This window comes from Phocoena phocoena, chromosome 11 (assembly GCF_963924675.1).
Source record: "Phocoena phocoena chromosome 11, mPhoPho1.1, whole genome shotgun sequence".
Lineage (NCBI taxonomy): Eukaryota > Metazoa > Chordata > Mammalia > Artiodactyla > Phocoenidae > Phocoena > Phocoena phocoena.
Genome location: NC_089229.1, coordinates 76,498,040 through 76,570,128, shown reverse-complemented (window position 1 = coordinate 76,570,128; position 72,089 = coordinate 76,498,040). Strand labels below are relative to the sequence as shown.

At 39.6% G+C, this 72,089-nt stretch overlaps 2 protein-coding genes across 2 annotated transcripts; one reads left to right on the top strand and one right to left on the bottom strand.

Annotated features, from left to right (window-relative positions):
- The first annotated feature begins 16,574 nt into the window (after positions 1–16,574).
- Positions 16,575–20,331, top strand: ETFBKMT (electron transfer flavoprotein subunit beta lysine methyltransferase). Its single transcript, XM_065888114.1, has 3 exons — positions 16,575–16,900; positions 19,090–19,220; positions 19,988–20,331. The coding sequence occupies exons 1-3, from the start codon at positions 16,575–16,577 to the stop codon at positions 20,329–20,331; spliced, it is 801 nt and encodes a 266-aa protein (XP_065744186.1).
- A 4,325-nt stretch (positions 20,332–24,656) lies between these two features.
- Positions 24,657–50,081, bottom strand: AMN1 (antagonist of mitotic exit network 1 homolog). The gene is made up of 6 exons (XM_065887982.1): positions 49,955–50,081; positions 46,287–46,431; positions 43,716–43,933; positions 42,973–43,029; positions 37,791–37,902; positions 24,657–24,979 (listed from the first exon to the last, which is right to left on the bottom strand). Exons 1-6 carry the CDS (start codon positions 50,069–50,071, stop codon positions 24,906–24,908), a joined length of 723 nt encoding a protein of 240 aa, XP_065744054.1. The 5' UTR covers positions 50,072–50,081; the 3' UTR covers positions 24,657–24,905.
- Between the last annotated feature and the right edge of the window lie 22,008 nt (positions 50,082–72,089).

The window sequence follows — 72,089 nt, the reverse complement described above, 5'->3', positions numbered from 1 at the left end:
ACCACTGTGCCACTAGGGAAGCCCCTACACACAGCCATAGTGCTGAGCAGAAAGAGAACAAGCTCCTTCCTGTCTCTTCTTATAAGGGCACTAACCCCACCATGAGTGCTCTACCCATATGACATAATTACCTCCCAAAGGCCCCATCTCCAAATTCCAACACATTGGAGATTAGGGTTTCAACATCTGAATTTGCGGGGATATAAACATGCAGTCCATGACAGGCAGTATTAACAGGACTGAGAGGCACTGTTCAAGGTCTTCTGATAAATCTCATGCTAATACTTGTCTCCACGGTCATTTGCTATATTCTCCTCTGTGCAACCACTCACATGTCAAGTGACTGGAGTTACAAAGGCAAAAGTCATGGGAAGCTTGGGTGCCTGAACAAACTGAACAAACCAAGATGTGGTAAGACCTAGATATGAGACTCAGTATCCATGTCGACCAAAATTAGGGACTGCAAGACCCTGAAAGACTAGAAAGTTTCCACTGAGAACCTGGCAGGTGTTTGTCCCAATGGCTCTTCTGCCCAACCCTCTTGCACAGGACTTTAGCCCCTATCAGTTCTTTCCCAGCGCTGTGAGCAAAATCCAGATGGCTAAAGATAGGGCTGCTAATCTTCAAGAACACTTCTTCTCTATTCCCAGAACAACCTGAATTTCGACAGACCCCTCTTGCTAAAGTCCCGTAAAACAGTCTACTTGGGCTTCCCTGGTGGCGCAGTGGTTGAGAGTCCGCCTGCCGATGCAGGGGACACGGGTTCGTGCCCCGGTCCGGGAAGATCCCACATGCCGCGGAGCGGCTGGGCCCGTGAGCCATGAGGCTCATGAGCCTGCGCGTCCGGAGCCTGTGGTCCGCAACGGGAGAGGCCACAGCAGTGAGAGGCCTGCGTACCGCAAAAATAAATAAATAAAAATTAACAAAAAACAGTCTACTCTTTTCCCCTAAACTGACTGCTCCTCTTGAGATTTCTCATGCCAGGTATTCTCAAATAAAGGCTCATGCTTAGATTCTGTGGTTCATTTTTTTCTACATAAACGATAATTAAACTTTCCAAAATGCCTGGGGGATGCCTAGGATCCTTTCAGAATCACCACCTGAAAGTCTGATTATGGCAAAGTTGAAGAAACAGCAGTTTATCAAGCCCTGGAAGAGATAATTCAGAAGTTAACACCAAAGCTGTCACAGGGAGGAGACCCACACGTGTATGGAGACTAACCTACTTTCTCTTTTCCCACCACAATCCATTGATCTGTGCCCACAGCTGTGCTTACTTAACAGGAACTATGGCAGATGCCACATGAGCAAAACCGCAGAACCAGCCAGAGTTAGAAAGGCCCAAGATGGGGACAGTCAACTGCCCTGAACCAGCTCCAGCCTGACCATGAGGGCAGCGCCTGCACAGAAGAGCCCCAAAGTGTCTAAAAGTTGCCTTTGCCCCTTACCACGCTAGGACCTCCGCCCAAAGGTGGGACTTGCACGTTGCGAGGCACAATTAGTCCATGTGCAAGGGAGCTCAAGGGACTGCACATGTTCCAGCTGTTTCTGGAACTCTCCGCCCCTTTCCCAGAATTCTGGTGGTGCACCCACCTCTTACCCCTTAAGTTTCCTGCTCTCCCCAACCCCCCGGCAGGGAGAAGGGGTCTTCAGAGCAGGAGCTCTCCCTTGCCTACTCCTTGATCAACAAATAGTTTCTCCTCTGCTTTGCCAAACCTGGTCTCGTTCAATTGGCGCCGTTGGCACTGGGCAAGGAAAGGACCCAGTCGGAGTCCACCCGATCCGAGACGGTCGTGACAAAGTCGAATGAATCAAAGAATGAAGAAATCCAAAAGCTGGAAAGCAGAATGGAATGGTTTATAAATTGTGTTTGAGGGCCATCGTCTGCCAAACTTTTGGGCTGATAGTCATTTGTGTCCCTTTTAAAATAGATTCCTGGGATCCACCCCAAACCTACTAAATCAGCACCTCCAGGCGAAGACCTGAGAACTAGCATTGAATCCAGTGTCTTAGGTGGTTCTTATCATCAGGGCAGTTTGGAATACGTTGTTGTAGCACTGCGTTTGTAAACAGAACTGGCCCTTGGAGCTTTTAAAATGACAGCTCCCAGATTCCGCTCTGAATATGTGCACCTAAACTAGTAGTGAGGGATATACGTGTGTGATTTTTTTTTTTTTTTTTTTTTTGCGGTACGCGGACCTCTCACTGTGGTGGCCTCTCCCGTTGCGGAGCACAGGCTCCGGACGCGCAGGCTCAGCGGCCATGGCTCACGGGCCCAGCCGCTCCGAGGCATGTGGGATCTTCCCGGACCGGGGCACGAACCCGTGTCCCCTGCATCGGCAGGCGGACTCTCAACCACTGCGCCACCAGGGAAGCCCCACGTGTGTGATTTTAAAACTCTTCTCAGGTGGGGCTTGGCACTGCCTTCCCTGGGAACTCGACAGGAATGCAGACTCTCCAGCACCACCAGGACCTGAACCAGAATCTGACCTTTAAGAAGATTCCTAGGTGACTGGTCTGCATATTAAGGTTTGAAAAGCACTGCCCTGGGGTACTTGGAGGTGCAGGTATTCTAATTCTGATTCCTAACGCTTATGTAAGACAAGTGCAGCGCCCTCCGGAGGGGAGGCACCGAGGCACCTGTGAAGAGGAGCCCACGTGCCTTCTTGGGCTCTGGGTAATATTTCATTTGAAACAGTTTTTGCTGATGAGAAATTTGGAAACAGACGAAGGTGAAGTGATGCTGTAGAAAGAAAACTGAAGTAGGAGTAAGCAAGATTTGAGGTTCAGAGTTTAGGGGTTACAATATGACTTGAAGGAATGTTGGGGGACGTGTTTGGAAACTATTTGCAAATGTTTTCTTCTTAGGGTGTTTGCTTATTTGAGGCTACTGGGAGAAGGGGTTCATGGCCAAAGACACCCAGGCTATGCTTGGGGTTCCCCGCTGCTCTCTGGTAAACCGCATCATCTCCCCAGATCTCCATTTTGACTTCTGTAAACAACGAACTTTGGCAAGGGACAAGTCCCTTTCACCTTTAAGATTGAGAAACTGGGAACAAGGGACATTTTTTCCTGTACTGAAAATTAAAATCAAGTTTATTTTTAAAGTTTCATTTGTAATATTACCTTTATTTATAACAAAAATGACTGGCCTTAGAGTTCAACTCTCTTGTTTGCTGTCCCACAACTTTTCTGTATGATTTCATATCAGTAATATAGTTGAGGAATTTCTAGATACTTTTTGATCTCCAGGAAGAACGAATGAACCTGTAGTTTTCTGAGTGTTTCCTCTGGGCCAATAATAAATTCTTCATATAAGTTTCATGATTCTCTAGTGAAGTAAATATATTATGTGGAAATAAACGAAGGGCACCCAGATGAGAACGAACAGAGGCTATTTATTGGGAGTTTGCTCTAGCAAGGGAATCAGCCAGCATCTCTTACTTTGGGCAGAGACCCACAGGGGAGTGAGAGTCCCCAGGTGAGCAGTGATTGGAGATTGCTGGCACCGGAAGCAGGAGGTGGGCTGACTAGAGTAGGGCATCTTATGCTTTTGGTCTGAGGAGCATTTTGCCTTTCTCCGGTAGCTCCTGAGTTGGAAGTGGGGCAAATATTAAGGAAGCTGGCAGTCATTGACCTCATCTGATCATTCTGGACTAATAGCTGCAGAGGTTGTGATTTGGCTTCTGGGACTGCTTGCTGCCAAGGTTGTGGCTCAGAGTCTATTGTCATACAGACTGGTCATTGTTCATTTGTATATTCAGTCTCTTAATATGAAACTGTTGGAAAAAAGATAGCATTTTGTTTGTTTCTAAGAATAGCTCCTGTCACAAGCCACATTTAAAATATATTTTGAAGCAGAGAAAATATAGAGCTAGTCTATCTTAGACAACTTTCGTTTTTAAAAGACATAAGAACCATGTCTATTGAAGACCAAGTTTCTTTCTTTTTATTTTTTTTGTAATATAAAGCTTTTTAAATTGAAGTATAGTTGATTCACAATGCCATATTACCTTCCAGGATATAGCAAAATGGCTCAGCCATATGTACATATATGAATATATATATTGTTTTTCACAGTCTTTTATACTATAGGTTATTATAAGATATTGAATATAGTTTCCTGTGCTATACAGTAGGACCTTTTGTTTATCTATTTATATATGAAGACCAAGTTTCTGATCAAATATTACCTTAATTACCTCTCTGCAATCTGATCAGCTTGATCAGTAGGTAAGTGTGGGGTGAAAAAACAACTAAACTAATTCTGGCTAAACTAAGCCAGATCCCAGTTACTACAGTTCCTCTCTCTGTTAATGACGCATGTAGGTGAACCAGATTCCCAAAGTTAGAACTTAATTATAAGCCTTCTTATATGGTTAACTAATTCTTTAATTGATCAGCCAATTATTTAATTAAAGGATAATTATCCTCCAAAGGGCAAAATTATTACTCCCATACAGATATTATGAAACGAACATGTGTAAAATATTTTTAAAAACTCATTAATGAGGAAACTGGTGTCAAAGAAAAACCATAATGGAGGCCACAGTTTGAATATACCCTAAGCAATCACCCCTAGCCCCATAACCAAAGCTTCAACCGTCCTGATCTCCCCCAAATGCTGACTCTGACCTTAAACAAAACTTAAGCTTTCTTCACATCAGCATGCCCTTACAGCTTCCTAGCCCATCAGCTATAAACAGGTAAGCTTGTGCGATGCTACACTCCCTGCAAGAATGTAAGTTTCTATTAACCAATCGTGATAGAAAACAACATCCTTCCTTATTTAACTGAGCTGTAGCTGCTGAAAGCGAGTGTCTTATCCCTTCTGGTTTTCAAATCTCCCAGTTTGTGAAGTTTTTCTTGCTCAATAAAATATTCGTATCAAGTAAAGCTCTCTGAATTTTTTTTTTTTGGCCGCACCTCGCTGGCTTGTGGGATCTTAGTACCATGAGCAGATGTCGAGCCCAGCCCCGGCAGTGAAAGCTCTGAGTCCTAACCACTGGACAGGCAGGGAATTCCCTCTGAATTTTCTTTTGACACAGGTAAGCTGTTACAACCAGTTCAAAGAGGACTCCAACAGATTCATTCATAGAGCAGGAAAATTGAAATGAATCTGCAGATGGAGGCAAAACTAACTTCTTTTTCTGTAGAGCAGGAGAGAAGGAAACTGGACAGGACAAGATTTACATGACTATGGTTGGGATTTATTTAGGATTGCTGTAAGCTGTCTACAATTTACAAAGTTGTAAAATAGTTCCCAGAGAATCAGACTCGGATGACTGAGAGAGGCTGTAGGCTAAACAATGCATAGTTTTCCATTAAAACAAAATTTTCCCTACTACTGTTAGAAATTCTAACCTCAGAGATTCTTATAGCTTAACACCTCTATTCCCAGCCTAAGTTTTCTTTATTAAATAAGGTAATAGTTTATGAAAGCTTGTGCACATGGTAGTCATTACACTTTAAGAATTCTGAGCGTATCAAATAAAAACCCAAGGATAATTTCCAATTAGTTACCTAAATTTTATTAAAAGTTCTTACATTTTTTTTTCTCCCCAAGCTATAAAAGCCTGATGATGTTCAAAAGTAGCAACAGCACTATGGGCATAAAATAATTTGAAAAAATTTAAACAAAGTTTTAGGGAACTAAAGCACTATGGCAAATTCTAACTACCATGACTATCAATGTAATACTAGTTCATAATGGGAAAAATGGGCTGTGAGTTGAATATCATTCCTAGTGAACTAAGCTAGGATATCTTTTCTCTTCCACTAAAGAAAGATTTCAAAATCCAAGTCAGAGAGAATGTTCTTTGGGTTATTATTAAGGGATAACAACCTTGAATCCAATCTAATTTGTTTATTTCTTAGAGTAAATCATTGATTAATTCATTCAACAAATATTCATTGATATCCTAATATGGGCTCCACCTTGCACTAGTGGGCAGGAAATAAAGCTATAAATAAAATGGACAAAATCCCAGCCTTCAATAAGCATGTGGAGGGGACTTCCCTGGTGGTGCAGTGGCTGAGAATCCACCTGCCAATGCAGGGGACACGGATACAAGCCCTGGTCTGGGAAGATCCCACATACCGCGGAGCAACTGAGCCCGTGTGCCACAACTGCTGAGCCTGCGCTTTAGAGCCCGTGAGCCACAACTACTGAGCCCTCGTGCCACAACTACTGAAGCCCACATACCTAGAGCCCATGCACTGCAACAAAGAGTAGCCCCCGCTTGCCACAACTAGAGAAGGCCCGCGCATAGCAATGAAAACCCAACACAGCCCCAAAATAAATAAGTAAATTTATATTAAAAAAAGCATGTGGAAATAAGTCATAGGAGAATGCAAGTTAAAAACCACAATGAGATCCCACCCCACAGCCAGCAGAACGGCTAAAATTGAAATGGCTGACACCACAGTCCATGATGTGCAGCTCTTACACACAGCTGGTAGGAATCTTAAAATGTTATAATCATTTTGGAAAACTGTTCAATAGTTTCTTATAAAGTTAAACATACACCTACCCTATAGTCCAGCAATTCCTCTCTTAGTTATTTACCCCAAAGACATGAAAACATATGCCCACAAGAAGAGTTCTACAAGAATGTTCATAGATGCTTTATAGCTTTATCAATAATGGCCTCAAACTGGAAATGACACAAATGTCAATAATCAGAAAAAGAGGTAAAAAAAATGAATTATGTTCACACAGTGGAATGCTACTGAACAAGAAAAAGGAGCGAAGGACCACTGCAAGCAACAACGTGACTGAATCTCAAAAACGTCATGCTGAGCAAAAGAAGCCAGATACAAAAGGGTACAAACTGTATAATTCCATTTATATGAAACTCCAGAGCAAGTAAAGCTAACCTATGGTGATAGACATCAACACAGCGAGTGGGTGGATGTGTGAGACTGACTGAGAAGGGGCAGAAGGGAACTTCCTGGGGCAATGGGAATGTTCTATGTTTCGATAGGTGTGTGTTACATGGTTACGTGCATTACATTTATCAAAATTCTCGTCAGACTGTTCACTTGAGATTTGTGTCTTCAGCGTATGTGAATTAGACCTCAATTCGAAAAAAGGGAAAAAGGAAACAAATTTCTGTCCTCACGGCAAGTCCCTGTCCTCGTGGGAGTTCAACAAGCCAAATAAATGATGAATGTCTATGGAGAAAAACAAAACTGGGGGGCTTCCCTTGTGGCACAGTGGTTGAGAGTCTGCCTGCCAATGCAGGTGACACGGGTTCCAGCCCTGGTCTGGGAAGATCCCACGTGCCACGGAGCAACTAGGCCCATGAGCCACAACTACTGAGCTTCCGCATCTGGAGCCTGTGCTCCGCAACAAGAGAAGCCGCGTTAGTGAGAGGCCCACGCACTGCGATGAAGAGTGGCCCCTGCTTGCCGCAACTAGAGAAAGCCCTCGCACAGAAACGAAGACCCTACACAGCCAAAAATAAATATAAAAAAATAATAATAAATTTAAAAAAACAAAAACAAAGCTGGGAAATTGTTTGCAATTTTAAATAGGGCGGTCAGACCTCATGGAGATAGTAGCATTTGAGCAAAGACTTAGAGGAGTTGGGGGGTAAAAATCCTCAGCAAAGTACTAGACAACCAAATTCAGCAGCACATTAAAAGGATTATACACCATGACTAAGTGGGATTCACCTCTGGAAGGAAAGGATGATTCAAATACAAAAGTTGATCAGTGTAATCCACATTAACAGAGTGAAGGGGAAAACCACGCCATCCTCTCTTTGATGCAGAAAAAGCATTTGACAAAAATCAAGGATATGAGGGGTTAGTTGTGCACACGTCTAAGATAAGATCATCCCAGGCTGTTGGTGGAGCAAGTGTGAAGACCCTGAAGCAGGAAACAGCAAGGTGTGTTTACAAAACATCAAGACTGTAGGCGGAGGGAACTCCCTGGCATCCAGTGGTTAGGACTCCGTGCTCTCACTGTGGAGGGCCTGGGTTCAATCCCTGGTGGGGAGAAAAAGATCCCACAAGCCTCGCAGGACAGCAAAAACAAAACAAAAGTTGGTCGAGTGTATTCGAAAAGTCGTCGAAAGGGGAAGGCAGTCGGAGTGGAAGTCAGAGAAGGGGCTGGGCTGGATGTGATGGGAATGGGCAACGGGGTGATGTCAGAGGGTTCCAGGGGAGCATCGACAGGACCTAACTTCCTTTTAAAAGGATCACTTTGGCTTTTTTGTTGCAAATAGACCACAGGGAGCAAGGGCAGAAATCAAGGGGTTGGTTAGGAGACCATCACGATAATCCAGGCTAGAGGTGATAGTGGCTTGTACTAGAGGGAAGTGCTGCAGGTGGTGAAGAGAGGCCAGATTCTGGGTATATTTTGAAGGTAGAGCCTACGGATTTCCTGGGGGTTAGTTGTGGAGTGTGTGTGTGTGTGTGTGTGTGTGTGTGTGTGAGAGAGAGAGAGAGAGAGAGAGAGAGAGAGAGAAAGGGAGACAGCCAGAGATGGAGAATGTGTCATGGGTGATACCAAATCTTTCCTAAATTTTAGGCCTTAACTCTTTTTTTCCTTTTTTTTTTTTTTAAAAAAAAGAATCAATTTTATTTATTTTTGGCTGCGTTGGGTCTTTGTTGGTGCGCGTGGGCTTTCTCTAGTTGCGGCAAGTGGGGGCTACACTTCGTTGCAGTGCACGGGCTTCTCATGTGGTGGCTTCTCTTGTGGAGCACGGGCTCTAGGCTCACAAGCTTCAGTAGTTGTGGTGCGCGGGCTCTAGAGCGCAGGCTCAGTAGTTGTGGCGCTCGGGGCTTAGTTGCTCTGCGGCATGTGGGATCTTCCCGGACCAGGGATTGAACCCGTGTCCCCTGCATTGGCTGGCAAATTCTTAACCACTGCGCCACCAGGGAAGCCCCAGGCCTTATCTTTTATCAGTGCGAAGTATTTCTGCCACATCCTACAACTAAACAAGTATACTAGTGTGTGGTCAAATTGTGGGTGAGAATCTTTGCTCTTTATTATTTTTTATTTTTACCATTTTGGCTCAGACGCACCTAAATTACCACTAGATGGCACTATAGCTTTAGTTGGCTGAGGATTTCACTTCTCAGTGGGCGCGCGATCCTTTCTACAACAAACTGGTCTTAAAGGGCCAGATGCTGGAATTTTTAGGCATGACTTAGTGACCGGTGTTTAAAAGCTTACCTAGGGGGCTTTCCTGGTGGCGCAGTGGTTGAGAGTACGCCAGCCGATGCACGGCACACGGGTTCGTGTCCCCGTCCGGGAAGGTTCCACATGCCGCGGAGCGGCTGGGCCCGTGAGCCATGGCCGCTGAGCCTGAGCGTCCGGAGACTGCTCCGCAACGGGAAAGGCCACAACGGTGAGAGGCCTGCGTACCGCAAAAAAAAAAAAAAAAAAAAGAATATGTAGATTATGACCTGATGAATGAAGGGGCACAAGACACCCATTCAGGGTCAGGCTGTCTCAGCATCCGAGCTCCCATTTAGGGAGGTAAAGCCCCACAGGTCATTTTGATTGAAGATGCAATTTCAGCACACCCACACAAAGGAAGTAGAATCACAAGATTTATTATTACTTACAGACCCCAGAAGCAAGAGGGTACAATGAGCTGGGGGAAGGGAGAGCCGGGCGAGCAGGAGATGGAGAGCAGGGTAGCAAGCACCTATTACTCATGAGGTAGTTGGGCAGAGGTCACTAACTTTCAGCAGGCTTAACCCAAAGTGGTTATTTTAAAAGGTGCCCCGGGAAACACAAAGCGGGTACTTACTGTGGGTATCCTCGACTCAAGTCTTTTTCTAAATGCTCAGACTCTAGGTGTGAGTGGTGTTTTTATACTGTAAAACGACTAGGCCACAACTCAGAAAAATGAAATTGTTTTCCTCATCACACGGAAGGAACTGGGTTTCTCATTCACTGATGATGGGAATGGAAAATGACAACCCTTTTGGAGAAGGTTTGCAGTTAATCACACCACCATGTGATCTAGCCATTTCACTCCTAAGTATTTGCCCAATGGAAAAGAAAGCATATGTCCATACAAAGGCATGTGCACAAATATTCAAAGCAGCTTTATTTGTAATAGCAAACAAACAACCCCCTCAGATATTCATCAATAGATAAACGGATAAACACATTTTATATATACATACAGTGGAAAACTACTTAGCAATGAAAAGGAGTGAACAATTGATGCATGAAACAACAGATGAATCTCAAAGTAATTATGTTGAGTGAAAGCAAAGACAACATACTGTATAACTGCATTTATATAAAAATCTAGAAAATGCAAACTAACCTATAGTGACAGAAAGCAGATCAGCGGCTACCCGGGGATGGAGGGGATGTGGAGGACAGGAGGGAGAGAGAACACAGGGCACTGAATACGTTCAGTCTCTTGATTTTGGTGACAATTTCACGAGGGTATACACATAGCAAAACACCAAATTGTACACTTTAAATATGTGAAGTTTATTGTACGTAAGTTATACCTCAATAAAGCTGTTAAAAATAACATTTGGAAATGAGACACTGATATATAATATTTGTTAATTTCCTCCTTTATTTGCTTTCTCTTTCATTTAACAGAATTTATTGAGTGTCTTAACTGTGGCAGAAGGTAAAAGAGGAATGAGATGGTCTGCCTCTAAGCCCAGTAGAGGAGGCAGGCAGTGACAGTTCTGCATGGCGCTCTTGCTGGATATTGTAAGGAACGGCACCAAGAAACGGAGGAGAGCTTAAACAAGCTTTATTTGGGTACGCTCCCGGGCGAGGTTCACTGGTCCGAGAGAAAGGGGCCAGAGAAGTCGAGCCCGGGTGAGGGTTTGGGCAGAATTTATAGGGGAAGAAGGGAAAGGGGTGTGGTGAATCCGGGAGGGCGCAGAGTATTCCTTATTTGGTGGTCTTTTCGGTATCGTGGCAATATCTGGTGCCGGTTGCATCAGTCTTGGGACCGTTAGCCCCGCCCCTCGAAAGGCGGGAAGGCTGGGCCGGGTGGAAAGTCCCCAGGTCAGTTCCTGGAACTGGGTGGTCCAGAAAGTCCCCAGGTCAGTTCCTGGAACTGGGTGGTCCGGAAAGTTTCGGTCTGATGCAACCTGAGTCTGATTGCGTTCCCCTGCCTCGGGCCAGTTTGCCTTACAGATATATCTATAGGAAGCTAAGAAAATGTCAAGATCAGTATGTGTGTAGGGGCCATTTCTGAGGGCCTTAACTCTGAGCTGCGTTCTGAAGGGTAAGGAAGCGGTTAGGGTCAGTGAGGAGAGGGTGTATGTGTGGTGGCCCCAGCAACTTTGTCTTAAGCAAGGCATGGAGTGAGAGGACAAGGGCTTGCCACAAGAAAGCGAAGTGTAGAGGAGGGGAGCGTTCTGAAACAAGGCAGGATGGGTAAGTAGGGACTGATTACTAAGAGCTTCGGAAGCTGTGATCAGGAATTCGGCTCTGGTATTGAAGGCATGGGGAGCCAGAGAGGCTTTCAAGCAAGGAAGAATGAGATCAGATAGCACGGTCATTCAGGTCAAGTTGATAAAGAAAAAATGATATCTTTCCCTTAGATTGTCTCTCATTATGGTTAAGCAAGCATATTTAATTGCTGTCCAAGTCCTGCTAATGGCTTTTCCTTAGTCACGTTCAGATGTGTCCAATTCTTTCCATGCCCTCATCAGTGCTTGCTTGGGTTACCACCACATTCTTCAAGGGATGTCTCCTTCAATCCAACCTCTCTCTTTGATACCAGCAGCTTAAAACGGTTTTCTAAAACTCAAATCTGATCCCCTCACTCTTCGCTGAAAACCTGATCTTCAGCCTCCAGTCTGCGTCTTACCAGCACTAACTCCATAGTTCCAATAATGATAATCACAGCGTTTACGATATGCCAGGAACTGTGCTAAACACTTTACTTTTTATCCCATTAAATCCTCCCAATACATTATTATTATCATCATTATTATTTTACAGAGGAGAACACTGATACTTAGTGTAGGGGAGGAAAAACTTTCCTTTACCCTGTTATGTTCAGTGTCTGGGATCTGCAAGTTAAACTGACAAAAGACAGATTAACAGGAGAAAAAAAAACAGAGTTTACACATGCAGTGCATAGGCACATGAGAATTCAGTGATGAATAACTCATAGGGGGTGGTTAAAATTTTGTGTTTATATACCTAACTTAGTAGGTGTTGATGAAAAATTAATTAACAGTCAATCTAAAGAAGAAATAGAGGTTTTTTTCCGAGCCAACCTGAGGATTATAACCCTGGAGACAGTCTTTCAGAAAACTCTGAGGACTGTTCCCCTAGTTAGAAGTCGAAAGCACATTTATATACATTTTTGAGACAAAGGATCGTTCATCAAAATGACACACTGACATTTTACATAACGTTAACCAGAGATACAAAGTCCAGACCTACATGTAGGAAGGGAGCAGCAGGTCACCATGACCCCTTACAGGATTAAGAAAAGAATGTTATCTTCTAAGGAGTTACATTGCTGGCGTCAGAAGAAGGGGAAAAAATGATCTTTATGGTTGAGCAGACATTCCTGCCTTGGAGGAGGTCTGGTTAATGTATAATGTAGATGCACGTTGCACATTAGGAAGAGCCCTGTCAGGAAGGGCATCTGCTGTGCTTAAATTCTCTTGTCCTGCCTTAAAAAACATATATTTTATTTCATCATAGGTGATGGGGAAGGAGAGAAAGGGCACTTATGGGAGTGACTTTTTGGAAAGATAAATGTTTTCTTTAGGAGAGTAGATAGGAGATATGATAGCCTTGAGACAATGTCTGTTTGGGTGTGGTGCCCACTTCTCAAGTCCAAGAAGATTAAAGTTGTTCTCAAGGAGGAGTTTTATGACAGTTGAGTTCTTTTGGGAGCGTCAGCTTTAGGCAGATAAGAGATTCCAGAAACTCTTTCGCTCAAAATAATTCCTGTGCCACAATGGCATATCCTAATCCCCCTCATTAGGAAGGTTTAATAATGTGCCCAAGGACATACAGCTAATAAGTATAATTAAATAACTTGTTCAAAAAACGCTTAAAAACAAATTTGAGTATGGGGATAAATTTTTTTTACTTGCACTTGCAAGAGTGTCCAGATATTAGAGAATTGGCTCGTGTACAAAAATGTAGGCACATATTTAAAGGCAAAAATCACAAGGTCAGATGATAGCTCAATTGTTATCAGACAGTTGATGGGTCTGCTTTGTTGCATTTGGGTCAATTTTGATAAAAGCGAGACAGTTCTTTCAATTAAAAAGAACAAAAGGGCGGGACTTCCCTGGCAGTCCAGTGGTTAGGACCAGGCAGCTCCCAATGCAGGGCGCACCGGTTGCGGAACTAAGATCATCTCGCATGAAAAGTGGCGTGACCAAAAACAAAAAACAAACAAAAAAAACACCAGCAAACAATAGAAAAGAAAATCCACGTTTGTTTCTCAGGGCTTACAGTCTGTTTCTCTTGGCTTATCTGGTTTATCTTATCTTGTAAGAATGTAAGGCCTTTTTTTGGACTATGGAATGAAAGTTTCAGAAAAAACCATTTCAGCTGCACTATAGAGAATGGGATAGAGGAAGGCAGGATTGCAGAGAGACCAGTAGCAGGAATTCAAGCAAGCAATCATAAGGCAGAGGCAGGAGGGATGGAGAGAAGCAGATCGATTTTAAAACTATCACTGGGATAGAATACAGAAGCTGGTTAAAAACAATAATACTTGATTTCCCTGGTGGCGCAGTGGTTAAGAATCTGCCTGCCAATGCAGGGGACACGGGTTCGAGCCCTGGTCCGCGAAGATCACACATGCCGCAGAGCAACTAAGCGTGTGCGCCACAACTACTGAAGCGCCCCGTGCCTAGAGCCCCTGCTCTGCAACAAGAGAAACCACCGCAATAAGAAGCCCGCGCACGGCAACAAAGAGTAGCCCCCCGCTCGCCGCAACGAGAGAAAGCCCATGCGCAGCAAGACCCAAGGCAGCCAAAAATAATGTGGCTTGATTGCTCATCCATTAAAAAAAAAAATCCTTAGACAAATTGATTTTTCAACCGGGAGTGGGCAGTGGGGATTGGGGGGTGGGCGGCATGCGGGATCTTAGTTCTCTGACCAAGGATGCAACCGCGCCCCCTGCAGTGCAAGCGTGTAGTCTTAACCACTGGACTGCCAGAGAAGTCCCTAGACAAACTGATCTTGAACATCTATTAAGAATTATTACTAGCAAGAGAATCAGTGAGTGTTATTGAAATGAGAAGTTACAGTTGAAAAACAAAAATGATTGTACGTGTATGAAAATTATTATAAAAGGGATGATATATTATGATTTAATTCCAGTTGAATATAAGCGTCATTAAGGATTTGTGCTGTGTCTATTTTGCTCACCGCTCTATGCCCAGTGCCTAGAAGTGTGATTGACACGAAGCAGATGATCCACGGCTTCAGAGTGGATTTTTTAGAAATCAGTATTTGACATTCCCTTATTTCCCAAATTAGGTCAGGGCGCCGGCTGATTTCGCTCTTCCTGTCCCTTTAAGAAGCCCAGGTAAGGGAGAGAAAGTGCTGCCGGGAAGGAGGGCGGAGCAGGAGGGCGGAGCGGGGACGCAGGGCGGGGGTGGGGGTGCTGGGTGTTGGGGGCCGGCTCTAGGGGGGAAGTGGGACCCAGCGTGCAGTTGTAAAGAAGGCGCGAAAAGAGGCGCAAAGGCGAGTGACAGACCTGCCCTGTGCTTAGCTTCCCAGGACGGTGTTAGCACAGCCAGGTAAGGAGAAAAGGAGGACTGTGCCTGCCCCTTTAAGACTGACTCCCGTCCTCCTTCGAGGGAAGTTACGTGCTAACACTTTGTAACTTGCCCCTTTAAACCTGTCTTCTCACCGTACCAGTTAATCCAGCTACCAAGTGTCCACCGCATAATCACATATTCATAACGGATGCTTCATTGGTGCTGGCGTGGGCGGGGCATCATCGGTCTGCATGACAGGGTGTCCAAAATCAATCATCTTGTATTTGCTCTGCTTTCTTTTCAAACCTTAGGCTCGTGAGATTCAAGGGCTGACCCAATCCTTCCCTACACGATTAGTCCAATGAGGTCAGGCCGTTGGAGACCCTGAGATTACAAGGGATAAACGTGGGCTGCACCCACTTAAGGTCTATCCTTGGTTCACAGACATTTTGCCCCTCCTCGTGTCTTGGTATTTTAACTAACTGCCCACGTTTAAAAGTGGGAGTTGGGCTTCCCTGGTGGCGCAGTGGTAGAGAGTCCGCCTGCCGATGCAGGGGACACGGGTTCGTGCCCCGGTCCGGGAAGATCCCACATGCCGCGGAGTGACTGGGCCCGTGAGCCATGGCCGCTGAGCCTGCGCGTCTGGAGCCTGTTCTCCGCAACGGGAGAGGCCACAACTGCGAGAGGCCCAAGTACCGCAAAAAAAAAAAAAAGTAAAAAAAAAAAAAAAAAAAAAAAACAGTGGGAGTTTATGGGTAAATAGCTGGATTGTTTTGAGAAATTGAAAGATCTGGTCACGTGTCCCCTGGCTGGCTCCTTTGGACTGTTTTGAAATAGTTTCCAGTTTGCCACAGCCCTTCTGTGATCTAACAACCAGCCTGCATCACTCATTTATCACCAGTCTGGCCCTGGGTAGGCATTTGAGTTTGGGGCCCCTACTCTAAGTACTTGGGTGGATGTAAGACTATTTATATATTTATGCAGAACAGATCAGAGGTCCCAAACAACTGGGTGTATAATTTGTGCTTAAACTGCTCTTCCTCATTCTTATTTTTATCAAGGTGTCTTTCTGTTAAGTCCAGGTTTGGTAAAGATGACTCCTCAGAGGTATTTACAGAAAGAGATTTGGGAGTTGATATTCTTTTATTACAATTAAATCCGTAGTTTTTTGTTTGTTTTGTTTTTGTTTGTTTTTAGGAAAACACCTGAATCTTGATTACATTGATGTTTTATGCTAGGACTATCTTTATTGAGCAGTCAGTATAATTTGTGTATCTCTAACCACAGTTACAATTTGGTAATCTGCACGATCTTGGCTAGACTTCATAAAGGCAAGAACTGTGTTTGCCCTGATAATTGCTCTATTCCATCACTAGAATCTAAGCTTCCTGAAGATGGGGACTTTGTTTATTTTGTTCACAGTTGCCAAGCACAGTGCCTGCTTAAAGGGAAGTGATTTATTAAATGAATGAAAGAACTTTAAAGGTGTACCTTATTTTATGTAAAAGGCGTGTTCCTGAGGATTCTCTCAAAATCAGATGCTTGTATATTTGTTGTTATAAGTTACTGAAAAGGATTCTGTTGTGGAAAGGCATCTTTTAGAAGATTGGATTTTCCTAAATTAAGGCACCAACGCTTTCACCTAAAATGAACTTGCACTTGTGCAGCATCGGCTACAGAGCTAACACTAACATTTTCTTACTATGCAATAGGATTTGGAAGTATTGGTGAGCCTTGGAGTTTTCAGTATTATTTATGTTTTTAGAGGTCCAGAGATTCCAGCTGAGATCAGTTTGGCAGCCAGACCCTTATTCTTTCCCCAGGAGGAGCAGCTGTTATCAAGAGCAGCACCAACAAACCTGTGCTTTGGGACAGGACCGATGGCCTTGAGCCCGGGTTGGAGAGCATTTACATCATGTGCCATGAACCGCTGTGGTGTCCTTCGGAAGGCTGTGAGAAGCAGCGGTTTTCCTTTGTTTCCCTGGGGTCACTGCCCCTGGAGGGGAACCGGAAGCTTTTTGGACCCTGAGATGAAAGCTTTCCTGGAGGAGAACACTGAAGTCACCAGCCGTGGTAGCCTCACCCCTGAAATCCAGTTGCGGCTTTTGACCCCCAGATGCAAGTTCTGGTGGGAGAGAGCTGACCTGTGGCCCCACAGTGATCCTTACTGGGCAGTCTACTGGCCAGGAGGCCAAGCCCTGTCTAGGTACGGCCGTAAGTGAAGCGGGAACCTTTAGGGCTCTGCATATCCTTACTCTTTTCAGTCCCTTCCAATGCCTTATTCTCCCTGCTCCTCACAGAAAACCAGAGTAAAACCCCAAATTCTTTTCTTAATTTAGAGCAGTTTAGGAAAAGTTTTGGGTTGCTTTGTTGCATAGCTTTACCTTCTGCTCCAAGCTTATCAAGGTGTTTCCCGATATATAGCTCTCTCCCCAAGAGAAATCCTAGGTCAGCTATCAAGACCCTAGGTAGCTGGTCATGATCCAGAAATCTCACACTGTTCTCAGGTTCATGGTTCATGATGCATGGCCCGTGCAGAGTTCCTCAGTGGAGCTTAAAGCCCCAGTCCTTCAGGTCGCCTGGTTTAATCCCGTAAATATTGCTCCTTAAACCTTACACTTCCTCCATCACTGCCTCTTCCCAGGCTCCCAAAGGATGAGGGATGTGAGTGATTGGGACATTACTCAGGTGAACTCTGGAGTCGCACCTGCATTAAAATTATTTTTTAAAAAATATTTATTTATTTATTTGGCTGCGCTCGGTCTTAGTTGTGGCATACGGGCTCTTAGTTGCGGCACTGCCTCTGCATTTTTAATGTTCCCCCTTTCTAACTCCCCATACTGCAAAGGTCTTCTTTAGGACATTTTCTCACACATTCACACAGTGCTTTTTATTAAAACAGCCACTGAAACAAAGGCAAGAACTTATAGCATTTTAATCTAGTCTTTGCTCTTAGACTGGTAAATGATTTAATCGTTTTATGCCTTGAGGTTACAAAACTGAAAGGAAAAGGATAAGGACTTCTCTTTCACAGGAATGGTATGGTCTAGCAGAATTCAGGTTGTATATAGTTTTAAATGCAAAATAAATAAATGCAAACATAGAGCTTTTGGAGAATCCTAAGTTCTGGAAAGCTTTCCAATATCTAACAAGTCCAATATTCTGGCTGTTGTGTTGCCAAATTTTCAAGCTTTATTTGCTTATATCATTAAAAAGAATACATTTTAAGTGATATCTATGCAAGTTGTTATTTATCAACTCCAAATATAAGTGCCATCAAATTCCTTAAGAGACTTGTCTGAATCAGAGGTCACAAATAGGTGATCCACAGATGTGTTTTCTTTGGCCTTTACTTGTAAACTTAAAAAAAAAATCAGTTGCTCACATTTAAAACTTGAGGGATTGCATGTAAAAATTTATTTCGATTTGGAAAAAAAGAATCTCTGGGGAATTCCCAGGTGGTCCAGTGGTTAGGACTCAGCGCTTTCACTGCCTGGCCTGAGTTCAATCCCTGGTCGGGGAACTAAGACGGCACAAGCCATGAGGCAGGGCCAAAAAAAAGAATATCTGATAACACTGGATCTAAATCTCTGATAACACCCCATTTCTGTGGGGCAACAATTAGCTCAAGATGGGTAACAGCTGCCCCTTTTGACAGGGTACTACATCCCTGCCTTGCCATAGTTCCTTAGTCTTTTTTTGGCTTGCTGGATCTTAGTTCCCTGATGGCCCTCAGCAGTGAAAGCGTGGAATGCTATCCACTGGACCGCCAGGGAATTCCCTCTGCTCTTCTTTATTATTACAATACTAAGGTCGAGTGTCAGTTGACATTTATTATTTCAGTGTTTTCCCATTCATCTTCACTTGCTTGGTAATTACTTAGCCCAGGTCCAAATTCTTTGGTTGAACTGGTCTTTGATTGTACCTTACCAGAGAGGTCATTATAAAACAGTTCAAGCAGTAGGTAAAATCACTCTCTGTTGAACAATGAAAAGGAGACTGTGAATTTTGCATCTAGCTTACTGAGTCCTGGTTTTAGCAGTATTTTGTCAGTCTGTGTTTTTGGTGTTTAGTAGTTTCTGGATCATATAAGTGCTCAACACTTCTAAAAAGTTGACTTGAAGAGCATGATTAGTCAGTTGGATGGAACTGCTCTTCACACCTGCCAAAGAGAAAGACCAAAATGACTAGGTCCTCTCTCTGCCACCTCTGCCCAGCTCTTAAGGTTGACATTTTATCTCATTCTAGTCAGGCCAAACTTGCCAATGTTGGACCAAATTCTTCTGCAAAGTTTCACTATTTCTTTGTCCAGTCAATCCAAAGAAAAATTTTTGTATACGTCTTACTGACCTTCTTCTATCTTAGATAATGTTTTCCCTTTTCTTTCTAATTTAGGTATCTTTTGGATAATCCTGACGTTGTCAGAGGAAAATCTGTGTTAGATATTGGGAGTGGATGTGGAGCTACAGCTATCGCTGCTAAGATGAGCGGAGCTTTAAGGATCTTGGCCAATGACATAGACCCTAGTAAGAATTTCACATTTTAAAATATTTGAAGCTCATCTTTTTCTCTTCCAGGATAAATATCTACAGATGCCTCAACCCATCATAGCCTAGCCCATTTCCATGTGAATCTTATAATCTGATATTGTGAACTTGCTCAGTGGGACATTATCTGTGGGAATCCTCTGAGGCCTGAGTTGATGGTGCATTTTTCACAGGAGGACTTCCATTTGTGTCTGGCACATATACCAAAGTGATTCCAACCTGGGAGCACTTAACTGTTGGTCATTGCTGAGCTAGGCATTTCCTGAAATATGTAGGTAGTGTTTATTTGACCAAAACCCAAGTGAAGATAGGCCGGTGTCTTTGAGGGAGATTTTATTCCATTCGAACCCAAGTTGAGACAGGTAAGGTTTAATTTTATCTGATTTTCTTCTAGTCTTCCCTTTCACTGAGGATCTAGCCCTTGAGGAGCTTTATTGTATATGGGGTCTCAGGTCCAACTTGTCATCCTGCTGCACAAGGCTTGTAGATCAGCAAATGTTCCTTAAAACCTCAACATTTCCAGGTGTTTGGTATTTATTTATTTTATTTTCAGGATATTCATATATTTGAGAATTGCAGGAAATAGCTTATATTGGCGTATACTTTAGGCTGCTTTACCTAAAAAAACAACTTTCAACAGAATGGGAAAAAAACATATTGTTGGAGGTTTTCTAGATTATTTAAATTAATTAATAGGGAATTAAAACAACTTAGCATATACCAATTCACTATGTGCTTTTTTAAAGTTGCAGGAATGGCTATTACACTAAACTGTGAGTTGAACCAACTGAATCCTTTTCCCATTTTAACCAAAAACATGCTGGATTTGGAACAGGATAAGTGGGACCTTGTTGTGCTTGGAGATATGTTTTATGATGAAGACCTTGCAGACAGTCTACATCGATGGCTGAAAAATTGCTTTTGGGTCTACAGAACTCGAGTACTGATTGGTGACCCTGGGCGACCCCAGTTCAGTGGACATAGCATTCAGCATCAACTGCACAAAGTAGCAGAATATTCACTTCCAGAGCCCACTAGGCAGGAGAACAACGGACTGACAACAAGCACGGTGTGGGAATTTCAGCCTTGAGCTGTTGAAGTACCTACAATATGCATATAGCTATGTTTGGGTTTAACCCTAAAGACTGTCCAGTTCAAAGAAGGAAATTTGTGTTAAATGGCAAATCTTGTTTCCAAAATATGAAGGTTGAAGTTTTGTCACCCTTTGTCATGTAACTTGTTCTGCAGTAAGCCAAATATAGAAATCTCTATCTGTAATTTTTTTCTAGTTTTACTGCTATAGGAATATAATTATAGAAGGCAATATCCACATGTAATTCAAGTAGCTGAGAGGAATTAGATATTTTAGCAGAGTCTCTTTCTATAGTTGAGGACAACTGTGATGTATCTTTGAATTAAACAAAATAAAAAATACAGAATACTATATTTAAAAAAAATTATCTGTTAAGATCAGAGATGCAGTTGGTATGGTACAGAACACAGTAAGTCCCCTACATACGAACCTTCAAGTTGTGAACTTTCAAAGATATTAAAGTGCCCGTGTGCCAGCTGTTGTACTGCACTACCGTACTTTTCAAGGTACTCTACTGTAAGATTAAAAATGTTTTATTTTTTGTATGTTTTTTATGATTGTTTGTGTGAAAAGTATTATAAACCTATTATAGTAGAGTACTGTATAGTTGATTGTGTTAGTTGGGTACCTAGGCTAACTTTGTTGGACCTACGAACCCACTCTCGTAATGGAACTCGTTCATATGTAGGGGACTTACTGTACATGGGCTTCGGAGTGAGGCCACTCGGTCACTTTCTAGTTGGGATTTTGGGCTAGTTAAGCTCTCTGAGCTTTCAGTTCTTCACCTATAAAATATTTTTATAGGTGCAAATAACCCTTTGCACCTCAAAGGGTTATTATAATAAAGTGTGTAATATAGGATAAGTACATAATAGGGCATCAATTAAGAAACACAGATAAAGATTTTAGAATTTCCTACATACTCAGTACTGTGATACCTTATGATGCCTCTTTTTGGTTTACTAAGGTCAGTTAGAAATTGGTTATGCCACCACTACATGCCCCAGCTTGTCAGGATCTTATATATCAATAAGAACATTAGGACATAAATGAAAAACAATGTGAAGAATGTGTACAGTATACACTAGTTATGTAAAAAAGATGTATGTATATACCTACCTATGAATGTATGTGTAAAGAATGCATATTTACTTGTAGTAGATATAGAATATCCCTGGAAAGAACTGGTAACAGTGGTTGTCTTCTGAGAGGGTACCAGGTGGCTGGTGGATGAGGGTGGTAGGGAGACCTAGTTCTTACTTTTGGTCTTGTAATTTCGTACCGATTACATGTATTATATTTCCTATTCTCCAATTTAAAACAAAACGTGACCACGATATATGTTACAGGTATAAAACGCAGCCTTGCAAATGTACCGTTGACGCTTGTACAACCTGGGCGTTAGGGGTGCTGACTACCCCACCCACCCCCTGGAGCTGAAAATCTATGTATAACTTTACAGTCCGCATCCAAGTTTCTGCATCCGGGGATGGATCGTGTAGTACTGTAGTATTTATTGAAACAAACCAAACAAAAACACATATAAGTGCAGTTCAAACCCGTGTTGTTCAAGGGTCAGCTGTACTCTCGTGTTCTCATATACTGCTTAGGAATTGTTTATGACACTTGCATTTTATGTTTTCTAACAATACACACATGCTAGTGGGATTAGGATACCAGGGAGACATGATCAGAGCTACAGTCATTCAAAAGAAATGTAGAGAAAGCAGTTAAGGGCAGGTTGTTGCTTAGGCAGGAAAACAGTATCATTAGGTGGGAGTTTTGGAGCTGGGTCACAGAGGATCTTGTGATTCTTGAACTCTGGAAGTCAGAGTTTATTACAACCCAATGAATCAACTCTTGTTGTATCCAATTTCCATTGGTCTACTGGAGCTTAATTATAAACTCAAAATTTTGATTCAGCATTGGTTAAAATCAATGGAAATGATAGGCTACAGTGGCACTGGATGGCATTTGAGAGGAAAGAGTTTTGTTGACATATTCTTTGAAAATTCAGGATAGTCTTCTGGGTATTGTCCTTCTCAGCAAGATAAGACAGAGAAAATTAAAGGAAATTATACTCTGGAGCACTGCTGGAAATCAGCTTGAAGGGGCCAAGAGTAGATTTAATTTTAAATATCTACATGGGACTTCCCCAGTGGTCCAGTGGTTGACAATCTGCCTTCCAATCCCTGGTTGAGGAACTAGGATCTCATATGCCGCAGGGCAGCTAAGCCCACGCATCACAACTAGAGAGAAGCCTAAGCGCCACAATGAAAAGCCTGAGCGCCGCAACAAAAGATCCCGCGTGCCGCAACTAAGACCCAACACAGCCAGAAATAAATATCTACAACACTGTTTCTGTTATCCTTTCTTAAGTATTTATGAGGAGGGTACAAGAAGGTCTTTGAGACGTCCAAATATTGCTTAAAATATTTTGAAATTGCCCATATATATAACAGTGATCCTTGAAATGACTTCATAGCATAACAAACATGTTTGTATTAAGACTGTTCACATTTAAAGAGATTATTGATATAGTTGGATTAATTTCTACCATATTTATAACTGTTCCCTATTCGTTGCCTTTGTTGTTTCTTTTTTGTGTTCTACTTTTTCTGCCTTTTCTGGTTTTATCTTTTTTGTGTGTGCTGCGTCTCATGGCTTGTGGGAACTTAGTTCCTTGACTAGGAATCACACCCCAGGCCCTCGGCGGTGAGAGCACAGAGTCCTTAACCACTGGATCACCAGGGAATTCCCCCCTTTCTGGTTTTAATTGAGGATTTTATGTGATTCCATCTTCTCTCTTCCCTTAGGATGTCAGTTATATTTATTAAAAAAAGTTTTTTAGCAGTTGCCCTAGAGTTTGCAGTGTATATTTACAACTAGTACAAGTCCATTTTGAAATAAACACTACTGCTTCATGATTTTCAGTTTGTTCAGCTTTTATCTTGTGAGGACAGGAGTGATGACATCTAATCTCTGTACGTCACAGACCAGAAACTTGAAGTATGGGTATTACTTTTATTTATTTTCTTGTCTATTCATTCAACAAACATTTGGGTGCTTATTATGTACCAGACACTGTTCTAGGTATTGGAGATACAGCAGTGAAAAAAAGAGAAATAATTTGTCTTCATGAAGCTTATATACTAGGGTGGGGAGACAGATAACAAATAAAAAATGTCAGATGGTGACAGGTGGAAAGGGGAAAAATAGAGTCTAGAGTGACAGATAAGGGTGACAGGGATAGGTAGGATAGGGATGGGAGACCCAAATTTTAAACAGAGTGCCGAGAAACAGCTAAGGTAACTAGCAGTATAAAAAAAGAAGGTCAAGCTGCAAACTGCTTTAGGATGATGAGTCCTTTATAGACTCTACAAACCTGATACCTTAGATCTTGAAACTAGTTTCCCCCAAAGCGGAAAAAGCTATTGACTTGGTTAGGTGTTCAATATTAAATCTTACTGAATTTGTCTTCAGAAAAATTTCATAGATGGAACAGGCCTTACCCATTTTACACATATATACATATGAACCACCTCTGCAGTGGCAATATATGTTATCTACGCTATAAACATATCACATTTATAAAGTAGTTAATAGTAAGGACAAGGAGTAGAGTTGAATATGTAAACCCTTCCTTCTAAACATATACAAGAAAGCTGCCATACCACACTTTCCCTGTTATTCACTACATCACAGTTAAAATAGGAAATCTTTAAGAAAAGTCCCACTGAGACAGGCTCATGGCACAGGGAATATGCTGAATTTGGGGGTAGTTTAAGCACAGTATACTTCAGAGAATTTTGTGATTATAGAGAGTAATACATTTCATTTGAAAACTAAGACCTGTGTGTTTATTTCACAATGTGAAACCAGTAGAGCTTCAGGATACAACCTCTGTGATGACATTTCATGTTTACTCATTCTTACACATTCTTGACTGCAGTTTTTAAGGATGAAAGTTTGTAGATGAATAGCATGTATTTGGGAAAAGTAGCCATACTCAGTAACATTCATATGCCGAATGGCTAAGGTATATGATGTCCTGGATTATGACATTAAACTATTATATTTCTGTTTCATTGAAATAATAAATTCTGTGAAGAAGTTACAGGCCTGATGTTCAGCTTTGCTTTCTGGCCAGTGGACATTTAAATAATTTGGAAGGTAGCAGCCAAAAAATAGCTAGGTAGGTAATTAATGCTTTTAGAAATACCTTTACTTAGAATTCTCCTAATGTTTATCCATATTGGTAAATCTCTCTTACAGCAGCTCAAATATCTAGGTAGGAGAAGGAAATATCCAGGGAAAACAGGTAATTTAAAACTTTGCTATTAAAGAAACAAACACAATACCCTCCCCAAATACATCAGAGGGCATGCTAGGATTGTCATTTCAAGAACAATCACTCCTCAAACAAACTTAGAAATAACAGCACTATTAAAATGTTTAAGAGCCTGGTTAACTTCAAAGCATAAATCATATTATTGGAAAGCCAATCTCTAGACCGTTGTTTCCTGGGAAAGTTGTATGAAGATCATAGCTTTGATAAGCCTCAATAAGCATCAATATACAGTCCACGTCACTTGCTTTAGTTTGTTTGGGCCTACTAATTGCTCCAAGACTTCTCGTGAATGATCTACAAAAGAAAACAATGACAATATATTAATTCACGGTAATCAAAGATATTGAATGTGTCCTCATGTATAAACTGGGGATGATGATAACTATTATATCTCATAGGGTTATTTAAAGGATTAAATGAGACGATATATAAAGCATACTATAAGCTAAAAATACATTTAATTAGTGGTAACCATCACTATTATTAGCTGCAGTAAACATATCATAGTAATACTTCTAAAAAACAGGTATTTACTGTTTTCTCTGTAATTTCATCTTAATTTCACCAACCAGAGAGTAATAGGGTTAAAGTTTCTCAGGGTCCTGGCAGGAAGTAGATGACACACTAAACTAGGGTGCTTGAACAGGTTTTAACTACAAAGGAGTGATTAAAGAAAACATGATTAAAGAAACCCAACAGGTATGGTAAAACACCTTGGGAAGCTGCAACATGCCCATGACGGTTAGGGGACAGAGTAGTTACTAAAACAGGACAACTTGACCTGTAGTTGAACATTTTTCCATGTCATATAATATTTATAAAACATGATTTTAAATAGATAACTATTACATGAATTCCTTGTAATTTAACCAATCTGTATGACTGGACATTTAGATGGTTTTCAATTATTCACAATATATAGCCGTGATTTTAATATAGTTTACATATCTTTTGCAAAGTCAGTTTTATAGTATCTTTTAATGCTTTTAATGCTTTAATGCAAAAATACTGCTAAAATTTTATTACTTTAAAAATTATTCAGGAGTTTAATAAACTTGTTCCATAGATACAACCTATGTTGTGTGAACCTAGTCTTGGGAAATTTCTAGTTTAGTCGTTCTCAGACTTAAAGATTTTGTAGACCACTAGGAAAAAAAGCAGGCCCAACACATGGTTACTAAGTTTTATTTTAAGTAAAACAAAAATAAGCCAAAACATTAAAGATTTAGTGCAAGAAAGAGAACTAGAGAGTGTTTGGAAACAAGAAGTTATAGTTGTGAAAACAAAGGTTTACTTCAGCAGCTAATTTTTTAAAAAGCAGCTAAAAATATAACAAATGCGCAATTTTCATTGTCATAAAAAATATCAGTTATTATAGAGGAAGTCTGTTATTACAGGAGATCTAGATTAAGGACAGGTTTCAAATAGGTTGAAAGTAAAAGGATGGAGAAAGATATATCATGCAGACAGCAACTGTAACAAAGCTGTAGTGGTTATACTAATAGAAAAGGGAGGAACACTTTCCAACTTACTCTATGAGGTCAGTATTACCTTGACACCAAAGCCAGACAAAAACATCACATACACAAAAAACAACAGACCAATATTTCTTATGAACATGTACTCAGAAATCCTCAATAAAACACAAGCGAACCAAATCTAGCAACACAGAAAGGGTTACATGCCATGATCAACTGGAATTTACCCCAGGAATGCAAGGTTAGTTTAACATCTGGAAATCAATTAATGTAGTACACTGTATTAGTTTCCTCTTGCTGCTGTAACAAATAACCACAACCTTAATGGCTTAAAACAACACAAATTTATTATTGTACAGTTTTGAAGGTCAGAATTTCAAAATGGGCCTTCCTGGGCTAAAAGCAGGTATTAGGAGCTTAGCGTTCTTTTTGGAGGCTCTAGGGGAGAATCCACCTCCCTGACTCTTCCAGTTTCTAAAGGCCGCCACATTCCTTGAATTCCTCCATATTCAAAGTGAGCAACATTGGACAAAGTCTTTCTTATGCTGCCATCTCTATGGTTCTCCTTCTGTCTCCCTCTTCTACTTTTAAAGACCCTTATGATTACATTGGGCCCACCTGGGTAATCCAGGATAATCTCCTTATTTTAAGGTCAATATACTTGTAGGTTCTGAGCATTAGAACATGGACATCTTTGGGTGGGGGCATATTTCTGCCTATGGCACCCATATTAATAGAATAAAGGACAAAAACGACATGATCATTTCAATAGACACAGAAAAGGCATTTTATAAAATCCAACATTCATGATAAAAAACATTCAACAAACCAGAAACAGAAAGGAACTTCCTCAACCTGATAAAGGGCATCTATGTAAAACCCACCACTAACATCATCCTTAATGGTGAGAGACTAAATAATTTCCCCCTAAGATCAGGAACAAAGATAAGGATTTCCCTGGGGCTTCCCTGGTGGTGCAGTGCTTGAGAGTCCGCCTGCCGATGCAGGGGACACGGGTTCGTGCCCCGGTCCGGGAAGATCCCACATGCCGCAGAGCGGCTGGGCCCGTGAGCCATGGCCGCTGAGCCTGCGCGTCTGGAGCCTGTGTTCCGCAACGGAAGAGGCCACAACAGTGAGAGGCCCGTGTACCGCCAAAAAAAAAAAAAAAAAAAAAAGATAAGGATTTCTCCTTTTGCCACTTTTATGCAACACTGCACTGGAGGTTCTAGCCATGGAAATTAGGGAAGAAAAAGAAAAGGCATTCATGTTGGAAAGGAAAAAGTAAAACTCTTTATTTGTAGTTAGGTAATATGGTACTAAGGAATCCACTAAAAATTAGAACTAATAAATGAGTTCAGCAAGGTTGCAGGGCACAAGATCAATATACAAAAATCAATTTATTTCTACACAATGAACAATCCAAAAATTAAAAGCAGCTCTTTGTCCTTTTCCTGTTTGCCCATTTGGGTTCCCCTCTAACCTTAAAAGAACCTAATTATAGGAATGAGATCACTAAGCAATTGAAACTAACTCCTGACTTATGCTCTCCTGAACGCACATCATGCCTTGTCTAACCTGTTGATTCTTTTCCTAGATAAAAAGACGTAAGTATGAAGAATTAAGCAGTTAAAAAAGTGACTTGCTTTCTACCCCCAACAGCTCCCTTAGCAATCCTACAGGCAGATCATGCAGGCAAGGTTTTCTTCTCTCTGAAGAAAGAGTCAGCCAGTCTGCACTCAATGGAGAATGATGCAAAACCCAACCTCATGCCTCAATGATTCAATGAGATTCTTTCCCCCATTTTTCCATTTAAAAACTCATGGCTGAGCAGAATCTTTGGAGTTGGTCTCTGGACATGAGTTTACCATCTCCCCAGATTGCTATCTTTTCTTTTTCTTTCTTCTTATTTTTGGTCACATTGTGTGGCTTGCAGGATCTTAGGTCCCCGAGCAGAGATTGAACCCGGATCCTTGGCAGTGAAAGCACAGAGTCCTAACCACAGGACCACCAGGGAATCACCCTGTCTTTTCTGATTAAAGCACCTTTTTTTTTCTTTTCTTAATGGTGATATCTTTTTATTTTTTCTATTATTTATTTATTTTTGGCTGTGTTGGGTCTTTGTTGCTGCAGGTGGGCTTTCTCTAGTTGCGGTGAGGGGGGCTACTCTTCCTTGTGGTGTGCGGGCCTTTCATAGAGGTGGCTTCTCTTTGTTGCAGAGCACAGGCTCTAGGTGCATGGGCTTCAGCAGTTGTGGCTCGCGGACCCTAGAGCACAGGTTCAGTAGTTGTGGCGCACGGGCTTAGTTGCTCCACGGCATGTGGGATCTTCCCGGACCAGGGCTCGAACCCATGTCCCCTGCATTGGCAGGCAGATTTTTTTTTTTTTGCGGTACGCGGGCCTCTCACTGTTGTGGCGCACAGGCTCTGGACGCGCAGGCTCAGCGGCCATGGCTCATGGGCCCAGCCACTCCGCGGCATGTGGGATCTTCCTGGACCGAGGCACGAACCCGTGTCCCCTGCATCGGCAGGCAGACTCTCAACCACTACACCACCAGGGAAGCCCGGCAGGCAGATTCTTAACCACTGCGCCACCAGGGAAGTCCCAAAGCACCTTTCTTTTCTACTGACACTTGCCTCTTGAATTATTGGCATATTAGTGGCAAGCAGCCAAACCTGGGTTCCGTTACAAAATGAAATTAAGAAAATAATTTCATCTACATTACCATCAAAAAGAATAAAATAGGGCTTCCCTGGTGGCGCAGTGGTTGAGAGTCCACCTGGACACGGGTTCGTGCCCTGGCCCGGGAAGATCCCACATGCAGCGGAGTGGCTGGGCCCGTGAGCCACGGCCGCTGAGCCTGCGTGTCCGGAGCCTGTGCTCCGCAACGGGAGAGGCCACAACAGTGGGAGGCCCGTGTACCGAAAAATAAAATAAAATACTTAGGAATACGTTTAACAAAAGAAATGAAAAACTTATACTCTGAAAACTACAAAACATTGTTGAAAGAAATCAAAGAAGATCTAATAAATGGAAAGATGTCCATGTTCATAGATTAGAAGACTTAGTATTAAGATGGCAGTACTCCCCAAACTGACTACAGATTCAATGCAATCCCTAGCAAAATTCCAGCAAACTTTTTAAAAAGAAATTGACAAAATGATTCTAACATTTACATAGGAATTCAAGGGACCCAGAAGAGCCAACACAGTTTTGAAAAAGAACAAAATTGGAAACGTGTACTTCCCAATTTCACTTTAGCTGGTGTTTCTAAGACTATTTTGGCATTTTTACTAGTTATGAATATATTATCAAATATTATATGTAAATATTTGTTTTCTGACTATATTTGTCACTCTTCTGTAGGAATTTATTATTGTACATAAATAGAAAAACACTTTTCCCTCTAGTTGTGAGCATACAGTATATTTTTATGTAATTTTAAAAACTGGATGCTAGAGGGCAGTATTACATTACTCAAAGTCTCCTCAGGCAGCTTTTCTTTTCCCCATAAAAGTATACAGTATTTAGAGCAGTGAGTCAATAGTAGGAATATTCGATGCCTGTAAGTTTATTACGCTATAGGGAGAAACTGTGGGGTCTCTAAGTATTTCATATCTCTTGCCAGAATACTCTGTAGAAATTGTGGAGGAGGAAAAATAATTTTCTCTTTACCCTTCTGAGTTCTTGGCTGAGATCCCCTGTGACCAAAGACAGACAAGAGAAAAACAAACAGAAGTTTATCAACAAGTATACTTCATGTATACATGGGAGATACCCAGGAAAAATGAGTAAACTCCCTGAGAGGGCCCAAGCCACCACCTTAAATACCATCTTCAGCTAAAGACAAAAGAAAGATTTTGGTGTTGTGGGGAGACCGGTTATGGGAAGTTACCAGGAAAAGCATAGTAAACAAGGGTAATGAAACCAGGCAGGAGGACCCTGCTGGGCCCTCCTGGGTACAAGCCCCTCCATGTCTCCCACTTCCTGTTTGCAGAAAAAGCTTTTGTCTCCTAGGCCTTCCCCAAGTTCCAAAGAGCAGACTCAAACAGTTAATGATTAGAGAAGTAGAAAATGGAGAAACAAAGAAAGCAGGCAAACAAGAAAAGTAATAATAGCTAGAACAATGGAGTCACAGGACTCCTAGTTCCTCCTGAAGGGATAGAGATAACAATCTGACATATCTGAGTTGTTCTGCAGAAACTAGGACCCACCCCCCCAACCAGGTGAAGGATGTTGACTACATGCTGACCACCAGCACACAGACCCCAGACTGACTGGAACCAGGAGATTGATGATTAAGATTCCCAGAACTTCACCCTGTTATTTCACCACCAGCCAATCAGAAAAATGTCCACGAGCTGATCGCACACCCTGTGACCCTTATCCCTAAAGTTGCCTTCAAAACTCTTGACTGAAAGCCATCAGGGAGTTCCAGTCTTTTGAGCATCAGCCGTCCTTTCTCCTTGCTGGCACCCTGCACCACAACCCGGTGTCAGTAGATTGGCTTTGCTGCACATGGAGCAAGGAGACCTGATTTTGGTTTGGTAACAGTGAGATTCACTATACAGATTTAAGTCAGTGCCTTCTCCACTGAATCTGATTCTGATTTAGAGTCACCCTTCCCTTCTTAGTACAGAGAGGGAGACACTTTACAAATGGAGATTTCCTTTATAAATGTATATTTTCCTTACAAAAGGGTAACTTCTACTGCTTTCAGAGCTCCTCCAGTGTCTGTGAAAAATCAGCTTAAAATAATCCTTATGCTAAAGAGGCATATTTTGGGGTGGCTTATTCTGCCACTCACCAAAACACAGACTCTCAGGACTGAAAAAGACTCTAAAGGTCGTTTATACCAATCACACTACTGATGCTTGATGTCACTCTCCTACTTCCTTCCCTTTTCTACTAATAGTGAAACCACTTGACACCAAAGGCTTAGGAAATTGCTCTACTGGGGAAAGAAGTAGAAACTGTGGATTAGGTGATTTAGGTTTTTACTTCCAGTTCTACTATTAACTATTTCTAAGATTTGGGGCAAGCCACCTAAATTCATTGTATCTCTGTTCCCTTACTTTTAAAACAAGGGAGTTGTGTAGATGACTTCGAAGGAACCTTTTACCATCTTTCTAAAAATCTCTGACTAATGTAGTTGGAGACCACTTTTTGAAAGAGGTTCATTACGGGAGGTTATGGAGCCCCAAGAAAAAGAAGAAACTATGGGAAATATAAGTTAACAAACTAAGTTTTTCAAATGATCAAGGAAAATGTAATTTAGACATTTTTATAGAATACACAGTGAAAAAAGTGAGGCTGGACACATTTTTACAAACAATGATCAAGGTTCTAATGCGTCACTACAGTGTATGGCATAAAGAAGTTTCGTAATTCTGGATTAGTAATGTATGAATAAATAATGATAAGGAAAGAGAATAATATAGGATTTAGAAAATAAAATATATGAAATTTAAAAAGTAGTTGTCCTTGAAGCAAGGAATCAGCTTTAATTACAGGGAAACTCTGAAGCAAACCACTTGTCTCTTTGTGGTAAATCTTGATATATTTATTATCCAGGAATCTAAGTAAAGAACTTGCTTGTAAAGTAATCAAGCTGATCCTTGAATCAAACAAATCCTCTGATATCACTAAAATTTGAGTCGATTAAATCAAAGTGGCAGATTTCCTGTTGGGTTTTCCTGCCTTTCAATGTAAACATAAGGACTCTAGTGCTAATTGCTTTATTGTCCTTCTAAAACCTAAACTTAGATGCCTGTGATTACTGTGAAACGCGTCTAGATAATGATAGAAACTGAAATCCATGTCCATTGTAGGAGATTAATAAAACTGTGTGAGTTGAAATTACTGAAAATCATTGCAGACATAATTTAAATTAAAATAATTTAATACATTTAAAAATTATTTTCTGTTTCCATAATGTCTGTGATCTACAGTATTTTAAATAGCAGCTTAGGTTTTTGGTCTCTTCTGCAGAAATAAAATCAGAGTGCTTCTAACAGTTTCAAGACTTAATTTATAATGTGGAGTTTTGCTTACAGTCTGATTGTAATGTTAAGAAATTTTATAAAAACTTACAGTGGAGAAGATAAACCTATTAATTCAGGGAATCTGATGAGTAACTACAGTTGACACTGCCAATTTGGGGGTCAGGTTGCTTTGAGGATAATATAACACTAGAATTGCACAAACATATGATATACATACATTCTTTTTATAGAATATGTATCATTATTGTCTTATCTAGTCAGATGTGAGCAATCACATGAATACGTAAGAGGAAACATATAAGGTGTCATGAAAGAAGAAAGAACATTTATTTATCAGGCAAAAAAAAGCATTTGTCTTTTCTGGAAAAAAGAGAAATTAACAAATAAATATAAGGTGAAGGCTTCCCTGGTGGTGCAGTGGTTGAGAGTCCGCCTGCCGATGCAGGGGACACGGGTTCGTGCCCTGGTCCGGGAAGATCCCACATGCCGCGGAGCGGCTGGGCCCGTGAGCCATGGCCGCTGAGCCTGCACGTCCTGAGCCTGTGCTCCGCAACAGGAGAGGCCACAACAGTGAGAGGCCCGCGTACCGCAAAAAACAAACAAACAAAAAAACATATATATATATATGGTGAATATATTAGCCCACTTTATTTTCATTCAATGATGGTAGCAAAAATATACAATGGTAGGTGCTGACGGGAAAGCGGGAAGAGTAGAGATGATCTGGGTAGTTGAAAAACTTCAGCTTTTTTTCTCTTTAAGAACCTTTATCGGTAAAAGCCACTGTATGTGAACCCTTATATTATTATCAGATCACCCAATTTTATGACTGACATTTATATGTAAGGAAAAGTTGAGGTCCACAGAAGTTAAGTTATTCAGTGTTTTGGAGAGATGGTAGGAGACTAGGGATTGGTGCTCATTTCACTTTATCTTGAGATTTTTGTTTAATTTTAGCAGTGTTATTAAAAACTATGTCACAATGGACAAATACCATTTCAGTTTCTCACTTTCCTCTTCTGTGAAAGGAGGGATCAACATAATAATACATGAATTATTCTGTGTTAAAAAATATGTGGGAAATGCTTGGGTGGGGGAGCAAAACGTGCCACCCCAAAATGTCTCTGTGGCATGAGGATTATTTCAAGCTGATAACAATCAAGCACCAAAAGACTCAAGAAGAAATTTTGACCTTCCTCCTTACTGCCTAAAAGAAGTATAGATCAAGTTATCGCCAGAGGTTGTCTGCAAGAATATGGGCTAGGTGTGGTGGTGGAAACTCAGCAGGGCCTAGAGATGAGAGTACCTTTATGGCGCAACTGCGCTGCATGGCCCAACAAATATTTGTTTACCAAACATTTGCTTTTTCATCTTTCATGTGAATTGCCTTCCTCCCTTTTGAATTCCCAAACCTCTACCCCCAACATCCTCTTTAGCTGCTGAAAATGTTGTTTAAGACGAGGGTTTCAGCCATTTTGGTGAGTTACTCAGTTCTCCTGGGTCTCTTCCATGTATACATGTTATTAAACTTTTGTTTGATTTTCGCCTCTTAATCCGCCTCCTATCAATTTAATTCTTAGACCAGCCGGAAGAACCTAAAAGGGTAGAGGAAAACGTCTAACTCCCTGGCACTTAGATAAAAAAAGTTAAGTTTCTTAGCAATAGTATTTCTCAGAGCCTTTGAGAAATTAATATTCATTATAGTGGTATGTTGCATTTCCCAAACATTTGGACATATAAACATATTTTGTTTTATGCTTTATCCCTTGATGTCTTCTAGAACACCATACCATGTAACTGTAATTAGTGAGATCAAGGGATTGTGGGGCAGATCAAGGAAAAAGATACGACCACAAGGTGGCAGTAGCACACAACGAGCTTTAATTGGGCAGCACTTTGATAGGTTTGCATGGAAGGGGAGTCCCTCACAACAGAACTTCCACTTACTCAGAAAGGGAGTAAGGTAAGGGAATTCCCAGAAGCCTGAGCTGAGGAGGGGGGCGTTATGTAGCTGTTGCTCAGCAGCAAGATAGTTGGTAAATTCAGTATTCTGAGCCATTATGTGGATGTGGAAAGATTTAGTGGGATTAAGTTTTCCTAGTATCTATAATCATACCAGGTAGGCATTTCTCTTGAATTCACCAACTGATAATACATCTTTGGTTTCCAGTGATCTCAGTAATTATATAATTTATCTCAAAAGCCTTCTGCTTTAAAAATCTGACTAATGACTGCAACATATTTTCCAGACTTCAAAATTCATATTTGTTAGTCATTTCTATACTGATACAGGCACCTTTAAGCATTTTATTATTGGCCTTGTTGTACTCAAATTTTAAGTTTTTGGTTGTACCTTCTAAAGATTTCATTACCTATAGGGTCTTTGATGATTGTTTTAAGCAGTTTGCCTAAGGATAAGTTTTTCTGGTTGACTGTGTGTATAGTTTGTCCTCACTTCTATTAAAAGTAGAGGGAAAATGCCAATGAACTATTTCCAAATTGTAGCCAGAAAGATAATCAAGATAAAATTAGCAAAGGCTGAGTTTATAACATGTTATGTAGCCAAGTTATCCTGAGACAAATATAACAGAACATTAAAACATTAACTATTTCAGCTAAGGTTCCAGGACTAGAGGTACCAGCTACTCTCTCATTCTAAAATGAGATACCAGACTTGTACATGATTTGCAAATGCTTGGCTGAAAACTCATTTTGAAATCCGTGGTGCCTCATCCATTCAAAGATAAAAGTGTTAAAATGGGAAGCGACGGAAAACTGGAAATTGAAGAAAGTATTTTTTTGAAGACAGTTATGATTTGAGTTGTCGAAAGAGGGTTGCAGGTGCTTGCTCTTGCCTTCAAGCCTAGTGAGAGGGGGCTCTAAGGAGATCAGTTGGAGAATCTGATTTGTCCCTTGGAGCCTGGGAGACACATTACACTAATATCAGACCTGAGAAAACTAAAAAGCAAAAGGCTATGGTAAGAGTCCATGTGGCTAAAGAGAGGACTGAAGTTGGGGAAATAACCTGCACTCTTACTGTCTAAAGTATTGTGTTTCCTATGGACAGATGCGGGCTGGCATGGGTTGCCTTGTAGTTTGCTCATGAAAGCAACTTGGATGGTCTAGGAAACCTCAACAGAAAGAGACTGAAGGTGTACCACCAGCTGCCTGGGTGCAGAGGAAGAAAATGCTAGCTACTAGCCAGAAGAGACACATTTGCTTGAATCAAGAGAACTGTAGATGTAGGAGATATATGCAGTGATGAGGGGAGTGGCGGAAAGTGGACCCTGAAAAAGATCAGAAGTGCCCCACTTTTGAGAGAGCACGGATCAGGATGAGCTCCCCACAGGCCCTCAGTGCTGCCGCTAGATCACAGCCGTGGTAGTCAAGTTAGACTTTCCTTTCCCGACCCTTCCCTTCTGCTCACTGCAGTCCCACCCTGTACTGACATTGGTGGGGTCAGAAACCATGGTGGGCAAGCTGGGAAAGGAAGAAGAGAAGCGCGAGGTGGTAAAACAGAGTAACAACGTCCCCTTACCCACAGCAGCGTTTCCACCTACAGCAAACTGGAGCTGACTGGAGGAGCAAAAAGCTTTAATTTGAACTTGTTAGGAGTATTACGTGGGTCTAAGACGTTTTAATTGCTGAAATGAGAGGGTTTCAGTGATATGAAATGACAAGACTTTTAACTATCTGAGAATGATAAGAAAAGTCAGTGGCACATGTCGGAGATTTTCATTTGGCTTTGGGAAATATTAGGCCCTTTAGATTAAACCTGTAATTAATATAGTGTGAGGAAAATGGAGTCACTTTGTGAGTACCACTCTCTTGTTCAATGTATTGATTAAATGTACATATAGCTCAGTGAGTAGATTTACATACTTTTAGTTGGTATTCTGAAAAGACCTATTATCCAAAATTGCTGTTATTACATTTCACATACTGTGGGGTCTCCTCCACTTTACAATAATAGCCTACTTGTTAGAATATAATTTTCTGCCTTGTTTGATGACCAGAGAGCCTCTGCCTGCCTTCTCATAACCCCCAGAATAGTGTTCACATGTACCAATTCCCCGTACTCAGTCACATGAATTTTTCTGGTTCTAAATTATTTTCTTAAAATTATGATTACTAATTTTTAATAGGTAAAATAATTCACATGATACAAAATTCAAAAGGACAAACGGGTATATGGTGAAAGCTTTTTCCTAGTCTTGTTTCTCCACAACCTTCCCTAGAGGTACCCACTGGTAACAGTTTCTAACATCACTTTTGGCTTTAGTGTTGAGAGATGTCTGCCTAAAATAAGATTTAGTCTTCATTATAGATGTCACTGATAACCAAATACAACCCATTACAGGCTTAGTTTAGATTGGCAGTCCAAACACAAGAAAAACCAGAAGATGTCAAAAGTACTTCTAGGGCTTCCCTAGTGGTGCAGTGGTTGACAGTCCCCCTGCCAATGCAGGGGACACGGGTTCGTGCCCCGGTCCGGGAAGATCCCACGTGCCGCGGAGTGGCTGGGCCCGCGAGCCATAGCCGCTGAGCCTGCGCATCCGGAGCCTGTGCTCCACAATGGGAGAGGCCACAACAGTGAGAGGCCCGTACAGCAAAATAAAAACAAAAACAAACAAAAAGGACTTCTAGGATAGTAACTATTAGACTGTAATTAGGAAAAAGAGCTGGAAGGGCTGGGCATAAGTACTGACTCGCACATAAGATCCTGGTTATATTGTGGTATGGGACCCACTGTAGGGGTGATGTGAAAGGCATATTATGGCTCTTATACAAGCCAAAAGGGCTGTGACTACTTTAGTGAAGTACCACATTAGCCAAATGATTCTGAATCTCAATGGCTACAGCTTGATAAGATTACAGTTAACAGGTCATTTATGGGGCTTCCCGGGTGGCACAGTGGTTAAGAATCCACCTGCCAATGCAGGGGACACGGGTTTGAGCCCTGGTCCAGGAAGATCCCACATGCCGCGGAGCAACTATGCCCATGCACCACAACTACTGAGCCTGTGCTCTAGAGCCCACGAGCCACAACTACTGAGCCTGCATGCCACAACTAATGAAGCCCACGCGCCTAGAGCCCGTGCTCCACAACAAGAGAAGTCACCACAATGAGAAGCCCACACACCGCAATCAAGAGTAGCCCCCACTCGCCACAACTAAAGAAAGCCCATGCACATCAACAAAGACCCAACACAGACAAAAATAAATAAATAAAATAAATTAGTGGAAAAAAAAGCAGGTCATTTAGCATATTTGAAAGATGTAATATTATAAACTTGACTTCATAAAGCATAATGTTTAATATCATGACCACTACCACTGCCACCATCGTCCTCCTCAAGGCAGTTAACATTTACTGAGCATTTGCCATCACCACATCGCCATCATCATCATGACTTAACATTTACTGAGCCCTCACTATGTGCTAGGCACCATATGAAGTGTTATCAGATAACCATCATGACCAAGTTTATGAGGTAGATACTGTCATTATACCCACTTAATGTGAGGAAACTGAATAATGGAATGGGTTAAGTAATTTACTCAAGGTCACACAGTTATTAAAAGGTGAAACCAAGATTTGAACCCAAGCAGCCTCATACTAACCTGTTACCAGGGGGCATCCATGGAAGAGTAATATACATATCTGAGGACAGCAAGTAAGGACAGCTTCTACAGCCTCATCAGTCAGATTCACACAATATCCCATATGAATCTCCTATTTAAAAATAAAGAAAGTATAATCAAAAGAAAAAATAAGACAATAATAACAGTGTGAAAAAGCTTGGGAAATACTGTACTCTGATAACAAAAAACCCAAATATCAACTTGCAAGAAAAACTCTATAGAAAGGACCAGTGAAATTCTGTAGTAATTTGGAAGGTATAGCACCTTTAAGAGTTAAATGCCCAACCACTTTATAAGGCAATTTGGCAGTATCTATTAAAACTGACAGTAAGTATGCCCCAGAACCCAGCAATTCCAACTGCAGATGTCCACTATATAGAGAGAAACTCTTGTACATGTGCGTAAGGAAACAACTTATAAATATGCCAATTGCAATATTATCTGTAATAGTAAAGAAGTGGAGACTTGGTAAATAAATGGTGGTTCATTAATATATTGTAATAAGATAAAACAGTTACAATGAAAAATATCTATTTGTATTAATAGACATAAATCTTAAACATAATGTTAGTTCAGACAATTTAGAAAACACTATGGTAGCATCTTATAAAGCTAAACATGTACTCAACTATATGACCCAGCAATTTCATTCTAGGTATTTACCCCCTCAAAATGAAACCATGTCTACACAAAGACTTGTATGCAAATGTCCATAGCAGTATTTATAATAGTCCAAAATTGGAACAACCTGGATGTCCATCAAATGGTGAATGTATGAACAAACTGTGTCATATTCCAGACTATGGAATACTACTCAGAAAAAAAAGGAATGAAATATTAACACGTGCAACAACATGGGTGAATCTCAAAAACATTATGCCAAGTGAAAGAAGTAAAAGAAAAAAGTAAAAAACCAAAAGACAATTTACTGCATGATTCCATTCATATAAAAGTATAGAAAAGGCAAAACTATACTGACAAAATCAGTGGTTGCTTGGGAGAGGGCCACAGCAGGGCACTGACTGCAAAGGGATGGGAGATAACCTCTTAGGGTGATGGAAATATTCTATACTTAACTGTGGTCGTGGTTACAAGGCTGTATAACAATTACCAAAATTCATCACACTGTACACTTAAAATAGGTGAGTTTTATTGCATGTAACTTAAACCTCAATAAAGCTTGAAAAAATTTTAAAACATAATTTTGAATAAAAAAGCAAATTGTAAAACAACACACACACTATGAAACTATTATGTACTATTTAAAAACATATAAAACAATACAATATCTTATTTATGGATATATATACACATACACACACATATGCATAGAGAGAGAGATGATGCATCCAAATATGGAAGGAAAGATACACAGAAGAGTGGTTACCTCTGAAGGAAGAAAGGGGGAATAAATAAGGGGAGGGAGCTTTAGATGTAACATATAATAATTTTTTAAAAAAGAACTGGAACAAATGCAGAAAATGTTAAAATTCAAATGGTTGGTCCACAGGTCTATTATATTACTTTCTATACTTTTTCATATATTTGAAACATTATATATCTTTTGTTTACTGTTCTAATTCAGAACCCTTTTGCATTGCTGGTGAGAATGTAAAAGGATACAGTTGCTATGGACCGTATGGCAGTTTCTCAAACAATTATACATAGAATTAGCATATGATCTAGCTATTTCACTTCTAGGGATATACCCAAAAGAATTGAAAGCAGGGACCCAAACAGATATCTGTACACCTATGTTCATAGCAGCAGTATTCACAATGGCCAAAAGGTGGAAACATATCAATGGATGAATGGGTTAAAAAAAAAAATGTGATTATAATGGGCAAATTCATAAAGACAGAAGATAGAATAGAGGTTGCCAGAGGCTGGGGGAGAAGATAATGGGGAGTTATTGTTTAAAGGGTAGAGTTTCAATTTGGGATGATGAAAAAGTTCTGGAGATAGTTAATGGTGATGGCTGCACAATGATGTGAATGTACTTAATTCTACTGAACTGTACACTAAAAATGGTTAAAATAGCAATTTTTATGTATATTTGCCCATATTAAAAAAATTTAACAATTCTGGAAATAAGATTCATGTGGTAATTGATATGCATACTTATGGTAATATCAGCTTTTCAGGAGAAAAGAAATACTATGTTGATGTACATATTATAATTAATCATATCTTAGAAATAAAGGAAACTTGAATATATTGAAAACTCATAAAAATTGAGGCAGAAAGCATTGTATATTATACATTGGCAAAGGCATCCTATGATATGAATTGGCAAAGGCTACAGACAATGAAATACAACTGAGAACAAGAGATGGAAGGAACAGTGTTCAAGTCAGGTTTCATTTAAAATACATTAAGGCATTAAAAAAAAGAAAAGATTCAACTCTGGCAAATTGGGGTCCTAGCAAAAACTGTGAATTCACAACATAACCTTTATGTGAAACAATTCAGCAATCTGAATTTGGGACCATTAAAAAAAGGATTCATACCTATTGATCCACTTGTTTCATTATGGAGAGTTCATTATAGCAATGGAAGAAAAAAGTGATATGTCCCAACATATGAATATTTCCAGTAGCTAAAAGCTGTAAATAATCTGAATTACCAACATTAGAAAAATGATTAAAGGAAAGTGATACATAACACGGACAGATTTTGTTCTCTGATATGCCAGTGCCTAGAACACAGCAGATACTCAATAAATATTTGTTTAATAAATGAATAATTTTATACAGCAAATTAAACTTTTAGTCATGAAGACTACAGAAAACTATAAAATGACTGTAATATGAAGTTAAGAATATGATAACATTTATTAGGTGTTACCATATGTCTGGAACTGCAGTCAAACCTGGGGATAAAATGACAACAAAGTGATGAACAAAATGGTCCATGCTCACTGAGAACTCAGATCAACAGAGATTTCAGAGGCAATCCTGACATTCAACAAACGCTGTAGCATACGTTTGTACTAAATGTCAATCTTTAAGAGAGGTCCTTAGACTTTTAATCAAATTTATTTTCAAATTATAAACTATTTAGCAACATTGGTAATTTAATTTTCCAGAATTGAACAAATTAAAAGCAACAGATTAAAACAGGGTATCTAATAAATAGCAGGCATACATGTTACCCAAAAGAGAAGAATCAGTTAAAAAGATGAAGATATCTGTATTTCAGTTTCAGTCTGAAATTGTGGTCAGAAAGATGCTATGAGCCAAAGGTTAAAATATATTCCTTTAAGGAAGGAATTAAGTTCTAACAAATTTCAGAAAGATTTCCATTAAAATGTTTTGGCACTTAACAGAAATAAGCTTTGGAAAACTGAAAAAGTGAAAAATTCAATGACACTACAATGACCAACACATTGGTTACTGGATTTTTTCCTAAGTCTGCTTAGGTTGGTGCTCCTAATTTTATAAAGCTGAAGTAAATATGTAGGTATATTTCCTACCACTGCATAACAACTAATTTCCTGGTGGTTTTATTAGGAAGTGATAAACTAGGTTAACTGTTTGAGAACTTTGTTAAAAATGATGGTGACTAACACACCACTGTAAAGCAACTATACTCCAATGAAGATGTTAAAAAAAATGATGGTGATTATAGGATAATGTAAAAATTGAATAACCTAATGAATATAAGGCAGTAGCATGGAGGCTAGAATGTAGTAAGTGCTCAACAAATGTTAGTATTTAAACAGTAAAAATTATGGCAGTTATTGTCCTTACAGTTAGAATGCAATTTGGAATTTGGAACTTCATATTTTAAAGAAAGGAATTTCTTAATTAAAAGATTTGTAAAAATATATATGCTATTTTATATACACACATACACACATAAATACAAGCAGAATGCAAATATATAAATATCACCAAAAAACTATTTGAGCATTAAATCAAGCAGAAATATTTTGGCAAAAACATGGCACCACCATTCTATTATAATAGTGATTACTAACTTTTATAATTCATTTATAGCCAGCTTACTTCCAAAAAGGATTTGATGTGATTTATTGTTGAAAAGCACAGCTATATTAATTATGAGTAAAAACAAAATAAAACACTGTAAACTGAAAAAGGAAAAAAACAAAATCTTGGGACAAAAGTCTTCTTCATATTTAGAAACAGGTTACAGGTATCACATCAGTCATTGGATACAAAGGTTGAACACTAATTTAAGATCTTTTCAAACAGCTGCACAATGTGGCTTCTGGAGAGGAAAAACCTTTTCTCTATCCTCTTATGTTTGTCTTTGGAAGCCTTCGAATTAAACTGACAGTAAGATTAGCAAGAGAAAAGATGAGGTTTATTCACAAGATCACAAAGAAAGTGGCTCAAAGAAATGGCTAGAATTTAGAGTTTATATACCATCTTAATAGGGGAAGGGGAGGGGGAGAAAGGACACTCAGAAAAACAGGTGACTTTTTAGGGAAGACAAAATGAACTTTAGGAGAATAGATGGGACTTAACGATAATCTTGTGACAATGTTTATTTAATGCAATTTGTCATCTGACTTCCCCATGTATGGGAAGCCTACCTTAAAGGGGGTTTGAGGCAGTTGAATTCTTTTGGAATGGTCTGCTTTTAGGCAGATGGGGGAAGGTGGGGTCTAAGACAAAGTCTTTTTTTTTTTTTTTAAACCCTTGTTGTTTCTCAGACATCTTCAGATCAAAATAATTTTTACGCCACAGTGGTATAGTCTGGATCCCTTCATGGATTCAGAAAAAGATGATGGCAAGAGAAAAAATATGATGTCAAGAAAAATACACTGGCAAGAGAATAAGTAGTCCTGGTAAAAATATCAGCCAGACATGAAAATTCTAAAGAATGTCATTTTACATTGATAAATTTTCATCCATAATAAGACTATCTTTAAATGTATTAGAAGCTAAAATTTCTGGAGAATAAGAACTTTTATTGGAAGTAAAATGGGATTTATTATAAAGTATACTTTATCTCCTAATTTTAACCAGTTTTTCTTCACTCTGGGAATAAAGAGGTGGAGGTAAAAAAAAAAAAAGTCCATGTTAATATCTAATTGAGAATAAGGCACTGGTTGTCTTCTAGGTTTAAAAAAGAATTTCTGAGGATAATGTGAATTCAGATAATCATCATCTTTACAGATATTTAAAATTACCTCTAATTTCTTGGCACAAGGTCCACTAACAAGCGCAACCACACCACTGTCAGATACCTGAGCAAAGGGAAAAAGGAACATAGCACGTAAATGGAGAGGATGGAAGCAAACTTTTATAAAAATTATTAATTATTTAGATATAGTTTTATTTCCTCCCGTTTGGCAAAGGTGTCTTAGCCACACATACCTTCCACCCTTACTGAAAATAATTGGGGGGTGGTGCCAAATTATACTGTAATTATTTAACTATCAAAGCATGAAGCCAACAATTTTAGTGGACTTCCCTGGTGGTGCGGTGGTTAAGAATCTGCCTGCCAATGCAGGGGACATGGGTTCGAGCCCTGGTCCGGGAAGATCCCACATGTTGTGGAACAACTAAGCCCGTGCGCCACAACTACTGAGACTGCGCTCTAGAGCCCGCGAGCCACAACTACTGAAGCCCACTCACCACAACTAGTGAAGCCCGCACACCTTAGAGCCCATGCTCCACAACAAGAGAAGCCACCGCAATGAGAAGCCCGTGCACTGCAACGAAGAGTAGCCCCCACTCTCCGCAACTAGAGAAAGCCCGCTCGCAGCAATGAAGACCCAACATAACCAAAAATAAATAAATACATAAATAAACAAATAAATAAAAAAATTTTTAGCAACAACAAAAAGAACTAATTATGTTCTGATGAGTTATGGAAATACTCTGGGCAAATACCTACAGTCTCTACCTTTCAAGTCTGTATTTCATTTACCTGAGTAGCTGAAAAATCAACACACTGCAAAAATGGGCAGTTTTCTCCTAATGCCTGTAAGGACACATCAGTAATACCTAAGCAGCCACCTAAATCAATGATCTTTAGCAGCCGGCAATTGAGTGCAAGAGCAAGGACTCCTTCATCAGTGAGATTGCAGCATCTTTTCAAAGAAGCTTCGTGCAGGTAAGAACAAGATGAAGCCACAGCTTTTATTCCTGAGGGAAAACATAATTCTGTATCAATGAGCTATATATGTTTATATATGACAAATGTGACTGATTTTCATTTCATCAATCACCAGTACTGATACATCCAATTGCATGTTAGCCTTTTTCAAAGTAGTGCATGTGGGGATATACTTTATTTCCAGTGATGTTGTCATTATTTAAAACTCTTTTGGAATGTTTCAAGAATTCTCTACATAATCTGTAGTATATTCTTCAGAGTATCTGCAATTAATGACAAGACTTTTTTGTTTATGATTAGACTTGCTTTTAGGAAATAGCCAAAAGTCATTCAGAACCAAAATAGGTAATTAAATAGTAGATGATTCTCCTTTTTGTTAAAAGTTTTAAATAAAGTTAATTTTCTCGTGGACTCTGAAAAGAAATCAAAAGTTAAATGGCCCAAATGTCTTAAGTAATAGTTTTCATGCTTATCCTTAGGAATCATACCTGTATCTCTGTGTTTCCTCTTCCCTCTTTGATTCTGCCCTTTGCTATCAACATGCACCTTCTTTGTTAGCCTGGACCAATCTTACATTTTATCAACGGTCAAGAAAACAGAAGCCCTTAAATTCAATTCAACTGATGTAAAAGCACTCTGGTGACAGGTACGTGATAATGTGCCACATAAATAGAAACATACTTCAGGAATCCTGGGCCCTTTAGTCATGGACAAACATTATAGCACTGTTAAAAGGAACTTTCATGGGCAAAATACACAAAAGGGAAGATGGTAAATTCGTGTGTAGGTCATTTTTATTGTTTTCCATACCTTAAGAAAGAACTCTTATTTTATTCATTAGTGTCCAGCATGAAAGTTCTTTTTAGTGAATCAATATTTGTGTAAACACTTTAAAACTTATGCTTCTTTGCAGTATTATGAATATCTTAACTTGCTAACCAAGCTGATTGTAAAATAGAGCCAACTACCCACAAGATTTTTCAGAAACCTAGGTAGCCAAATAACTCTTTCTTTCTTATACTGAAGAAAAAGATAAAAATCCTCTATTGAAAAAAAATGGTAAAAATCCATTAATTCATGTAACAGTCACACTGAAAAATGCAGTTTGTCTGGCTATAAAAAACTGTAACTGGAGAGGCCCACGTACCGCAAAAAAACAAAAAAAAAAAACTGTAACTGGACAAGGCCGGTACCAAGTTCAGTTGCTTGCTGCTCGAAAGGCCAATACTCCAGAGACAAGTATTGGTGGAAAAGGAAAAGTCTGCTGTATTCAGGAGGCCAGCAACCTGGGAAGCTGGTGGACTACTGTCCTAAGACCATCTCCAAGTTGCCGGATGGGAGACAAAGGTTTTATAGGCAGTGTGAGGGAGGGAGCTGGAGGGTACATGAGCAGTTTGTACACAATTTTCAGATTGGTTGGCATCAAGGTGAAGTTTCAAGCAACACCAATCTTCTGGTTTCAACCAGTCTGGGGTCTACGCGCTGATGGTCAGCAGTTTTCATCTCGTGGGGGTATGCTTCCTGTAAAAACAACTTAGGAGTGTGTGTTAGACCTTTATATCTTTCAGGGAACTGGGAGCTTGGTGATTTTGCTATTTGACTGGCTTATAGTATAAATTGTTGCCATCTTCCAGGCAATGTCTTTGAAGTTGGTATCTGGAATTAAGCAAGCAGGATTAGTTCTTTCCTAGTCAATCAGTCATTGTCTAATATAGTTTTATGGCAGCAGAAAATATATGATTAGTTTTTTTTTTTTTTTTTTGCGGAGCACAGGCTCCGGACGCGCAGGCTCAGCGGCCATGGCTCATGGGCCCAGCCGCTCCGCAGCATGTGGGATCTTCCCAGACCGGGGCACGAACCTGTGTCCCCTGCATCGGCAGGCAGACTCTCAACCACTGCGCCACCAGGGAAGCCCTATGATTAGTTTTGTGCTGTTCAAAATGGGGCAGCTTATGCTCTGGCTACAAAACTATGTAGTGAACAGGCTGATAGGAGAGTGCCTAGTAAATTTAATCTGATGATGATTTAACTTTCTGCTGTAATATTACAAGAAAGCCTTAACAAAGTATGAACTGGTCATTTCTTGTTTCACTATACTAGGTAAAATATTTAAAATATAGAGGTATATCTATCCATGTTTATTTTAAACATGTTTAAACTTCAAGGTAGTGACTTAGTGTATTTCCCAACTTTCAGCACTGATTATAAGCAAGAATTCTAATTTGGATTCTTTAGCTTAGTTTGAATATTTTATTGATAAATATAGTTCTTATTTCTTTGACATACTTATACTCTCTTTTAACATATTTTCCCCTTCTCTGCTCCAAAATTATGCCAAATGGTGAATAGTACTCAACCAATTCATTGTGTTAATAAACATACCTTTTGAAGTTATGGAAATTCTGTTTTCTTTTGAGGAATTTAAAATTAATTTCTTCAATTTTCTGCAGTTACATAGGTGCAGGAGAGCAGTATCTGAAATATCACAGCTTCGTAGATCTAGAGTTTGGACTTCAGGATGTAAAATCTATAATAAATACATGATTTTGAGAAATTAGTATTTCCTATAAATATAAATGTTTATTCCATATTCAGTGTTTTGATGGTCATAAAAGACAAACAGCAGGTGGAAAATACAGCAAAGAATACAGAAACATATCTGTGTGAAGACAGATACATAGAGCAGGAAAAAAACAACCTAGTTCCAACTGGAGGTGCAGCTTCTAGTGTCCCCAAAGTCTTACTGGGACACAGAGCACTGTTGAGACAGCTGGTACAGAGTAAGGACCCACTAGACCTGCAAGCAGAACCAAGGTGGTGGTGGGAGCTTATCCTCTTCCAGTGGTTCCTATTATTAGAGATTCTAACTCTGTGTCTCTTTGCTCAGCAAGTACGAGTCTTTAGGCACTTATATACCAAATGCTTATCTAGAATATTTACCTCCTTCATTTTTATTTTTGGGAGCTAGTACAAACAAACCCAGTATTACTGAATGTTTACTTGAGGGCAACAAATAGCAGATTAATTTCAAAGGATTCTGAGCTCTTTTTCTGGGGGTATTTTCCTTCTCTTTTGCTTTATTTTTATGAAAATAGAAATGGCTTACACTTTTCTGAACAAAGTAATGTACTGTTATTATAAAACATTCATACAGCACAGAAAAATTACAGAAATGATACAAATAACTATTTCTGTTTATTGAGCACTTACCAGGAAGGGTACTAAGTGTTACATAAAATATGTCATTTAATATTCTCTCTCTCTCTCTCTCACATACACATACACATACACACACACATACACACACACACACCACCCTAAGAGATTGGTCATTGCTATTTTATAAATGAGAAAATTGAGTCACCCAGAGCTTAAGTAGCAACACAAAGTACACAGCTAAAAAAAGGAGCAGAGCTAGGATTGGAAGCCAGGTCTTCCTAATTCCAAAGGCCATGCGTTTAACTAGTTATAGCTAAAATTACCCATAATATCAACACCCAGTGACAAACATAATATTAGTTTTGATGCTTTTTGAGTTTTTAAAAAAAATTTGAAGAAAAATGGGATCAGATCACATATATTTATAAATGGGCACTTTTTATAAAAATAATTAATTGTGGTTGCATACTATTTCATTTTATGCATGCACCGTAACTTATTAAATGCGTCCTACACTGGCAAACACTTATGTTGAACATTCAGACTGATTTTAAGAGGCAATATAGTACAGTGTATAAGAGCATGTACTCTGGAGGCAGGCTGCCTGAGTTCCAACCCTGTGATTGTGATCAAGCTCTGCTTTCTTTTTGTGCCTCACTATCCTCATTAAGATGAGGATGATATTTGTGAGAAATAAAGGTGCCTTGCTTATAATATATGCTATATATAACTGTTAGCTATTTTATTATTATGAAAATGTTATGGTGAGCATTCTTGTGTGCTTTTTAAATTATTTTCTTCTTGAGATTAACACCAGTAAATGGTAATTATGTGAGGTGATGGAGATGTTAACTAACCTGCCGTGGTAACCATTTCATAATATATAAGTGTATCAAGTCATCACGTGTGTTGTACACCTTAAACTTACACAAGGTTATATGTCACTTATATCTCAATAAAGCTGGAAAAAAATAACAGAAGTGAAATTTTTGAGTCAATGGTAAGCAAATTTTTAGGACTTTTGATAGAATGCCAAACTGTCCTCCTAAAAGGTTTTTTTAAATCAATTTATACTCTCACAGCAGGGGATAAAAGTGATTGCTCCCCACACTATTGCCAGCACCAGGTATTACTATTTTTTAAGTCTCTGCTAAACTGAAAGACAAACTGTGACTTTGATTACTAATAAGGTTAAATATCCTTTTATGTATTACTGCTGATTTATATTTTTTCCTTGGAGTATTTCCTGATTCTTCTATTTTATTATTTGTTTGTTTTGATTTTTCTTAGCGGTCTGCAGGCATGATTTACATTGGCAAGATAAAAAAAATAGAATTTCATACATACTGCAAATATTTTTCCTAGTTTGTTACTTTATTTTTTTCTTCTTGCCATAAAGAAGTTTATATTTTTATATATTTAAATCTATCAATCTTTTTCTTCTTGTTTTCTAACTTGGTGTCATGTTTAAAAAGGCCTTCTCCACCCAGAGACTATAAAAAGACTTAGGAAATTTTTCAAAAAAAGCCATCCCCAGATGTGTGCAACTTTTAAAAAAATGTTAGATCTGGTCTTTTAAATAATTTCATAAGCAGGACTTTCATAAGGATGGGGATTAGATGGAAACACCAAGGGAAATAACGCTTTTGATTTTTCTATCTCATTTACCCCCTTAGCCCTTTTTTATTCAGGTAAAATTAGGTTTAAATGAATGTTCAGGATTGTCATAAAACAAAAATTTAAGTCACTGAAATACAGGTTAAAGGGATGTGGGGAAGTGAAGAAAACCACGTTTTCTGTAGCGTCAATGTTTCATCTGTGAGCCACACAAACATTATATACATCCACAGAACCATCAACAGTAAGAGCTGGATTCTACCTCCAAAGAGCAAAGCAGACTACAACACTAAAATGTCTATGTTCAAATGCAAGCTAACAGGAAGAAAATAAAGCATTAAAGGCACATCAAGTTAATGTAGAGGAAACACTATGGCACACTGAAGCACAATTCCAATGTGAAGTCACCATTGTAGACATATGGGGAGTGCTACCATCAGAGCTTGCTTCCTTTTGATCACAGGCTTTGGGCAGAATATGTAGTAAAGTCAGCAATAAGTAGTTCCAGTCTCTGTAGGCAGTGAGTGATGATAGCTGCAAACCCATTTTACAGTTAAGACAACTGTGGTTCAATGTCAGAAAGAGTAGCAAGGCTAGAATTTTAATTCAGGTTGGAGGCCTTTACTACACTTATTCCCTTACAGAATAGTTAATTTTAGCTTAGTTAGTGAAGGGGAGTAAGTATAAATTAGCTGGAGTGAGGTACCCAAGAAGAATGAGAAGAATTTAGAAGAGTGATTTTTAACTGACTGCTAACCATGAATGGACAAAGTCAATAGGCTACGATCATTTTTTAAATGGAATAAGACATACTAGAATAAAATAGAAAATATCCAAGTGTACTGTACAGAGTACTGTTACACAGAGGTGTGGCTTGTGCGCTAGCGTCACAATGTAACATATATATTTCTTACTGTGGGTCTTTTTTTTTGCCATTTGTTTATTCACCCAGCATTTTAATTTTTTTCCAGCTTTATTAAGGTGAACTCAATCAAAAAGTTTAAACTTCTTGAAAATATGGAGTTCATGGATGCTGGTACCATGAAGACAAGAGAAACACCTGAAAGAATAGTGGGAGAAGATTTTTTAGAAACTATTACACATGGACATTCTGGTTATCTGGAGAAAAAAAGAACCCCAACACTTTATTATATTTTAAAATTATTACTAATCCTACTATAAACCACTGTTCCAAAAATCTGAAACCATAGCTAAACAGTAAAATATAATAGCCTGCTTTACAGGCTACACATGCTCTTTGTATATGCTCTTACCTCACTTATATTCGAATCTGTTATCTGCCCCTGCACGCTCATTATTTTGATCAGTCTGTCTTTTATGTTGGGTGGCAAAGGCTTAATGTCTGTGATATATCTAGAAATATTCTTCATGAAGCACCAAAGGCATCTGAAATACAAATACAATATAGTAAATTACACTGTACAGGTACTGATTCCTAATATTTGTTTGTTTTAAAATAGATCTTTATTGGAGAATTGCTTCACAATACTGTGTTAGTTTCTGTTGTACACCAAAGTGAATCAGTTATATGCATACACATGTCCCCACATCCCCTCCCTCTTGAGCCTCCCTCCCATCCTCCCTATCCCACCCCTCTAGGTCATCACAAAGCACCGAGATGATCTCCCTGTGCTATGCAGCTACTTCCCACTAGCTGTTTTACATTTGGTAGTGTATATATGTTGATGCTACTCTCACTTCGTCCCAGCTTCCCCCTCCCATCCTGTGTCCTCAAGTCCACTCTCTATGTCTACATCTTTATTCCTGCCCTGCAACTAGGTTCATCAGTACCATTTTTTTTTTTTAGATTCCATATATATGCGTTAGCATATGGTATCTGTTTTTCTCTTTCTGACTTACTTCACTCTGTATGACAGACTCTAGGTCCATCCACCTCACTACAAATAACTCAATTTCGTTCCTTTTTATGACTGAGTAATATTCCATTGTGTATATGTGCCACATCTTCTTTATGATAATTCATCTGTCGATGGGCATTTAGGGTGATTCCATGTCCTGGCTATTGTAAATAGTGCTGCAATGAACATTGTGCTACATGTCTCTTATTGAATTATAGTTTTCTCAGGGTATATACCCAATAGTGGGATTGCTGGGTTATACGGTAGTTCTATTTTTATTTTTTTAAGGAACCTCCAAATGCTATTTGTTAGTGCTTAGTCCTTTCACAAACAGGGTGTACATTTTTTCTTTTTTTTTTCGGTATGCAGGCCTCTCACTGTTGTGGCCTCTCCCGTTGCGGAGCACAGGCTCCAGACACGCAGGCTCAGCAGCCATGGCTCACGGGCCCAGCTGCTCCACGGCATGTGGGATCTTCCTGGACTGGGGCACGAACCCGTGTCCCCTGCATCGGCAGGCAGACTCTCAACCACTGCGCCACCAGGGAAGCCCCAGGGTGTACATTTTATATTAATATTTACAACTTAAGCTTGGTAAGATGCAAAAGCCTAGTCTGTGCTCAGTTATGGGCAACTTTCTTTTCCTCTACAACTTTTTCTCACCATACCTCATTTACTAAAATGCATCCTGATAACAAGATATTTTTCTTAAGTCAGTCTCTCCAATTCCTAAGACACAATTTCCACCAAGTTTTTAGTCACATATTTCTAAGTAAACATTAAATTAGGGCCTACAAATTGACAAATTTTATTTGTTAATGCAACAATCTTGCTTTCACTATTTTTCTTAAAAATTATGCAGGTATTAGAATCACTCAAGAAAGAACTGTAACCACAAAGATTCCACAAATAGTGCAAATCACAGAGATAATAAACTTAGTGCCAGTATTGCATATGCACAGAGTTATCAAAGCAGGCAACAACCGAGACCTACATGACCAACATACCTCAAATGTGGCCTGAGATTCCAACTATCTGAGACACTCATATGTTAGACAAATAATACAAACCTTATTTTTATTTATTTATTTTTTTGTGGTATGCGGGCCCCTCACTGTTGTGGCCTCTCCCATTGTGGAGCACAGGCTCCGGATGTGCAGGCTCAGCGGCCACGGCTCACGGGCCCAGCTGCTCCGCGGCATGTGGGATCTTCCCGGACCGGGGCACAAACCCGTGTCCCCTGCATCGGCAGGCGGACTCTCAACCACTGCGCCACCAGGGAAGCCCAATACAAACCTCATTTAATTTCTGCCTACAAATACTCCCTCATATATACACTTTTACATTCATGAATAAATATGATCATACACTTGAATTTTTTTAGTGCAATCTTTATTTTTTCTTCTTTTGGTTGCCTCTGCCTTTCCCTCGCCTTTCCTTCCCCCTTCCATTATTTAGTTCCTCACCCTGTTCCGTGTATGTTCCCTTATTTTTTCTCTGTGCTTGTACACACACAGGTTTACTCACACATGTATGTATGTATTCAAACATACATTTAAAGGGTTAGGTTGGGGGTGGGGAGAGATCACTGTTTCCTAGAATGGCATCACTGTATATACTCACTTTTCTACACCCTCTTTCATTCAATAATACCTTAGGAAATTCTTTAAAGCATCAAGTGTGGTTTTAAGTTTCCTTTAATGCCGATATAATATTTCACAGTGTGGATGACTTTAGTCATCCCCTATTGATGAGCATTCCACTGTTTCTAGGATATGTTAACATATGGTGTCAGATTGTTTTCTTCATATTTCCATCAGCAGCGTTGGAGGGTTCCCTTTCCTCTACATCCCTAAGCAGTAGGTATTATTGTTCATTTTATTTATTTTTCCATTATGTCCATTTCCCAGTCTCATCCCCCACCACTGAGGAAACCATTCTAATGTCTAATATGTATCCTTTTGTTGTATGTACCCTCAACATGATTGTTATATGGATGTATTTCTAATTTATGTATGTGGCATTTGTCATAGATTTGCTCAGTCTTTCACTCAGCACTGTTTTGTTTTATTTTTTTGTTAATTATTTATTATTATTTTGGCTGCGTTGGGTCTTCATTGCTGTGCATGGGCTTTCTCTAGTTGCAGCGAGTGGGGGCTACTCTTCGTTGTGGTGCATGCATTTCTCATTGTGGTGGTTTCTCTTGTTGCAGAGCACGGGCTCTAGGTGCATGGGCTTCAGTAGTTGTGGCTCACGGGCTTAGCTGCTCCGCGGCATGTGGGATCTTCCCGGACCAGGGCTCGAACCCATGTCCCCTGCACTGGCAGGTGGATTCTTATCCACTGCCCCACCAGGGAAATCCCTTAGTACTATTTTTAAGATCTACTTACTCTTAAATGTTGGAATATCTCATGGGTGAAAAGTGGTATCTCATTACTTTAATTTGTATTTCTTTAATTACTAGTAAATTTAATATCTTTTCATAAACATGCTGGCTATCTAGATTTTCTTTTCTCAGGATTGTCTATTCATATCCTTTGTCTATTTTGCTGTTTTTTACTTAAATTTGTAAGAGTTATTTTTGTGGCCAAATACATGACTGATTTTGTATATGCTCTATAAATATTCAGAGAATGTATACTCTCTATCTGAGAAATGTAATATTCTCTGTGTATTATATATGTGCATCTAAATATCTCTCTCTGTGTATGTATACACACATATGTGTATATGATTATTTATTGATAGTACACAAATATATTGTGTATATGATTATTTATTGATGAGTATCTTAATTCTTTTATGTTCTTATTTTTTCTACTAAATCTGTAGAATTCTTAGTTTGCAATACTTGTATTTTGAAATCAACTTTTCTTTTTATTTCTACAAGTTTTTGCTAGTTTATATACATTACCATTTTATAATGAAAAATTTAAAAATACAGAAAAATAAAATAGAATGATATAAATCATGTACCCAAAACCAAGAATTTAAAAATTTATTTTATCATTTTGTGTCAGGTATCCTTCATAAGATATAAAACACTTCAGATAAAATTAAAACCTCCTTTGTCTGCCTATTCAGGTTTACTTTCTTTATCTCCCTTTGCAGAAACAACTACTACCATGAAGTTGTTCTTTTTTAAAAAAATTTTTATTGGAGTATAACTGATTTAGAATGTTGTGTTAATTTCAGGTGTAGAGCAAAGTGAATCAGTTATACATATACATATATCCACTCTTTTTTAGATTATTTTCCCACATAGGCCATTAGAGTATTGAGTAGAGTTCCCTGTACTATACAGTAGATCCTTATTAGTTATCTGTTTTATATACAGTCGTGTGTATATGTCAATCCAAACCTCCCATTTATTTCTCCCCCTCTCCTTATCCCCTGGTAACCATAAGTTTGTTTTCTATGACTGTAACTCTATTTTTCTCTTGTAGATAAGTTCATTTGTACCCTATTTTTAGATTCCACATATAAGTGATACACTTGTCTTTCTCTGTCTGACTTACTTCATTTAATATGACAATCTCTAGGTCCATCCACGTTGCTGCAAATGGCATTATTTCATTCTTTTTATGGCTGAGTAATATTCCATTATATATATGTACCACATCTTCTTTATCCATTCCTCTCTGTCAATGGACATTCAGGTTGTTGCCATGTCCTGGCTATTGTAAATAGTGCTGCAATGAACATTGGGGTGTATGTATCTTTTTGAATTATGGTTTTCTCTGGATATATGCCCAGGCATGGGATTGCTGGGCCCTATGGTAGTTCTATTTTTAGTTTTATAAGGAACATCCATACTGCTCTCCATAGAGGTTGTACCAATTTACATGGCCACCAACAGTGTAGGAGGGTTCCCTTTTCTCCACACCATCTCCAGCATTTACTGCTTGTAGTTTGCTTTTTTTAAATTTATTTTTGGCTGCATCAGGTCTTAGTTGCAGCGTGCAAGATCTTCATTGAGGCATGCAGGATCTTTCGTTGCAGTGCGCAGGCTTCTCTCTAGTTGTGGCATGCGGGTTTTCTCTTCTCTAGTCGTGGCACACTGGCTCCAGGGCATGTTGGCTCTGTAGCTGTGGTGCACGGGTTCCAGAGCACATGGGCTCTGCAGTTTGTGGCATGTGGGCTCTCTAGTTGAGGCGTGCAAGCTCAGTAGTTGTGGTGTTCGGGCTTAGATGCCCCGTGGCATATGGGACCTTAGTTCCCTGACCAGTGATCGAACCCGCATACTCTGCATTGTAAGGCAGATTCTTTACCATTGGACCACCAGGTAAGTCCCTGTTTGTAGATTTTTTGATGATGGCCATTCTGACTGGTATGCGGTGATACCTCATTGTAGTTTTGATTTGCATTTCTCTAATAATTAGTGACGTTGAACATTTTTTCATGTGCTTTTTGGCCACCTGTATGTCTTTTTTGGAGAAATGTCTATGTAGATCTTCTGCGAATTTTTTGATTGGGTTGGTTTTTTTGACATTGAGCTGCATGAGCTGTTTGTATATTTTGGAGATTAATCCCTTGTTGGTTGCTTTGTTTGCAAATATTTTCTCCCATTCTGAGGGTTGTCTTTTCATTTTGTTTATGGTTTCCTTTGCTGTGAAAAAGGTTTTAAGTTTAATTAGGTCCCAATCATTTATTTTTGTTTTTATTTTCATTAATCTAGGAGGTGGATCGAAAAAGATCTTGTTGTGATTTATGTCAACGAGTGTCCTATGTTTTCCTCTAAGAGTTTTATAGTATCCGGCCTTATGTTTAGGTCTTTAATCCATTTCAAAACATTATATTAATAATATTAATAATATAATTAATTATTAATCAATAATATAATTATGATATTAATACTAATAATATTAATAAGATTAAATCCATTATATAACATTTCAGATAAAATTAAAGCTCTGTCAACCTATTCAGGTTGACTCTCTTTATCTCCCTTTGCAGAAACAACTACTACCATGAAGTTTTAAAAAGAGTTCCTGTCCATGATTTTATTATACTTCTAATACTAAAGTATATATGCATAAAGAGCATATAGTATTCTTTCTGTACTTATAAAATATCGTGTATTAAGTTTCCTATCATGACTAAATTTGACAATTGTCCTTGTAATTGTGATAGTTTTCCTTTTTATAAGACTATGGTATTGGTTGCAAATTCATGATCATTTTATCTCCTCATGGAACATTCCTTTTACCCTTAAGTAATGTCTCTATCTATATTGATGTTTTTCACTTAAGTAAAACCATTCAGTCTGGTTTTACTATTGCTCCACCATCCTTCTTTGGCTTCTTTTGCTAACATCTTTGCAAGATTCATCTGCATTGTTGTAGACAGCTATAGTTTGTTCATGCCCATTTTCACTGCTGCACAATATTCCACTGTACAATTTATTTTTCTATTTGACTGTTGATGTACAGTGTGGTGGTTTATAATTTTTTACTATTAGGAATATTAATATGAATATTTTGGGACATGTCTCTTGGTACACATGTGCCTATGTTTCAATGAAGTTTATACCTGGGAGTGGAACTGCTGACTCATATGGTATGCATATGTTTAGCTTAATGCCCAACAGTTTTCCAAAGTGTTTGTACTGATTCAAAATCCTACCATCAGTCAATGAAAGTTTCTGGAATCCATATCCTTGTCAACACTTGGCATTGTCAGTCTCTTTAATTTTTGCCAGTATAGTGAGGGTATAGTAACAATGCATTGTGGCTTTAAATTTCAATCCCAGATTATTAATTTGAGCACATTTTCATTCCTTTATTGTATTGATACATTTGGATAGTCTTTTGGAGTTTCCGTTCAAGTATCATGTCCAGTTTTCTTTTGGGTTGACTGTTTTACTTAGTGGTATGTAGGAGTTCCTCTTATATTACAGACATGAGCCTTCTGTTGATTATGTATGTTGCAATTATAGACTCCCATTCTGTGGTTTGCCTTTTCATTCTCTTAATCATGTTTTATGTTGTAGAGAAGTACATTTGATGAGGTCCAATATGTGTTTTCTTTATAGCAAGTATTTTTTTGTGTCCTGTTTATGAACTCTTTCACTGTTCTACATTCATGAAAATAGTCTCCTATGCTTTCTTCTAGAAAAAATTCATTCATTGTTTTACCTTTCACTTTTTGACTTAAAAACCCTCTTGTAATTGATTTTTGCAATTGTCAAGAACTGTGCAGAGTCTGAGAGTTTACCCTACTTACTTGTTTATGAGTTAGCTGTATTACCATTTCATGAATGCTAGCAGAAGACATGAGATCCCTGGGTCAGAGAAAAGGGACTTTATTACTAATGACAAGAGCAGTAGCCAGAGCTTTGTTTCTGTTGGTTCCCCATGCCCTCCAAGTCCTGCAAATATAATGTAGGTAGGTCAAGATAGATGTTTGCCCATGCAGTGGGTTGTATTACAGGAGAAGAACACTGAGCTTGGGGGAATTCACCATTTTTATATCAAACTGAAGCAAGACTGCTCTTTTTGGAAGGAGAAAATACTTCATCCCTCAAGTCTGTCTGCTACAAACACAACCTTGAGAAATGTCCTAGGTAATCAAGGTCCCGCATTCTTGGTATACCCAGCAAAAATGTGCAGGTCCACAGCACTGCCTCTCCCAACAATCTACCCCAACATGTTCTTGGCTGAATTCAAATATTCATGTAAGTATGCCACTCTGTCAGCCATTTTAATTAATTTGACCAACAGAGGCTAAAACCAAATCTGTTCAATTTGTCACTTAAAGCATTTAATTAAAGCTATTATCAATTGTACTCCAAGTAGCAGGATAAGGCCAACCTGCAGTAATGATGACCTCAAAAGTGCCTGCTGGCAGCCATAAAAAGAAACAAAACTGAGTTACTTGTAGTGAGGTGGATGGACTCTGTCTGCCATACAGAGTGAAGTAAGTCAGAAAGAGAAAAACAAATACCATATGCTAACACATATATATGGAATTAAAAAAAAAATGGTTCTGAAGAACCTAGAGGCAAGACAGGAATAAAGACGCAGGTATAGAGAATGGACTCGAGGACACAGGGAGGGGGAAGGGTAAGCTGGGACGAAGTGAGACAGTGATATGGACATATATACACTACCAAATGTAAAATAGCTAGTGGGAAGCAGTCACATGGCACAGGGAGATCAGCTCGGTGCTTTTGACCACCCAGAGGCGTGGGATAGGGAGAGTGGGAAGGAGACGCAAGAGGGAGGAGATATGGGGATATATGTATATGTATAGCTGATTCACTTTGTTATAAAGCACCATTGTAAAGCAATTATACTCCAATAAAGAAGTTAAAAAAAAAAAAACTTAAAAAAAAAAAAGTGCCTGCAGGGTCCCAGACTCAGCTAACTGTGAAAAAGTATGGAATGGGGTGGGGGTGGGGGGAACTAGTAGGTCTTATTTTAAGACAGGATGTGGTCAAAATCCAGTCTATCATCCATTATGAAACATGCAAAGGAATTTAGGTGGTTATTTCAATGACTACCTTTTTGTTTCTTAGGGCTTTTAATTTTTAAAAAATCTGTCTGTTATTTTATCTATATCCTTCCCTTAAGGATAACTGCTCCTTTGTTTTCGAACATTTCCAGTATCTTTGTTTTAAAATAATTTTCAAAATTCTATTGTCTGTAGTTCTTAAAATGTCAATTCTCCTATTTTCTGTTGAGTCTCTTTCATGCAATTTTTTTCTTTAGATACTTTATAAATTTTGACTGTTAACGCTTCTTTGCACAAGTAGTTTTGCATGAGAGTCCTGTATTCTTTGCGTTGTGAAAGCAAACCTCGCAGAGAAGGTTTCAGTTTTCCTCCTCTTAAGGACCCTGTCTTTATCTTGTTGAACTGCAATAACAAAATACCATAGACCAGGTAGCTTAAAAACAAAAGAACTTTAATTTTTACAGTTCTGGATGCTGGAAGTCCAAGATCAAACTGCCAGCATGGTTGGGTAAGGGCTCTCTTCCTGATTCACAGCTGGGACCTTCTTTATGTGTCCTCACATGGTGGAAGGGACTAGGGATTTCTCTGGAGATTCTTTTGTAAAGGCACTAATCCCATTCATAAGGCTCCACCCTCATGATTTAAACACCTCCCAAAGGCCCCAGCTACTACCAGCATACCTTTAGGGGTAGGACTGCAACATAAGAATTTTAGAGGTACACAAACAATCAGACCATAGCAGACCTCATAAGTATTCACAAATTCCAAAGCATAGTTAACTGTTATGTATCCATCTTGAGGATATTAACAGTGAAAATTTAAACCATACATCTGCATATAATAAATGCACGAGATACTAGTTTTTAAACAGGAATTCTATTTTTGGCTGGGACTTTATATCCTTGCCATTGATGTGGGCTGGTCTTGGAAGAGTGTGACCTCAAGCTAGGTGGCTCTGCAACAGAAGTAGATTCTGATGGAGCTGAGTAATGGAAGCTATCTGCTCACCCTCCTCCCACAGGAGGGCAGAAAGTCCTTCCCTGAAGGATGAGCTGGGTGGCACATCTCCACGGATTTCACTCCCGTTTTCCAAAACTATGCATTATTTAGGTTGTTTACACATTTTAAGTAATTCATACTTGATGGACTACAAGAAATAAGAAGGGTAACGAGTTTAGACTCTCTCAGCTCTCATTATCCTCAACTCTGTTATGATATTGAAATCAGATGCTCTACCATCAATAGAAAGTTACGTCATTTATTCTAAAAGTTAAAAGCTTAACTAAAAAAGATCATTTGGGGAGTAACTGCTTTATTAAGATATAACTGATATAACAGTGGTTTTTAGTGAATCCACAGAGTTGTGCATCCATCATCATTATCTAATTCCAGAAGATTTTCAATACACTAAAAAGAAATCTTGTACCCATTAGCAGTGACCTGCCAATCCTCCCCACCTTCCACAGCCTAGGGAACTACCAGAAGCTCCATAGAAATCCCTAGCCCCTTCTACCATGTGAGGACACATCAAGACAGGGTGCTATTTTCTGTATCTCTAGATTACCCTATCTGCACATTTCATATAAATGGAATCATAAAATATGTGGTATTTTATTACTGGCTTCCTTCACTTAGCATAGCATTTTCAAGTTCATCTACGTTGTAACATGTATCAGCACTTCATTCCTTTTTACCGTCTTTTGTTTATCCATGCATCAGCTTATGGGTATTTGGGTTGTCTCTACTTTTGGGCTATTATGGATAATGCTGCTATAAACATTTGTGTATGAGTTTTTGGATGGACATATGTTTTCATTTCTTTTGGGGACATATCTAAGAGCTCAGTTGCTGGGTCACATAAAACTGTTGGATCATATGGTAACTCTATGTGTAAACATTTGAGGAACTACTGAACTATTTTCCAAAGTGGCTACACCATTTTATGTTCCTACCAGCAGTGTATGAGGGTTCCAATTTCTCAACATCCTTTTCAATATTTGATTTTTTTCTTTAATCTTTATTTTTAAATTAATTAATTAATTTTTTTTTTTGCTGCACCAGGTCTTAGTTGCGGCACGTAGGATCTTCATCATGGGATGCAGGCTCTTAGTTGTGGCATGCAGACTCTTAGTGGCAGCATGCACATAGGATCTAGTTCCCTGACCAGGGACTGAACCCGGGCCCCTACATTGGGAGCATGGAGTCTTGACCACTGGACTGCTAGGAAAGTCCCTAATCTGTCTTTTTTTAATATAGCCATCCCAGTGGCTATGAAGTAATAGCTCATTGTGGGGTTTTTTTAATGGTTTTATTTATTTTTTTTGCGGCACGCGGGCCTCTCGCTGTTGTGGCCTCTGCTGTTGTGGAGTACAGGCTCCAGACGTGCAGGCTCAGCGGCCATGGCTCATGGGCCCAGCCGCTCCGCGGCATGTGGGATCCTCCCGGACTGGGGCACGAACCCGCGGCCCCTGCATCAGCAGGTGGACTCTCAACCACTGTGCCACCAGGGAAGCCCCTCATTGTGGTTTTGATTTGCATTTCACTGCTGGCTGATGATGTTGAGCATCTGTGCATGTGCTTGTCAGCCATCTGTATATCTCCTTTATAAAACCATCTGTTTAGATCCTGCTCCCACTTTTAAGTTGGGTTTTGCTATTTATAGGATTCTTAGTTGAGGTTTTTCTTTCAGCACTTTAAATATGTCATCCCATTACCTTCTGCCTCCATTGTTTCTGATAAGAAGTCCACTGTTAATCTAATTAGGCTTCCTTTATACGTGAGTAATTTTTCTCTTGCTGCTTACAGGATTTTATTCTGGTCTTTGGCCTCAGCATTTTTACTATGATATTTGTGTTTAGATCTCTTTGTATTTATCCTACAAATTCATCAAGTTAATTTCAATTCACTGAGTTTATTGGATGTGTAGATTAATATTTCTCATTAAATCTGGCTTTTAGCTATTATTTCTTCCAAGAATTTTTTTCCGCTCCTTTCTCTCCTTTTGTTCTGGTATTCCCATCACATGTATGTTGACATGCTTACCCCATACTTCTCTGAGGTTCTGTTCCATTTTCTTCATCCTATTTTCTTTCCACTCTTCAGATTGCATACTTCAAGTTCATAATTCTTTCTTCTGCCAGTTCAAATCTACTACTGAGTCCCTCTAGTGATTTTTAAATTTCAGTTATTGTACTTTTTCAATTCCAGAATTTCCATTTGGTTCTTTTTTATACATAATTTCTATCTCTATATAAATATTCTCTATTGTATCTATTGTATGAGACATTGTCATCATGCCTTTCTTTACTTTTTATTTTCCTTTTTTGAAATTGAGGTAAAATTTGCATAATATAAAATTGATCATTTAAAGTGTACAATTCAGTAGCATTTTGTATATTCATGTTGTGTAACTACTACCTCTATACTTATAAAATATTTTCATTAGCCCAAAAGAAAACTTACACTTATTAAGGATTTAATTTCCATTCCTCTTTTTCCCCAGTACCTGGCAACTACCAATATGCTTTCTTTCACTATGGAATTTTCTGTTTCAGGTATTTTGTATAAATTAATTCATATAAATGTGAACTTTTGTGTCTGGCTTCTTCCACTTAGCATAATGTTTCTGAGGTTCATCCATGCTCATGTATCAGCACTTTATTCCTTTTTATGGCTGAATGATATTTCATTGTATGGATATACCTCATTTTGTTTATTGATTCATTGGTGATGGACATTTTGGTTGCTTCTACATTTTGGCTGTTGTGAACAGTGTTGCTATGAACATTTGTGTACAAGTATTTGCTTGAGTACCCAGTTTCAATTCTGTTGGGTACATACCTAGGAGTGGAATTGCTGGGTAATATGGTAATTCTATGTTTAACTTTTTGAGGAACTGCCAAGCTGTTTCTCCCTTGACTTCTGTAAGTATGGTATCCTTTAGTTCTTTGAACACATTTATAGTCGTTTCTTTAAGTCTTTGCTAAGTCCAACATCTGGGTCCTCTCAAAGGCAGTTTCTGGGTAAATACAATAAAAGCTGTTACCACTGTCTTAGACCAGGGGTCAGAAAACTATGGCTAATGGGCCAAATCTGGCCTGTTATCTGCTTTTGTGTATAAAGTTTCCTTGGAACGCAGCCATGTCTGTTCATTTATGTACTGTCTATGGCTGCTTTCACACACTATAATGGCAGAGCTGAGACTGTATGGCCTGCAAGTCTGAAAATATTCATTGTCTAGACTTACAGCAGTTTGCCAATATCTACCTTAGATAATGGTAATACTATTAAGATTAAAGCTTATATTTTTACTGACTCTTGGACTATTGCCAATTGCCTAGTCACCTGGTCTGCCATTTGCAAGACCACAGATTGGTAGATTAAAGATCAAGTCCTCTTTAGGACTGTGAATTGCAGAAACAAATTATAGCTGATATACATGGCAATGGCTCATTCTCTAATGGAATGGGCTGGGTTCATGCTGTTAATTAAGTATGCCCCACCCAGATCCCTGTCACTGCTACTGGGAATCTATCATCACACTGAACATGGCAACACATCTACCATCATGGCTGAGGAAAGTAAGGATTATCTGTGTCTGATGTTAAAGCTACCACTGCATGCCAGTCTTGTGCCTCCTTCCAAAAGTTTGCCTGTTGGGCTTCCCTGCTGGTGTGGTGGTTAAGAATCTGCCTGCCAATGCAGGGGATATAGGTTCAAGCCCTGGTCCAGGAAGATCCAACATGCTGTGGAGCAACTAAGCCCGTGTGCCACAATTACTGAGCCCGCACTCTAGGGCCCATGAGCCACAACTACTAAACCCACATGCCACAACTACTGAAGCCCATAAGCCTAGAGCCCATGCTCCGCAACAAGAGAAGCCACCGCAACAAGAAGCCTCCACACCTCAACGAAGAGTAGCCCCCGCTTGCTGCAACTAGAGAAGGCCCGTGCACAGCAATGAAGACCCAACACAGCCAAAAATAAGTAAATAAAATAAATTTTTAAAAAAGTTTGCCTGTTTGTTTTCTAATGAAATAGGCCACAATACATAGAGTGTTGTCCCCTCTCACTCCTGACAAGCTGACTATATTGAGCCTTTGACCACTTGCCTTGGGTCCTCCATTGATGCCTTACTGTTGTCGATATGTTTTCAGGTTATGGTGTCACTGTTCCAGTCTGATCAACCAACTCAAGCCACATTGGCCATAACATAAAATGTGTTATGTTTTTGGCCTTTCAGGCCATATTCAGTTGGACAGTGTGATGTCTCTTATTGCAAAGGTTCACTCAACACTGGACCAATAGTCAAGGTATTCAATGGACATTTCATATCCCTTATTATCCTCAAGCTGCTGGTTCCAACAAGAGGTAAATGGATTTTTTAAAAAGTCAACTAAAGAGATTTCTGACTCTACCTCCTTCACTTTCTCCTGGTCCACACATCTTAATTAAATGCAAGCATCCACTGAAAGAGTTCACATCCCCTTGGCCACCTTCTAGATAATGATCAGGATAAAAGGGGTGGAGGGGTTATCTTGACCAATTCTGAAATTTTAGAATTCTATTCTGACATTTCCTGAGCATGATGCATCTTTTTTTTCCCTAACAGTTACCGCAAGCCAGCCTGGTTGGTACAGCTGGGTGGCAGCCTGGCCAAAAAGGAGCTTATAGAATTCAAACTTAATCTTGGTTTAGTCACCTGTATTCTCCTTTTGGATTGAACTGGTTCTAGATCAAAGTCGGCAAACTATAACCCATGGGCTGAGTCTGGTCTGCTGCCTGCTTTTGTAAATAAAGTTTTACTGAATCACAGTCATGACTGTTTCTTTATTATGTATTGTCTATGGCTGCTTTTGCTCTACAAAGGCAGAGTTGAGTAATTGTGACAGAAGCCTACAAAACTGAAAATATTTCTCTTCAGCCCTTTACAGAAAAAGTTTGCCAACCTCTATCCTATGAAGATAATGACCATTTGGTTGAGTAAACTGCTCACCAAGTTCCCCTGCAGTAGCCCATGCCCATGAAGGTGGGAAATATGATGGATTCCTATAAATTTTGGAAAAATATCCTTGTTGGACTACCCTGGTGGTCCAGTGGTTAAGATTCCACACTCCCAATGCAGGGGGCCCGGGTTCAATCTCTAGTCAGGGAATTAAGATCTTACATGTTGCACCGTGTGGCCCCCAAAAAAATAAATTAGGGGGACCCTCAAGATGGCGGAGGAGTCAGACATGGAGATCACCTTCCTCCCTACAAATACATCAAAAATACACCTACACGTGGAACAACTCCTACAGAACACTTACTGAACGCTGGCAGAAGACCTCAGACTTCCCCCAAAGCAAGAAAATACGCACATACCTGGGTAGGGCAAAAGAAAAAACAGAGATAAAAGAATAGGGACGCAGGCTTCCCTGGTGGCGCAGTGGTTGAGAGTCCGCTGCCGACGCAGGGGACACGGGTTTCGTGCCCCGGTCCAGAAAGATCCCACATGCCGCAGAGCGGCTGGGCCTGTGAGCCACGGCTGCTGAGCCTGCACGTCCGGAGCCTGTGCTCCGCAACGGGAGAGGCCACAACAGTGAGATGCCCGCATACCACGATAAAAAAAAAATAGAATAGGGATGGAACCTGCACCTCTGGGAGGGAGCTGTGAAGGAAGAAAAGTTTCCACATACTAGGAAGCCCCTTCACTGGCGGAGATGGGGGGTGGGGGGATGGGAAGCTTCGGAACCATGGAGGATAGCACAGCAACAGGGGTGCAGAGGGCAAAGTGGAGAGATTCCCGCACAGAGTATCAGTGCCGACCAGCACTCACCAGCCTGTGAGGCTTGTCTGCTCACCCGTCGGGGCGGGTGGGCACTGGGAGCTGAGGCTTGGGCTTCACAGTTCAGATCCCAGGAAGAGGACTGGGGTTGGCTGCATGAACACAGCCTGAAGGGAGCTAATGAGCCACAGCTAGGCAGGAGGGAGTCAGGAAAAAAGTGTGGACCTGCCTAAGAGGCAAGAAACCATTGTTTTGGGGTGCACGAGGAGAGGGGATTCCTTACCTGTCTGCCCACAGAAGGCAGAGCACCGCCTAAATGAGCTCCAGAGACTGGTGTGAGCCATGGCTATCAGCTCAGACACCAGAGATGGGCAGGAAACACTAACGCTGCTGCAGCCACCAAGGATCCTGTGTGCAAGCGCAGGTCACTAACCATACCCACAGGGAGCCTGTGCAACCCACCACTACCAGGGTCCCATGATCCAGGGACAACTTCCCTGGGAGAACACACATGGTGCGCCTCAGCCTGTTGCAATGTCACACTGGCCTCTGCCACCGCTGGCTCACCCCGTATTCCAATTATAACTACTGCACCCATCCCTCCTCCTGGCATGAGTGAGCCAGAGCCCCTAATCAGCTGATGCTTTAACCGCATCTTGTCTGGGCAGGAACAGAAGCCTGAGGGCAACCTACAGGCAGAGGTGGCGGCAAAACCAAAGCTGAACCCCAGGAGCTGTGCAAACAAAGAAGAGAAAGGGAAATTTCTCCGTGCAGCCTCAGGAGCAGTGGATTAAATCCCCACAATCAACTTGAGGTACCCTGCATCTGTGGAATACCTGAATAGACAACAAATCAACCCAAAATTGAAGAGGTGGACTTTGGGAACAACTGTGGACTTGGGGTTTGCTGCCTGCAACTGACTTCTTTCTGATTTTTATGTTTATTGTAGTATGGTTTTTAGTGCTTGTTTTCATTGGTAGACTTGTTTATTGGTTTCGTTGCTCTTTTTTTAAAGTATTTTATTTTAATAATTAAAATTTTTTTTATTTTAATAGTTTTATTTTACTTATTTTTTATTCTTTCTTTTTTTTCTCCCTTTTCGTCTGAGCTACTTGGCTGACAGGGTCTTGGTGCTCCGGCCTGGCATCAGGCCTGAGCCTCTGAGGTGGAAGAGCTGAGTTCAGGACACTGGTCCACCAGAGACCTCACGGCCCGACCTAATATCAATTGGCGAGAGCTCTCCAAGCAATCTCCATCTCAATGCTAAGACCCAGCTCCCCTCAACGGCCAGCAAGCTCCAGTGCTGAACACTGCATGCCAAACAACTAGCAAGACAGGAACACAACCCCACCCATTAGTAGAGAGGCTGCCTAAAATCATAATAAGTTCATAGATACCCCAAAACACACCACTGGACTCAGCCCCGCCCAACTGAAAGACAAGATCCAGCCCCACCCACCAGAACACAGGCACCAGTCCCGTACACCAGGAAGCCTACACAAGCAACTAAACCAACCTTAACCACTCGGGGCAGATACCAAAAACAATGGAAACTATGAACCTGCAGGCTGTGAAAAGCACATGCCAAACACAATAAGTTAAACAAAATGAGAAGACAGAGAAATATGCAGAGATGAAGAAGCAAGGTAAAAACCCACCAGACCAAACAAATGAACAGGAAATAGGCAGTCTACCTGAAAAAAAATTCAGAGTAACGATAGTAAAGATAATCCAAAATCTTGGAAATAGAATGGAGAAAGAAAGAGGAAACGTTTAACAAGAACCTAGAAGAACTAAAGAGTAAATACACAATGATGAACAACACAATACATGAAATTAAAAACTCTCTAGAAGGAATCAATAGCAGAATAACTGAGGCAGAAGAACAGATAAGTGACCTTGAAGATAAAATAGTGGAAATAACCACCACAGAGCAGAATAAAGAAAAAAGAATGAAATGAATTGAGGACAGTCTCAGAGACCTCTGGGACAACATTAAACACACCAACATTCATATTACAGGGGTCCCAGAAGAAGAAGAGAAAAAGAAAGAGTCTGAGAAAACATTTGAAGACATTATAGTTGAAAACTTCCCTAACATGGGAATGGAAATAGTCAAGCCCAGAAAGCACAGAGAGTCCCATACAGGATAAATCCAAGGAGAAACACACCAAGACACATATTAATCAAACTATCAAAAATTAAATACAAAGAAAAAATATTAAAAGCAGCAGGATAAGGCAAGAAATAACATACAAGGGAACCGCCCCCCCCCCGATAAAGTTAACCACTAATCTTTCAGCAGAAACTCTGCAAGCCCGAAGGGAGTGGCAGGACATATTTAAAATGATGAAAGGGAAAAACCTACAACCAAGATTACTCTACCCAGCAAGGCTCTCATTCAGATTCAATGAAGATATTAAAACCTTTACAGACAAGCAAAACTTAAGAGCATTCAGCACCACAAACCAGCTTTACAACAAATGCTAAAGGAACTTCTCTAGGCAGGAAACACAAGAGAAGGAAAAGACCTAGAAACACAAACCGAAAACAATTAAGAAAATGGTAATAGGAACATACATATCAACAATTACCTTAAATGTAAATGGGTTAAATGCTCCAACCAAAAGACATAGACTGGCTGAATGGATACAAAAACAAGACCCATATATATGCTGTCTAAAAGAGACTGACTTCAGACCTAGGGACACATACAGACTGAAAGTGAGGGCATGGAAAAAGATATTCCATGCAAATGGAAATCAAAAGAGAGCTGGAGTAGCAATTCTCATATCAGACTAAATAGACTTAAAGACTATCACAAGAGACAAAGAAGGACACTATATAATGATCAAGGATCAATCCAAGAAGAAGATATAACAATTGTAAATATTTATGCACCCAACACAGGAGTACATAAGGCACATACTAACAGCCATAAATGGGGAAATCGACAGTAACACATTCATAGTAGGGGACTTTAACACCCCACTTTCACCAATGGACAGATCATCCAAAATGAAAATAAATAAGGAAACACAAACTTTAAATGACACATTAAACAAAATGGACTTAATTGATATTTATAGGACATTCCATCCAAAAACAACAGAATACACTTTCTTCTCAAGTGCTCATGGAACATTCTCCAGGATAGATCATATCTTGGGTCACAAATCAAGCCTTGGTAAATTTAATAAACTTGAAATTGTATCAAGTATCTTTTCCGACCACAACGCTATAAGACTAGATATCAATTACAAGAAAAAAACTGTAAAAAATACAAACACATGGAGGCTAAACAATACGCTACTAAATAACCAAGATCACTGAAGAAATCAAAGAGGAAATCAAAAAATACCTAGAAACAAATGACAGTGAAAACACGATGAGCCAAAATCTACAGGATGCAACAAAAGCAGTTCTAAGAGGGAAGTTTATAGCAATACAATCCTACTTCAAGAAACAAGAAAAATCTCAAATAAACAACCTAACCTTACACCTAAAGCAATTAGAGAAAGAAAAACAAAAAAACCCTAAAGTTAGCAGAAGGAAAGAAATCAAAAAGATCAGATCAGAAATAAATGAAAAAGAAATGAAGAAAACTATAGCAAAGATCAATAAAACTAAAAGCTGGTTCTTTGAGAAGATAAACAAAATTGATAAACCACTAGCCAGACTCACCAAAAAAAAAGGGAGAAGACTCAAATCAACAAAATTAGAAATGAAAAAGGAGAAGTAACAACTGGCACTGTAGAAATCCAAAGAATCATGAGGGATTACTACAAGCAACTAAATAACAATAAAATGGACAACCTGGAAGAAATGGACAAATTCTTAGAAAAGCACAACCTTCCAAGACTGAACCAGGAAGAAGTAGAAAATATAAACAGACCAATCACAAGCACTGAAATTGAAACTGTGATTAAAAATCTTCCAACAAACAAAAGCCCAGGACCAGACGGCTTCACAAGCGAATTCTATCAAACATTTAGAGAAGAACTAATACCTTTCCTTCTCAAACTCTTCCAAAATACAGCAGAGAGAGGAACACTCTCAAACTCATTCTACAAGGAGACCATCACCCTGATACCAAAACCAGACAAAGATGTCACAAAAAAAGAAAACTACAGACCAATATCACTGATGAACATATATGCAAAAATCCTCAACAAAATACTAGCAAAGAGAATCCAACAGCACACTAAAAGGATCATACACCATGATCAAGTGGGGTTTATCCCAGGAATGCAAGGATTCTTCAATATATGCATGTCAATCAATGTGATATACCATATTAACAAACTAAAGGATAAAAACCATATGATAATCTCAATAGATGCAGAAAAAGCTTTTTCTAAAATTCAACTCCCATTTATGATAAAAACTCTCCAGAAAGTAGGCATAGAGAGCACTTACCTCAACGTAATAAAGGCCATATATGACAAACCTAAAGCCAACATCGTTCTCAATGGTGAAAAACTTAAACCATTTCCTCTAAAATCAGGAACAAGACAAGGATGCCCACTCTCACCACTATTATTCAACATACTTTTGGAAGTTTTAGCCACAGCAATCAGAGAAGAAAAAGAAATAAAAGGAATCCAAATCAGAAAAGAAGAAGTAAAGCTGTCACTGTTTGCAGATGACATGAAACTATACATAGAGAATCCTAAAGATGCTACCAGAAAACTACTAGAATTAATCAACGAATTTGGTAAGTAGCAGGATACAAAATTAATGCACAGAAATCTCTTGCATTCCTATACACTAATGATGAAAAATCTGAAAGAGAAATTAAAGAACCACTCCCATTTACCATTGCAACAAAAAGAATAAAATACCTAGGAATAAACCTACTTAAGGAGACAAAAGACCTGTATGCAGAAAACTATAAGACACTGATGAAAGAAATTAAAGATGATATAAACAGACGGAGAGATATACCATGTTCTTGGATTGGAAGAATCAACACTGTGAAAATGACTATTCTACCCAAAGCAATCTACAGATTCAACACAATCCCTATCAAACTACCAATGGGATTTTTCACAGAACTAGAACAAAAAATTGCACAATTTGTATGGAAACACAAAAGACCCCAAATAGCAAAAGCAATCTTGAGAACGAAAAATGGAGCTGAAGGACTCAGGCTCCCTGGCTTCAGAGTATATTACAAATCTAGAGTAATCAAGACAGTATGGTACTGGCACAAAAACAGAAATATCAATCAATGGAACAGGATAGAAAGCCCAGAGATAAACTCGTGCACATATGGTCACCTTATCTTTGATAAAGGTGGCAAGAGTATACAATGGAGAAAAGACAGCCTCTTCAATAAGTGGTGCTGGGAAAACTGGACAGCTACATGTAAAAGAATGAAATTAGAACACTCCCTAACACCATACACAGAAATAAACTCGAAATGGATTAAAGACCTGAATGCCAGACAGTATAAAATTCTCAGTGGAAAACATAGGCAGAACACTCTTTGACATAAATCACAGCAAGATCTTGTTTTATCCACCTCCTAGAGTAATGTAAATAAAAACAAAAAGAAACAAATGGGACCTAATGAAACTTCAAAGCTTTTGCACAGCAAAGGAAACCATAAACAAGACGAAAAGACAGCCCTCAGAATGGGAGAAAATATTTGCAAATGAAGCAATGGACAAAGGATTAATCTCCAAAATATACAAGCAGCTCATGCAGCTCAATATCAAAACAACGAACAACCCAATCCAAAAATGGGCAGAAGATCTAAATAGACATTTCTCCAATGAAGATATACAGATTGCCAACAAACACATGAAAGGATGCTCAACCTCACTAATCATTAGAGAAACGTAAATCAAAACTACAATGAGGTATCACCTCACACAGGTAGAATGGTCGTCACCAAAAAATCTACAAACAATAAATGCTGGAGAGGGTGTGGAGAAAAGCGAACCCTCTTGCACTGTTGGTGGGAATGTAAATTGATACAGCCACTATTAAGAACAGTATGGAGGTTCCTTAAAAAACTAAAAATAGAACTACCATATGACCCAGCAATCCCACTATTGGGCATATACCCTGAGAAAACCATAACTGAAAAAGAGTCATGTACCACAATGTTCATTGCAGCACTATTTACAATAGCCAGGACATGGAAGCAACCTAAGTGTCCACTGACAGATGAATAGATAAAGAAGATGTGGCACATATATACAATGGAATATTACTCAGCCGTGAAAAGAAAGGAAATTGAGTTATTTGTAGTGAGGTGGATGGACCTAGAGTGTGTCATACAGAGTGAAGTAAGTCAGAAAGAGAAAAACAAATACCATATGCTAACACATATACATGGAATCTAAAAAAAAATGGTTCTGAAGAACCTAGGGGCAGGACAGGAATAAAGTAGACGTAGAGAATGGACTTGAGGACATGGAGAGGGGGAAGGGTAAGCTGGGATGAAGTGTGAGAGTAGCACTGACATATATACACTACCAAATGTAAAACAGCTAGTTAGTGGGAAGCAGCTTCATTGCACGGCGGGAGATCAGCTCAGTGCTTTGTGACCACATAGAGGGGTGGGAGGGAGACGCAAGAGGGAGGGGTATGGGGATATATGTATACATATAGCTCTTTCACTTTGTTATACAGCAGAAACTAACACAACATTGTAAAGCAATTATACTCCAATAAAGATATTTTTTTAAAGTAACAAAAAAATAAATTAAAAAAATAACAAAAATAAAAATCCCCTTGTCCTTCCTGCACTTGACCACTGTGAGTAGCAGATGATCGGAAAAAAGTGAAATCATTTGCACTGGTATGGGGCACACCAATTTTATGATCATAAGGGATGGCAATAACTCCAGAACCTGGGGAGGGAACACTTTAGACCCTGGGAAGTAAGTACTTAAGGAAGGGGAGGAATTAATGCTCCCTTCCACCTCTAGATCCAGCATTGCACCTTGGCAAAACAATTACATGGTCCACCTGAGGCAAGCAGCCGCTGCAGCTGACAATCTGACCTACTGTTGGATTTCTCATCATGGTCTTTGTGCTATGATAAGTGAATAATTCATGGAAATATGGAAGGCCTTGAACTATTCTGCTTTGCCTAGCCTCTCTTCATAAGGGTATAAAAACATGGACCAGCACAACTTGTTTCAATATGACTAATACAAATGCATGTTTTCCTTGATGTCCAAGTGATCTTGAGCTATGTGTTAACAATCAAGGCTGCAACTACTCAGTGACACTTTCCCATGTGATATATGCAAAACAATGTCAAGGTGATCCAAATCAAGTTTAACAATAAAT

Coding starts and splice junctions, on each gene's coding strand:
- ETFBKMT (XM_065888114.1), top strand. CDS start 16,575: ATGGCCTTGAGCCCGGGTTGGAGAGCATTTACATCATGTGCCATGAAC. Junction 16,901..19,089: donor GGAGGCCAAGCCCTGTCTAG/GTACGGCCGTAA, acceptor TTTCTAATTTAG/GTATCTTTTGGATAATCCTG. Junction 19,221..19,987: donor GGCCAATGACATAGACCCTA/GTAAGAATTTCA, acceptor GCTTTTTTAAAG/TTGCAGGAATGGCTATTACA.
- AMN1 (XM_065887982.1), bottom strand. CDS start 50,071: ATGAAGAATATTTCTAGATATATCACAGACATTAAGCCTTTGCCACCC. Junction 43,934..46,286: donor AATTTCCATAACTTCAAAAG/GTATGTTTATTA, acceptor GTTTTCCCTCAG/GAATAAAAGCTGTGGCTTCA. Junction 37,903..42,972: donor CTTGTGCCAAGAAATTAGAG/GTAATTTTAAAT, acceptor ATTTTTAAATAG/GAGATTCATATGGGATATTG.